The sequence below is a fragment of the Gymnoscopelus microlampas genome, assembly GCF_963454915.1.
Source record: "Gymnoscopelus microlampas genome assembly, chromosome: 2".
Classification (NCBI taxonomy): Eukaryota; Metazoa; Chordata; class Actinopteri; order Myctophiformes; family Myctophidae; genus Gymnoscopelus; species Gymnoscopelus microlampas.
Genome location: NC_139939.1, coordinates 57,909,342 through 57,968,319, shown reverse-complemented (window position 1 = coordinate 57,968,319; position 58,978 = coordinate 57,909,342). Strand labels below are relative to the sequence as shown.

General features: G+C 41.3%; 1 protein-coding gene across 1 annotated transcript; it reads left to right on the top strand.

Annotated features, from left to right (window-relative positions):
* The first annotated feature begins 12,045 nt into the window (after positions 1-12,045).
* Positions 12,046-23,376, top strand: LOC311059442 (caspase recruitment domain-containing protein 8-like). Its single transcript, XM_084077371.1, has 14 exons — positions 12,046-12,092; positions 13,304-13,404; positions 13,833-13,994; positions 15,014-15,073; positions 15,540-15,638; positions 16,036-16,122; positions 17,375-17,475; positions 17,728-17,777; positions 18,114-18,340; positions 19,931-20,169; positions 20,786-20,899; positions 21,477-21,621; positions 22,678-22,725; positions 22,822-23,376. Exons 2-14 carry the CDS (start codon positions 13,332-13,334, stop codon positions 23,088-23,090), a joined length of 1,674 nt encoding a protein of 557 aa, XP_083933497.1. The 5' UTR covers positions 12,046-12,092; positions 13,304-13,331; the 3' UTR covers positions 23,091-23,376.
* The last annotated feature ends 35,602 nt before the right edge of the window (positions 23,377-58,978 follow it).

Sequence of the window (58,978 nt, the reverse complement as noted above, 5' to 3'; positions counted from 1 at the left end):
ACAATAAAGCAAAAAAATGAAAAGCAAAACCATAAAACAACATTAAATGATCACGCATACATACATGGATCATATCAAACAGTCTATATTTCCCAAAAGTTTAAATGCATGTATTTCAGGGGTTTTCAACCCTTTTCATGTCAAGGACCCCCAAATTGACACTTATTAGCCTGCAGACCACCCATTTGAAAAGATATACCAGGGACCCCCATAAGAAGAGATTTTTACGACTCTAGCAGTGATTCTCAACCATTTTTATTTCATGGACCCCCAGTTTGACATGCATTAGGGCTACGGACCCCCATTTAATGGCATTTCTATTCTGGGACCCTAATTTATGTGGTAAAATCAATGTTAATTTAACTCTGAGAGTGTACAAATGGAACCAAATGGACCCGTCAGGGTCCATTTGGTTCCATTTGTACACTCTCAGAGTTACAGGCACATAAGACCCTTATGATAAGGGTCCATTTGGTTCCTAAATATCTATCATTTTAGCTGGGGACCACCTGGAACCCCCTCAAGGACCACTGGTGGTCCCCAGACTACTGGTTGAGAACCCAATATACTTATATGTTTTTTTCATAAATGAATGCCCTACTTGATCATACTACAGTGTCACGGCATGAAGCGAAGCGTTGTGAGCTTGTAGATCTGCTATTTTTGCTGTTTATTTAAATTTGAATCCTGAAAAGTCACAGTTTTTTTTTTGACATAATGATGTTTCCACCCGACAGAGACTAATCTCTCTACTGGACATACAGTACACATGTATGACCAGAGGGGGGCAGAAGCAGAGACATGTCTCCCTCCTGTCCCCCTGTCCTCCTCATCACTACTGATTCGCCACGATGTGTCTCATCGAGAGAGAGAGAGAGAGAGAGAGAGAGAGAGAGAGAGAGTTCTCGGCTGGTCTTATACAGACAGCTGCAAAAAAAGATGGACGCAACTAGATGGAAACCTCCTCATGCACTAACTCAGTTACAGAGCATGGGGGGGGGGGGGTTCTTTTTATACTCAGAGGGTGCTTTCTTGTTTTCTTTATTACGGGGACAGAGCTCTGCTCTGTACACGTATTGTTATTGGCAGTATTCTGTCACTTCTTCTGCCACTTTTCGCAGTTCTGGCTGAACCGCGCTGTCGCTTTTTACGAAACTCGGCCATATGGTAGATGGTCATGAAAAACGATCAAAAAATAATTCTCACAATCTTTCGTCCAAAGGTGGCGCTATAGCACTCAATTGAAAATGCCAACTTTGACCAGGTACAACTCATGCCCTGTTTGACCTACAGCCATGAAACTTGGATACACATATGCGTCTCCTCATGCTGAACAACTTTCACCCTCTGACTTTTGACCTCTGACCTTTAGATCTCCCACCATTTTGAATTATATGAAAAACAGTCATTGGCTCCTAACTTCTGCATTTTTTCACTTATGGAAAATCCGTTGGAAATTTTTGTAGGCAGAGGTCCAAAGTTCAAGTGGTAAACGTTTCGTGCAGATTGCTCAAAAATCCCAGGAGGAGATAGATTTTAACTATTACAGTTTTATGAAAATTATTCATCTGTGCCTAAAACATACATGCAGACTCACATTTCTTTGAAACTTTGCAGAAATGTACAGGGTCATTCCAAATATCACTGAAACCAATCTTACTCCAATTGGCCAAAAGGGGGCGCTATAGCAATTTTTTTTAAATGCAGACTTTAAACAGGCATAAGTCATGCCTCGTTTGGCCGAAAGTCGTGAAACTTGCTTACACATGTGCCTTGACTCATGAGGAACACACGTATCGATTTGACCATTAAGCTCCGCCCTTAGATTGTCCGCAATTTTGAGCAGTTTGAAAAACACTTAAACCCAGGATTTTTCAGCTATTTGCGTGAAACTGTATCATCTGTGTGATCTCCTTTTTCACAGTTACTTGTCTGTTGGGCAAATGGCGTCTCCCTTAAATGAATGCCTCACAATCTCAAGGTCGCCAGTTCAAGCCTCACTTGATGTAGACTTAATTTAAGTTGAATTGCAAACAACATGACTGTATCAATGAATACATGTGCAAATGGTAAAGATAACCTGAAATGCTTATTTGAGAGTATGTTTTTTACGTATGACATACTTCATTCTGAAAATAGCTGATCTACAATCTCACAACTTTTCATGGTTTGTGAGCTTGTAGATCGGCTACTTTCATTAGTTTTGGTTCTGAGGAGATGTACAATTTCTTCATTGGTAAATGGCTTGTGAACGAGTGATCTTAGTGTTAGTGAAACAGGGGCTTGGTTCATGAAAGAAGGCAAGAGTTTATGATCTTCAACAGACAATATCAGCCTGGGCAAAGCTATAGCACTATAGGTAGTGTTGCAGCCTATTAGTCTGAAGGTTGAGAGTTCGAATCCTGTTAATGGCAGTAGGTTGAGATGTCCAATCAAACCATTATGTTTCCATCTCTCTCTCTCATCAATCTATTGTTTCCATGTCACTCTCTCTCTCTTCAATCTATTCCGTTTCCATGTCTCTCTCTCTCTCTATTCACTGGCCCCGTATTATCGCTGCTTGCAGCTATATTTTGTCTTTGTTTTTCTTTCTCCTTTTCCTTTCTTTTTTTCCTCTTTCCTTTCTTCAGTGCATGCGGGTGCTTTTTTTGTACTTGTTTATACTTAGAGGGTGCTTTTTTTGCACGTAAAACTGAACGACCTGTGTGTGTGTGTGTGTGTGTGTGTGTGTGTGTGTGTGTGTGTGTGTGTGTGTGTGTGTGTATGTGTGTGTGTGTGTGTGTGTGTGTGTGTGTGTGTGTGTGTGTGTGTGTGTGTGTGTGTGTGTGTGTGTGTGTGTGTGTGTGTGTGTGTGTGTGTGTGTGTGTGTGTGTGTGTGTGAGAGAGAGAGAGAGAGAGTAAAAGTATATTTTGATTCCAATACTTTTGTTCTTTTATTCAAGTAACATTTTGAAGACTGGCCTTCTACTTGTTACAGAGTATTTTTATATTGTGGTATTGCTACTTTTACTCATGTAAAATATATGAGTACTTCTTCCACCACTTTTCAGTTGTAGGTATTCCTATGTACTTTTCCAGACTATATTGCTACAGTGTTTGGCCTGGAGTGAACATAGAGGAACTATCTGTATTCACAGTCTGTACGGCTCTGGAGCTGATCCAACAATGAACATCTCAGGGCAGACAGCAGAACAGTAGAAACAGTAACACATGTAGTTAAAGTACAGGTCATTCATCTCTTTACAATGGAATTCAGTGGCAGAAATATGGGTCACAGACTCTGAGCCATAACAGCAGTCAGTGAGTGTGTGCCCTTTAATTTATACTACTGTAGATTAACATTAGTTAAGGACATGGACATAATATAAGGCTGCACAACATAATAATTCATTACATAAATCGCAATATTTAAACACTTAAGCCCATAGACCTACCTTTTGAGATTGGCTATACGTCCGCAAAGTTTGGAGAACTTGTATTTTCCCCCTGTTCTTTCTTTCAATTTTAATGATTTGTTAATTACATCATTATTATTTATTATTACCCGTAGCATTATTATATTTATTATTATTAATACTAATACATAACGAAATAGATTTTTGAATAGCCAAAGTATAAAATAAGTGGTTACACAGATGCATTCCCGGTCTTAATGGGTTAAGTCAGAAAGTGTCAAATGTAGCCAAATGTTTTCATTATTTTTTCATCATTTTGAAACGGTGAGGAGAACTGTAATGTAATGTTTTGTTCCCTCATTAACGAGGAAAGTAATCATTGTATTATTATATAGCCTACTGTAGCTAAATGTGGAGATTTAGCATTTAGTTCTTATGCACCATATATCTGGAACAAACTGCAGGTCTGCTGCCTCTCTTAGTTCTTTTAAATACCAGCTAAAAGGTTTTCTGTTTGCTATACTGCCTAACATTGAGTTTTTTTTTTCTTCTGGGTGTTCTGTTTGACCACAGAGCGCGCTGACTTTAACTGCCCTCATACGGTCATGAGTTGTGTGTAACGGGCGCTGTCTTACCGATAGATTTTTCAGTGTTATGTTTTTCTGCTTTTTGTTCATTCAATTGTTTCAACAAAGTTCAACAAAGCACCTCCCTGTGGATACTCCAGAGAGAGTGTGTTGTTAGCCTGCCCAACGCTCCAGAACACTTCTGACAACCATTTTAACAAAGTTACATTTACTCGAGTAGGCTACTGCAACTAAGATCTTGTTTTTTTTTTTACTTGAGTATTTGTACTTTTGGATGCTTAAATTACCTTCATTCCTCTGCATTTCAAAGACGGATATTTACATTTGTCTCCACTACACATAGGCGGCGGGTAGCCTACTGAAGGCTAGGGTAGGCTAAGCCTTCCCAAATGTTATGCTGGGACATTCTGGGAATTAATTATAAATCAGTAAAATCAGGCAAAAATATGAATAAAAAAACCTAACCCTATAATCTAACCCTAACCCTATAACCGAAATAAAGTAACCAAAAACGCAACAGACACTAACAGAATCCAACCAGAAACTGCAATTTTTCCCCAGCCTTCCCAATTGTCAAGCTCACCCGCCGCCTATGACTACAGTACTTTATGAATTAACCACTATTTCAAATATATAGTGAAAATAGCAGATCTACAAGCTCACCGTACGAGGCATTTTGAGCTTGTAGATTGGATCATTTGTTTTATCTGTTTTTGTATTTTATTAATGCAATGATATTAGAAATGACATACACTTTGTAAAAGCTGCATGTACCTTTTCATGCTTCGGCATTGTTTTTAAAAGCAAGTCCTCCAGTATTTTAACTCAAGTACAATTTTTATCAAGCAACATCCACTTTTGGCCTAATCTCTCATGAACAGGGGGGGGTTTGTCATAACGTGTACGCACTGGCCTACAAGTGGGCGTGCCTTCAGATCAGACCCAATCAAATGTAGTTGGTGGGATTTACTGTCCGCTCTCGCTTCCCACTGAAAACAAACCAAAACTCATTTTGCCTTGAAGCAGACAAACAGACGAAAACCCTGGTTTCCTTGCACACGGGTGCTCCATTTAGCTCCCCCCAGAGCTAAGTGAAAGAGTAAAAAACAGCAGAGGGCGCTGCTTTTCCTTTTTATTTGGCGATGGGTTCCCAGATTGCTTTTGACAGGGGTCTTCAACAGGGGGTCCGTGACCCCTAGGGGTCCTCAAGAGTCATGCCAATTATTTGTGTGATAAGGACTTTATTTTATTTATTTATTTCAATAAAAGCCCTACCCTGTGGGGGAACATTCACCTAAAATAGACAATCTATTAAGCTTATCTAGATTGTCTATTTTCAGTTACTGTAAGTGTTTTGGTGTAGAGAGGAAAAAAGACCAGACCAAGTACAGAGCCAATGGCAAGTTTATCAAGTATTGACAGTTTAAGTGGTTAAAAGCATTCAACATATTAATAGAAAAGATAATATAATAACATGAAATGTAAGAACATGTTTAACCGTTAAGACCGTGAACGCTTAAGTTCTGTGTAATCACTTTATCCATATTTTATACTTTGGCTATTCAAAAATAGCAGATCTACAAGTCATGGCGCACTATGAGCTTGTAGATCTGCTATTTTTTTTATTTTTTATCTTTGTGCAAATATTTGAATATATATATTTTTAAAGGGAACATTTGTAACTCAGATTACAAATGTTTGCTTTAAAAAAAGATATATACATTATTACTGAAGACCCCTGCCCTAACATGTATCTTTTTTTTTTTTTGGAGAATTACTGCTGCAGACAGCTCAACAGTAAAAAACTAAACACTACACATTTGACTCACTATGTTTATTTTTTATGGTATCGTAATGTCCTTTCATGATGTGTTTCTTTTGATTGATGTTTTGTGTAAAGCAAATCAAATTGCCTTTTTGTTGTGTGACGGCCCTGCCCCTCTGTTGGCTAGCCAGTAGCCCTAGAATGTCTGTCATCTTACATACATTTCATTTCAAATAGACAGTCATAGATCGTTCTGGACGACGCGCTGTGTAGTCACGATCTGCACGGGCGTAAAAGGGCTCTAAACTCTGTCTGTACTCACCCAATAATTAATTCCTAAGACTTGGAGTCAGATATTGTCCTCTAGATTCATATCCATTTGAAAGTTCTGCCAGAAAACGTGTGTTTAGTGAAATATCTCCACTTTTCCATGAGCTGCACACGGACAACTTTCTGTACGGGCGAGGGGCACGACTTGAGTAAAGGACCGAATTTACCCAAAAATCCCCTGATCATCACAAACGTCATCACAAATTGACACAGGGAAGCACAAACGAATGGGGCACACAATTGACAGGTGCTTGTGATTGGTGCGGGGTAATGAGTCACTCCATCTGCCAATCGTGTGTCCCAAACATTTGTACGTCCTAAAGGAAGTTTAGATATATTCAGTCCTGCACTCATTCCGGGCCCCCCTCGCCCGTACAGAAAGTCGTCCGTGTGCAGCTCGTGGAAAAGTGGAGATATTTGACTAAACACACGTTTTCTGGCAGAACTTTCAAATGGATATGAAACTAGAGGACAATATCTGACTCCAAGTCTTAGAAATGAATTATTGGGTGAGTACAGACAGAGTTTTTTACGGCCGCGCCGCAGATCGTCCTGCTCACAGTGCGTCGACCAGACTGATCAATGACTGTGTATTTGGAATACATGAAATGTATGTCAGATCACAGACATTCAAGGGCTATAGCTAGCCAGCAGCCTTGGTGATTGCCAGAGTGGAGCAGGCCGTCAGGCTAACTTGCTGCACCTGGGGTTATGGGTTTGGGGGAGTATATAAGGTCCTCTCCTTGAAACTTTTCAGTCTCTCTATATCCTCTCCTGAGCCTGTCTTGGGTGCCACATGGCCGGAGTGGGTTTAGCCCTTTTGTTTCGTTTTGCACCTTTCTATACAACACTCACACAGCACACTCCACACATTCACACACTGCCTACTGACTTATTCACACCTCATTCCATGCCTTTAGTTTATTGCTTTATTTCTTAAGTTATAGTCAAATAAACATAAGTTAAAATTTCTGCGTCTCGTGTGGACTCCCTTCTTTTGCCATGTAAAACCCTAGTGCATGACAGTTGTGTGCTATGGGGCGCATTCGGAAATTGCGCACCGGAGCACACTCGCCTGTTAGTTTGTATTGGCCAGTGCTCTCAGTGCTGTATTTCCGAACGCACCTATAGGCTACAAATAAACTTGCCTTGTCAACTGTACCTGCCTCTGTGGGCAGGGATTTACCGTCTATCCACCTTAAACATAGTGACTGATATGTCTCAGTATCCATAGAGATAGATATCCCCTGCTTACAAAAGTGTTATATTTGTAGCCCTTCATAGTGTGATGAATTTAACATCCCAGGTTAGGCTCTGGGTATTTTTATTTGACCACGGAGCACCATGGTGTCGACACGGAGGCTGACTCCAGCCAAAGACTACATGGTGGCACTTAATGGTCTTAACCACAGCCCAAAGGAGAGAGTACCCCCCCCCCCCTCCCGAAAAGAGGCTAGTTAGCATAGAATGATGGGGTGGGGTGGGGTGGGGTCGGTTGTGACAATGTGAGTGGGTGGGCCGGGAGGGAGGGGGTTAAATCCAAAGCGCGGTAATGGATACGCGAGAGGGACAGGGTGGCAGGAGAGTCGGCCCATACCGAACTTGACACGCAATTAGAACATACACGACTAGAAATATAAATATATATACTTATGGAGGGTGTGTGTGTGTGTGTGTGTGTGTGTGTGTGCGTGCGTGCGTGCGTGCGAGCGAGCGAGAGAGAGCACCTGAGCACATTATCTGGTCTTTGCTCCCCTGTATCTCTCTCTCTCTCTCTCTCTCTCTCTCTCTCTCTCTCTCACACACACACACACACACACACACACACACACACACACACACACACACACACACACACACACACACACACACACACACACACACACACACACACACACACACACACACAGGAGCACCTGTCATGGCTAATGCAGGGATGGGGTGGGGGGGGTGCAGGGGGCACATGTCAGCCCTGTCATCAGCCATGCAATGAACTGCAGGAACAAGGCACTGACAGGGAGCGAGCGAGCAAGGAGAGAGAGAGAGAGAGAGAGAGAGAGAGAGAGAGAGAGAGAGAGAGAGAGAGAGAGAGAGAGAGAGAGAGAGAGAGAGAGAGAGAGAGAGAGGGGGGGGGGGGGTCAAGTAAACGAGGAATCTGTTTTTGAAAAAAGTTCACATTTCTTGCTCTGTCCCCCTACCCTCATCCTCTTCTTCCAGCCTCCTCTCTCTCTCTCTCTCTCTCTCTCTCTCTCTATCTCTCTCTCTCACACACACACACACACACACACACACACACACACACGCACACACGCACACACGCACACGCGCACACGCGCACACGCACACCACAGGGAGAGTTCCTCCTCCTAGTTAAAAGGTAAAGCTGAGAACCTGCAGCTTCATAAAGGCCTGCTGCAGCTTGCCTGTGTGTGTGTGTGTGTGTGTGTGTGTGTGTGTGTGTGTGTGTGTGTGTGTGTGTGTGTGTGTGTGTGTGTGTGTGTGTGTGTGTGTGTGTGTGTGTGTGTGTGTGTGTGTGTGTGTGTGTGTGTGTGTGTGTGTGTGTGTGTGTGTGTGTGTGTGTGCCACAAACACACACGCGCCCACACATTCATGTTATTCTGCCAATATACAGTATGAGTTTCAGAAGAAGAAAGAGATTTTATTTCTGAATATCCTGCAAGCCTGTGGTGGAAAAAGTACACATATGTCTTACTTAAGTAAAAGTATCAATACTCCAATGCATAGGTACTCTGTTACAAGTAAAAGTCCGGAATTCACAATTTACTTGAGTAAAAGTACAAAATTATTGGTATGCAAATGTACTTAAGGTACCAAAAGTAAAAGTACTAAAATGTTTGAAAATAGCCGATCTACAAGCTCACAACGCGTCGCGATGCAACGCGTTGTGGGCTTGTAGATCTGCTATTTTCAAATAGCTTAGGTATAACATAGGGCTAAAGTGGTTAATGGATGTTTAATAATATCATAATTGATATCTGAAAAGTAACTAGTAACTAAAGTTTTCAAATAATTGTAGTGGAGTAAAAGTACAATATTTGCCTCTGAGATGTAGTGGAGTAGAAGTAAAAGTATTGGAAATTGGAAATACTCAAGTAAAGTACAAATTCTCAAAACTGTAATTAAGTACAGTACTTAAGTAAATGTACTTAGTTACTTTCCACCACTGCGCCTGAGTACCTCTGATACATGTTACATTACATTCACTAATATCTATATATATATATATATATATATATATATATATGAAAATATCATTAAATATAACATAAATATAACAAATATGTTGATCTCTAGATACAGTAGATAGATAGATGTATGTAAGCAGTTGCTTCTTTCACACATACACACTATACAGTTAATATCACCTTTATAATCACAATAATGCAGTATTTCCAATCCTGTAGCATTATCAGAATGTGTTCTGTTACTGCCCAAACATGCACATGGATGTACACATTCACGGGTGCAGGCACATACGGGCACGGACACAACACACGTGCACACATGCACACACTCAAACAAAAAAACACGCACGTACGTACCTAATGTGTCAGCATGAGGAGCCCAAGAAATCTAGAGGCAGCAACCTACATTGTCATGTAATTGTAATGATTACCCCTTACTTGATGTTGACACAAAACGTCAATATCAATGTAAAACTCTACTTCAGTGGTTTTCAACCAGCGGTCCGGGGACCACCAGTGGTCCTTGGGGGGGTACCAGGGGGTCCCCCAGCAAAATCAGTTAACATACTGTTGCGTCACAATCGTTTTAACCACTTAGCTTTGGCTATTCAAAAATAGCAGATATGCAAGCTCTATGAGCTTGTAGATCTGCTATTTTTGAAAAATCTCGAAAATGTGTGCATAGCCTTGAATATACATATTTTTTTTAAAGCGAACATTTTTAACTAAAATCTTCGCTTCTGGGGGTTCCCTGGAACAACATTTTCAGATGGTGGTCCGCGGTCCAAATGTATATCAATTTAGGGGTCCTTGGCATGAAAGAGGTTGAAAACCACTGCTCTACTTCAATATGAATATCAGCATCAACTCACTCACTCACTCACTCACTCACTCACTCACTCACTCACTCACTCACTCACTCACTCACTCACTCACTCACTCACTGTACGTTCCACGTAGTTTGGTTTTGTTGTCTGGGATTCCTGTGTGTTCCTCCCCCTGTCTCTCCTTCCCTCTGTCACTCACTACAGGTCTCATCAGCCGTCAATCATCCTGTTACCTGGCCCCACCCTCATCCAATCACCACCATCTGCTGCCTATAAAAGGCTGGGTTCCACCTCAACTTATTCTCTCCCCAACCTTTCACCTGAATGCACCTACATTCTCAGAGCTAACCATAACAGCTTAGAAAGTGTTCTACAGTTAACCTGCTATGTGTATGCTGCTGCCTTGGGACAGGAAAGACAGAGGTCTCTATACATGGCCATCACGTAGGTAGAACATTGTTAAGCACACTAGGTAAGGGGTGTTTGTTGCCATGTATTTTTGACGCTAGTCACTGGTAGAGTAGATAGGTTGGCAGGCTTTTGTTTTTACTATACTAATGATTTAGTTGGGTAGTTAAGCTGTCTTTTGTTCCCTAGCTGTTTTGTTTGTTGTTTTGGCAACACCCGAGTCCCCTGGTAGTGGCTTACTTTTGTTTTGGTTAAACATTATGCCCTGTGCATACTGAAATGTACATATTGTAAATAACACTGCTTGAAGAGTAAAAGCACTTAGCACCTTTTGCTCAAACCATTGTTTCGCCTCCATCATTTGCACACCTATGCTCAACAACCCGTTTATCATTGTGTTGCAAACCCAACCCTAGACCATAAAGGGTTTCACTCACTCACTCACCAAACCATTATCCTGGTTTAAAAGGCAAATCCAGGTTTGACAAGCCTGTGCTGTTCAGCCTGGATATAAAAAAATAATATCAAAATAAATAAATAAAATTCATGAAAAAAGTAATCGAAAAAACACGGCCCCCTCGCGTATTAGGAGGGCAGGGTGAGCCACCAGAACAAAGGACGGGTGTTTTTGATGAATCTAGCATGTTAATAACATGAAGTTATAATTGGTTTGTATAGGAAGGGGGCGTGTCTGATAACATGAATATCAAATATCTAAATACTGTCTTGGGGGGGGGGGGGAGGGGGGGGGGGGCTCAAAAAAGCCTGTGTAGACGATAAAATGACCCAAAGTTGTTTTGAAAGTGAAATATCCCCTTAAAGGACAACTTTGTTTTTTTACAACCACGGTTTATATTTTAGCTTGTAATTAAAGTAAATAAAAGATGAGTGTTACATTTTTTTCATTTACTGCTTTCTATAGTTTTAGCAATTTTCGCAATCTTTTTTACAGTGGGCAGGGGCATTCTGTCCGGTAGCTAAATATGTATTTTGTTACACAATAACCCAGCGTTTTCTTTATTATTATTTACAGTAGCTCTTCTAGCCCCCAATAACTCACATCTGGCCATCAAAGACCACAGGATCTTTTTATTGTGTAAAAAAATACATATTTAGCCACTGGACAGAATGCCCCCGCCCACTGTAAAAAAAGATCGCAAAAATTGCTAAAACTATAGAAAGCAGTAAATAAAAAATAAAAAAACACTCATCTTTTATTTACTTTAATTACAAGCTAAAATATAAACCTTGGTTGTAAAAAAACAAAGTTGTCCTTTAAGTACAGTACTAGAGTACATGTACTTAGTTACTTTACACCACTGGTTCTCACTCATCCAGCATTTAAATGCTGGACAGGTCGGATATAGGTCAGACAGGTCACACAACAGGTCTGATGACACAGCTGAGCTCAAAGCATGAGCAAGGAACCAACATGTAGAAACATGCTTACTGTACATGCTCAGGGGGTGGAGCCTTGCACAAGATGTGCAGCCCGAATCCTGCAGAGCACTTCCTGATGCATGTAACTGTCACACCGTTTCCTCATCATACACACTGAGGGTTTCCACTGAAAGGTAAGAATATCTTCTCAATGACTTGATCAATGTTGGTGGAATCTATATGTTCTGACTACACCGTTTAATAACTATCTAATTGTGAAATGTTCTGTGGGTGTTCTGAGTGGACAAAAAGTGTGACTTGACACCTCCAGTGTGGCTGCAGCCACTCTGATCAATGGGTGTGTTTGATAGTGCACGTTTGCATCTGCAGTGGTGGAAAAAGTACTCAAATGTTTTACTTACGTAAAAGTATCAATAATGCAATTAATGTGTGTTTCAAAATATAATAATTTATATCTGCAAGTAACTAGTAACTAAAGTTTTCAAATAATTGGGGTGGAGTAAAAGTACAATATTTGCCTTTGAGATGTAGTGGAGAATGTAGAAGTATCGAACATTGGAAATTCTCCAGTAAAGTAAAAGTACCTCAAAATTGTACTTATTAAGTGCAGTACTTGAGTAAATGTACTTAGTTACTTTACACCACTGATAACATCTAATTGTGAAATTGTTCTGAGGGTGTTCTGAGGGGACAAAAAGTGACCTTTTTTTTGACAAAAGTTACCTTTTTGTCCACTTGACACCTCAGTGGCTGCAGCCACTCTAATCAATGGGTGTGTTTGATAATGCATTATGCGCAGCTGATGTTTCAGTGTGTCAGGGGGGCTTTATTGCCCTGGATTGAAAGTATCCATACCATCATGTAGAAATACTCTGTTACAAGTAAAAGTCCAGTATTCAGTATTCAAGTACAAAAGTATTGGCATCAACATATACTTAAAGTACCAAAAGTAAAAGTACAAATTATGCCGAATGTCCCATTTCACAGGTGTGTGTGTGTGTGTGTGTGTGTGTGTGTGTGTGTGTGTGTGTGTGTGTGTGTGTGTGTGTGTGTGTGTGTGTGTGTGTGTGTGTGTGTGTGTGTGCGCACGCGTGCAAATATTGTGTTTCTCAACAAGATATACTGTAGTTACAAACATTTGCAACTAACGGTGATTTCCTATTTACAATATTGTATTGTCTAAGCTCTGGGCTGGATATAGTATGATGGTTCTAGTTGTATATGTATTCCAATTATTTGCTTAATATATTGACCATATCTCTTTAATATTAAGATAATTTGGTGAAATCATGTATTATATAATGTTGACGTTGTAGTGTTTCATTGTCACAGGCTTCGATGATGGTTTTGAGTTGCAAGTCGTGCTTATTTTCACCTTCAACAGGCAAGGATTCTTTTCAAAGTGAGAAACGATGAGTGGCACAGAAGACACGTTTGAGGAGGAGGAGCCGAGCGCTTCTGGTAACCCTAACCCTGAGCTCCGAGGTAAAGAATGTTGACCTATTATGACATGCCCAGAAGACACACTCTCACAGTGGTGTAAAGTAACTAAGTACATTTACTTAAGTACTATACTTAAGTACAATTTTAAAGTATTTTTACTTTACTGGAGTAATTCCAATTTTCAAGCTCACAATTTGTCGCGATGGGATGCATTGTGAGCTTGTAGATCTGCTATTTTCTAGAGATTTTTTATACATCCGGACTATAAGCTCCGGACTTTTATTTGTAACTAATTAGTATTTCTATATTGCAGTATTGGTACCATTCAAAAGTATTCAGATTGTCCTTGTATAGTGCCACCATGAGGTCAATTTTAACTACCTGGCCTGGTGGAGACCTGCTCCGAGGAGAACTTTTTCTAGTCGCATACTAAATTCATACTGATACATTTCTCTTGTCTTCTTTGCCAGATGCTGGCGTGCAGCACCCTGGTGTGCGTTGTGACGGCTGTGGGGGAAACATTTTCGGGACCAGGTATAAGTGTACAGTGTGTCCTGACTATGACCTGTGCTCTGCCTGTCAGTCCACGGGGCTTCATGAGGAACACCGTCTGAGGTCCATCCCCATTCCAGGTCAGAATATAATCATTGCTGTTGGCAGAAACCTCATATCTCCATTATGTCAATTCCGGAGAGGTGATTTCCCCCCCACCTCTCCCGTAAATGAATGTCCTACTTCGCCATACTAGTGTCACACAAAGGTAACACAAGTAGCCAACATGCAAGCAACAGAGAGTCCTACTAGTTGGGTCACTTGTTCGGCAGGCAGGGGAATGTTCTATGTTTATCGCTGATATTACATTTCGTTTGCATGATTCAACTTTAAGTAAACAGCACTTTTATGTACACTGTACTCTCCATTGTCAATTTCATACTCAATTATGACACTTTTTCAGTATGTTATTTGTGATACATGGTATTGTACAGTCGGTGGGGAGGGGGGCCCCAAAACTTGAGCTTTGCTTGGAGCCCCCGAATTGTTAAATCCGCCACTGGCTTCAACCCCCGCCGTTGCTTTCACTTTGCTCATGTCTCTCTATCACACCACACTTACGCTAATATGTCATATACATCCCACACAAAACATTAAAACACGCCAGTGTCTCAACGCAGCCGCTAACAACAACACCGAGTCGGCATCTGGGTTGCCACATTGGGGGTTGACAAGCAGACAGGTCTGTGTTGCCAGATGTGCGCCAGAAACAAGCAACTACCTTCATGAAAAACAAAAACAGCCGAAGGGGTCCGCGATGTTTCACGGGGTTCCGCGATGTTTCGCGGGGGTCCCAATTAATTTTGTTTTTAATATTTTTTGGGGGGTACTTTTTATCCCACAATCTCACTTCCACATGCAGAAGCCTAGAGGGCGGAGCCAAAAGTACACCGGCCGTATGTCACTGATCACATGACCTCAACAATCAATTCTCCAGTTCTAGGCAACATAGAGGGGGGCGGGGGGGGGACTTTTTTTTCCTATTTCCACACAACAGCTCTAAGGTGTATTAATGACATAGTTCAATGTTGAAAATGAGTGGTACTCCCTTTTAATAGTTCTTCATTTTATGATTCCTGCTGTCAATGTGTCCCAACAGATGATGATGAAGAGGAGCCCCCCCTACTGGGTGGAGGTTGGGCACCGAACATACCCATATGTACGCAATTATAATTCATAGGTTCATAAAACACTCACGCACGCACGCACGCACAAACACACACACAAAAACACGCATGCAAGCACACAGACACACACAAAAACGCACACACACACACACACACACACACACACACACACACACACACACACACACACACACACACACACACACACACACACACACACACAGGTCATTTATCTTTCATCTTTCATTCACATTCTTTTACACACCAGGAGCGATGCCAATGAACGATTCAAAAAGGCGAATATCAAAGTGTTCTTTTGGTGATGCCTCCATTCATACATGTTGGTGATTTGAATTGTGCTGAAAAATCTACCTACTTTTTGAAAAATGATAATGCAATATGCATGTACTCATAACACAAACAGAAGTTTAAATGAATGTGAACTAACAGACAGACCTTTAGTAATGCATTACTTTCTTCATCTCTCTAATGTTGCAGTAACTGGTTGCATGGTGGAACCACCAAGTTTGTTCCTGACCACAATCCCGTCGAAGTTGAGTGGATGTGGAAGCGTGGAGGCGGCGTTGGGAGCTACCAGTAAGAACTTTGTATTGGCTTAGTTCTGTCATTCTTCTAATCTAGAACACAACCTAGTTGTTGTTGCTTTTTTCTTGTTTATTTAATTTTTATTTCCCTCAGCAGAAATAATGGAATGGTCTTTCTCCTGTTAGCCTATAGCCTCAATCTAGTGATACACCTTGTGTTAGCTTCATTAGCCTGTTGAGTTTAAAGCTACTAGATAACAGCACCTTGCAACACGTTCTGAGCTTGTAGATCTGCCATTTTGGTCGGATGTTCGCCCAAGAGTACTCATGCTACAGGGTTCATGTGGTTAATAGTTCTGAATTTTATGATTCACATATATTTTACATAATAGTAAACATGTGCCATCCCTCACCACTTACTAGCACCTGCTGTCAATGTGTCCCAACAGATGATGAAGATGATGATGTTGATGAGGAGGAGGAGGTATACGTCGAACCCCAGGGTACACAAAGTCCAACGCCAGAAAGTATCATAAGTACGCAATTATAACACACACACACACACACACACACACACACACACACACACACACACACACACACACACACACACACACACACACACACACACACACACACACACACATAGGTCATTTATCTTTCATCTTTCATTCACATTCTTTTACACATCAGGAGCGATGTCAATGAACGATCCAAAAAGGCGATTATTTCACCTCAAAGTTTTCTTTTGGTGATTCAACATTCATACATGTTGGTGATTTGATTTGCACTGAAAAACAACCTAGTTTTTGAAAAATGATTATGCATGTACTCATAACACAAACAGAAGTTTAAATTAATGTGAATTGATCACGTGAAATAAACACTCCTGGGGTGTACGGACCTTTAGTGATGCATTCATTTGTTCATCTCTTTAAAGAGATAGTTCACCCAAAACATTTGTTTTTTCTCCTATGGATTAAGTACCCCATGGAGACTTGAATTCATGGATACTTTTATTTTTTTTTGTCGCATTCCTAAGACAATAATTTGATGACCAGCGGGCCGGTAGGAAGTGGTTCCGGTAGGAGACACAAAGGAGACTGTCTCCTACAGGAACTGTGCCGGTCATCAAATTATTGGCTTAGGAATGCGACAAAAACTAAAAAATATCCATGAATTCAAGTCTCCATGGGGCGGGTAATCGTAAGAAAAAAAGTCATTTCGGGGGTTAGCTATCCCTTTAATGTTGCAGATAGAACAGAATTGGACAGATGGACAGAATTAAAGAGTGCCTACACGATACTGCAGCACTGTTACCAAGTGAACGCCTAGTGTTCCACGTTGAGTGGAAGTGGAAAGTCTTACTTCTGGGAAGCTACCAGTAGAATAACTTTGTTTTGGCTTAGTTCTGTCATTCTTCTAATCTAATTAGAACACATCCTAGTTGTTGTTGCTTTTTTCTAGTTTATTTATTTGTTATTTCCCTCAGCAGAAATAATGGAATTGTCTTTCTCCGCCTATAGCCTCAATCTAGAGATACACCTTGTGTTAGCTTCATTAGCCTGTTAAGTTCAAAGCTACTAGATAACAGCACCTTGCAATAAAACATATGTTATGCGCATTCGATCTGTGGCATCACAAAATGGGCGCCACTGCTATGCCCTATAGGCATCAGAATGTTCTTATACAGAACCAATAATATGATGATTATTAGTAATGCATTAACGTGTTAGTCACTCTAATGTTGCAGCCGGTAAAGGTGGTGCTTGTTTTAATGGCTTTCAGCTCCGCTACCAGGTGGTGCCAGTGGAGGTGGAAGTGGAGGAGAAGGTGGAGAGAGAGGAGCCCTGCTGGATCAGATCCGCCTGGGGACCAAGCTCCGAAACGTAAACACACCTCGTTTTCTTAGTTTCTGTCCTTTTTCTGTGCTCTTCTATTGAGAAGTTTAGATTGTGTCAAAGGTTATGTCTCACATAGACACAGGATCTGACACCATACACAAAATAATCTCTAGACTCTCTTCTGATGAGGTCGATCATTCAAACATTGACATTGAGAGTAAAATCATCCCCTCTAATCACACAGACTGTGTCATCAGGAATGTTACTGACTGTATGCGACTGCTTTGTGCCTTTCAGACCAGTTTTTCGCCGATCATACACAGAGACGTGACAAACAACGAATACAGGTAACCCTCATCAGCTTCATCAGTAAAATGATGTTTTTTTAATTGAACCAAACAGCCACTCTGATTGTAAATGAACTTGATCAGTGTCAAGTAACTAACTACATTTACTCAAGTACAGTACTTAAGTACACTTTTGAGGTACTTTTACTTTACTGGAGCATTTCCAATTTGCTGTACTTTTACTTCTACTCCACTACATCTCAGAGGCAAATATTGTACTTTTACTGCACTACAATATATAATTGTAGTGGAGTAAAAGTCGTGGAATAAAACTCTGAGATACTTCACACCACTGACTAGCCACGCAGTAAAGCTAAATGCTTTGTGTCACCAAAGGTTCACGTTCCCCAGGGCGGGGCTGTTCCGGTGCAGTTTGACAGGGTTGGCGTTTGGAATGACAGGGGAAGGAGAAGTCCTCTACCGGGCCGTTCCGTGGGACCTCCCGTCCCTTCCACGGCTTCAGTCGACAGGAAAGACTCCAGCAGGGCCTCTGTTCAGCATCGAGTGTCGTCCTCAGGAGTCTGTCTGCCAGTTGCACCTGCCACACTGTGGCGTCACACCCGGTGAGGCGCTGTCCTTCTCATTGTCTTCTTAAGTTTCTTGTTAACACACAAGTGCCAGAGTTTTTTTTAAAACAGGGTACATCCAGTGCCAGCGTTCTTACCGTTTACGCTGATGTGTTAAGAGCTGTAGAAGCCTCCACGAGGACCGCGGACGTAAACAAAGGGTCGGGTGTCTGGGCGATGGTCGAGGGTCCAGTCTAACGACTGGAACAATAATATTTCTAACGCGATCCGCCATTGCAGAGTGATCGCACGTCGAAAATGGCATTTTTTGGGCTCTTGTCACATCCGTCCATTCCATTTTACAGGGACCTAGGATGATTCCTAAGTTGCGTTAGAGTGCCCATTGTGGAAAAAAAAAATTTGCGAACACAATAATTCTTGTTTATGGCACTCGACAGGTGTATTTGCAAACACGAGAATCTCGTGTTTGGCACTCAATGTGTTCCCGCTTGGAGTTGCAATAACATAACATTGATTGAACACTGCCTTGTTGCAGTGCACGACAAAAGTTGCACACGTAAAGTTTGCTTAAAAGAGTCCTCTGAATGATGTGTGCCCGGCTCGACTCCCGACATGTCCATTGCAGGCACGCTCTACCAAACAGATTTGGCATAGCGAGTGGTTTAAGAATCCGCTATGCGCTTTCCCAAACGTGTGTGGGCAAGATAGCAATTTTAGGGATAGCGCAACAACACGCCCATGGCCACACCTCCAGGCACAGATAACGCAGTCGGCATAATGTGTAGTGGGTAGTGCAGCCTTAATATATATATATATATAAACCGTTTGGGGACAGTGCCAGCTGCGTTGTGCGTAATAACGGGTTGCGGGTAGTGCGCAGGGATAGCGCATTCCGGAAGATAGGGCCCAGGGGGTGAAACAACGTGATTTAAACACAGGCACGGTTTGGGAGGCATACGTAAGTCCGACATCCCATTTCTCCGACTATGTGGCATCCGCGTGCGGTTAGGGTTAGGTATAGGGTTAGTATAGTAGACGTCGGAGGCATGCGCTGTCGGAGGAATGGTCTGTCGGACTAACGTATTGCACCCCACGGTTTGAGACCCTCAACATGGGTCTCAAACATGGGTTGGAAGATCGCTCCACAGTTTGGGCGCTACAGCAGAACATGATCTACTTGCTGCCCTCAAAAGGCATTATAATGAATATATAAGTCACATCTCCGTCATGATTACAAAAAAAAACAGCACATACACTTGAAAACACTGTGAAAAAAAAGAAAAGAAAAAACCCTTTTCTCTGCTTTGTTGCGTTGTTGGGGGCGAAAACCACCCCTCATTCAAATGCCCACAACTATGGAAAGGACGATAGCGGCTGCAAATCTTCTCTCGAATGTATGAGACCACCCTACGTCTTTTACAGTGATCGGCGGGTCGATCGTTGTGAAGAATAATATTCATAGAATAATATGGTTAGTGAAAACACAAAAACAAAATCGCTGGCACTATGGGCTATAGACAATGTTTTTTTTTTCTGGCATTGAATGATTAAAGAGAGAATCAAATGTATTCAAGGTTTTCTTTTATTATCATTATTAATATATTATATATTTCTGTTTTTTCACAGGTGACGACCTTTTGGTGGCCCACATCACGGAGGATACGGTGGAATTCTTGGAACCGATGAAAGTGACCAAGACTCACGTGGTTGTAAATGTGACCCACCTGTCTCTCTTTGGGTTGATTTGGGACTACTTCACTGGCCCTAAACCAACCTCTGGTCAAGTTCTGCTGTTCCTTCGACCACCGAGCGACAGACTTGAGATGAAAGTACTTCTGCTACCGAGCAATGTGGATATCGACGCGGTAAGATATGTTATATGTTAGCAGTGGTGTAAAGTAACTAAGTACATTTACTCAAGTTCTGTACTTAAGTACAATTGTGAGGTACTTTCATTTACTGGAGTATTTCCAATTGTCTATACTTTTACTTCTGCTCCACTACATCTCAGAGGCAAATATTGTACTTTTACTCCACTACACTTATTTGAAAACTTTAGTTACTAGTTACTTTGCAGATATACATTATTACATTACAAAAACATACATTAACCACTTTAGCCCTGTCTTATACCTAGGCTATTTGAAAATAGCGGATCTACAAGCTCACGACACGTTAAATTGTACAAGCTATAGTCAGGAGTAGTGATGAAGTAGCCAATGTGTACATGAAAAATCACACCCAGTGTGAAGTGAGCGGTGCCTTTGAGTTCATTTCATCAGTCTATATATGAACTAGAGGAACAACGTTAAATCCCTGACCGTTCGTTTCAAGGCTGCTCAAAAACAAAATATTTTAACTCTAAAATATTTCTACTCACTGTGTGTGTGTGTGTGTGTGTGTGTGTGTGTGTGTGTGTGTGTGTGTGTGTGTGTGTGTGTGTGTGTGTGTGTGTGTGTGTGTGTGTGTGTGTGTGTGTAGGTAATACTGCGTCATAAGAAGGACAAGTACATCGAGACCACCTCAAACTGCACGCTCAGCCTGGATCAGGTCTACAGTCTGCTATGCACTCCACATGAAGTACAACCAGCAAAGGTATTGCACGCCAAGACTACAACCTGATATTATTGTATGGTAAATAAACAGAGTTTATTTTGAGTTTGACTCCATTAACCTTTTAAGACCATAAACGCAGCCGTATCATTTTAGATGTATTTGGCTATTCAAAAATAGCAGATCTACAAGCTCATAGCTATGAACTTGTAGATCTTCTGTTTTTGAAAAAATGCAAATCTTTGAATATATATATATATTTTTAAAGCAAACATTTGCAACTCAAATCTTTGCTTCTGGGGGATTCTACAAATGTCTTCAAAATCCTAACTGTTTTTTAAAGAAACTTATGTTGCTATAATATCAGTGGTTCTCAAACCTTTTCATGTCAAGGCCCCCCAAAATGATATGTATTTGGCCACGGACTCCCATCGCGAAATATGTTGTTCCAGGGACCCCAGTTCGATCGAAGGAAGCCCAGTTCGATCCCGGGCTCCCCCAGAGTTAGTGTCAAACTAATTGCCCCTAATTGCTCCCAATGAGCAGGTTGGTGCCTTGCATGGTTTCCTCCGCCATTGTGTGTGAATGGGTGAATGTAATGCGTGTTATGTGTCTTCAGGGGGAGCCTTACCGTCTGGAATATGGACCAAATTACCATGCAAACTTTGAGGTTTTCATGGATCTCAGTACAGAACACGTCTCACTGGAGGTACAGGGACCCAAGAAAAACGAAGTGTGGCGCCGACAGAACGTGAAACTTAAAGGTACAGTTATCTAAATTGAATCGGGGGAATGTTTTGTGAAATTTGTCCAGGTTTGTCCTGTGCATTTATCACTCCTTACCTGGCATCCCACCCTGTTTTAATCCATTGAGACCGGGAACGCATCTCTGTCATTTTAGATTCCTTAGCTTGTAGATCTGCTATACTTGTTTTAAATTGTGAAAATGTGTATAAATCTTTGAATATGTATAGTATATATATTTTTAAAGCGACCATTTTTGACTCAAATCTTTGCTTCGGGGGGGCGGCCCAATCTCAATGGGCTTTTTACACAAAAAGTATACCTGGAAAAGGATGGCTATGGCCGTTTTTAGCCCAAGGAGTGGTTTTGGTGCAAAACAAATGCTTGCAATGGATTCAGAATCATAAAAACACCCTATTTTGACCCCTCACATGCTACTTAAAACAGAATTAAATTTTGTTTTGTTTTTTCCCCACATAAGGTTATGGTGGGTACCCCAACTTTCAGGAGCTGTCAAGAATTCTCCTAGGGAAACTGCATTTCAGTCTTTTTGAGATGTGTTACTAGACCCTTTCACAAACACATTGGTGAAGATTTTTTTTGGTAAGGAATTTATTCCAAGATGTTTTTAATATCCCCTAACTACTACCATAGAGGTAAAAATAATAGAGAGGGCACCGGATATCCCCATCCACTTGCATTGAGTTGCTGACCCAGCGCATTGCCCAAAATCACTTCTTCCGGGTTGGAAAATGTGATGGTCGAGGCCTATTTGGGGCTTCTGCGACACGTTTTGCGCCCAGCCCTGTGCGCAAGCTGCTGAGTCAAGCCCATTGGTTGAAACCGTTTTCGCTCGTTCGTGTTAGTGGCCTCTGGCCGTTTTGAGATGCAGTACCTATGAATGTCCAGCATTTCCAATGCGCTTCAATGCAACCACTGGGTTCTGTGAGCTTGCTCTCTACTGGGAGGAACTAGACTTCTATACTTCCTGGTCATGTGACTAGGTCGGGTGCAGTTGGTGCACCATTAACCTGGATTCCCACACTAACAAAGACTTTCACTTCTGTCATCCACAGGAGGACCATCTGAGCCGACAAGAATGAAGAGCAGCCTTTCTGTTCCAGGTACAAACCCACTATACACAGTTCCTTCACAGTCCCTTTCAACCTACCAGTCGTGAGGCATTTATTACAGTATGTTATCCTTTATTTTGCATAAAGACAATCAGGATTTCTTCACAAAGAATCGGGGGGACTTGGTCAGTAAAGTGAAGAACGTCGAGCCCATCATCGATGATCTGCAAGGCGGGGGGTTCCATGCTGAGATGGCCGCCAACGTCCATGCTGAGAACACCCCCCAAGCACGCATGAGGAGGGTCCTGGACACGGTGACCTCCACTGGGACAGCAGAGGCTCTGTTCAACGCCCTAGTGAAGCACGAGGAGATGCTCATGAAGGAGTTAATTGAAAACCACCTGAGGAATGTATAGTCAAATCTTAGCTCTGGTCCATAGCGTTAGAAGGAGTTCTCCTGTGTCCTGTTAATCCCTGCGTCAATTTAAGCCCTGTGTTTGCATGTGTTATTGTCGGTTTGTCGTTTCCTGTATAGTGGATGTATTTTAGAGTCCTGTTATCTGCCTTTGTTTGCCCATTTATGGAAGAACCTTTGTTTAGTTAATACACACTTTAAGTTTACCTGTTCTGCCTTCAGTCGCCTGCTTTAGGGTCCTCCTCCGTACTCACTTGTGACACACTTGCCAAACTAAAATGCACTCACTTGTGGTAGTATGCATGCATGTAACATTTTAGTGACACTTGTCAGATTGTCTATCTGTCTGTCTATTTGGTTTATAATGACGCAGATTGGCATTTTCATTGTGGTGCTGGTACTTTGGACTAGAGAGTACTGGTACCAAATACCATGACAAATCCCCTTCTAAAGGTTAGATCCTAGACCAGGGGTCTTCAACAGGGGGTCCGGGACCCCTAGGGGGTCCTCAGAGCTACTACAGGGGGTCCGCCAAATCTTTGTGTGATATTTTTTTTTTTACCTTAACCACTTGAACCCTTGCATCCCCTTTTCTGAGGAGAACTTTAGCCAAAAATAGCCGGTCAACAAGCTCTCAACGCCTCGCGCTGCGAGGCGTTGACAGCTTGTAGATCGGCTATTTTTGGGAAAGAGGCTATATAGGTGTAGAGGGACAAAAGGGCAGACTAAGTGAAAAAAATAAACTTTAATCTGAAACACAATTTTATACAATATAGAGTAGGGGGTCCCTGGTTTATCTCTCTCTCAGCTAGGGGGTCCTTGGCCTGAAAACGTTGAAGACCCCTGTCCTAGACTCATACCTGCGTTTGATGTTTACCGTTTTCAATTGAAAGTTCTAATGGAAACGTGTTATGCCGTGGCTAGATCTGTGGTGTGCGTTTCATTAATCAGATCCATGCTAATAAAGTTACACCAATGCTGTTCTGAAGCAAGTGTTAATTTCAGAGGACAACAGGAGAAGAAAAAAATAATGATTTACCAATAACTGTCCTGTTCTCCTTTATGTATACTTGAACATTACATGATGAACATGTTCAGCCATAGGACATTTTTAGTGGGGGCACTTGCCCCCTGGCAGCCGGACATTTTTTTTTTCCAGAATATGTCACATATGAGAAACATATGTTGCATTTATAAAACAAATATATGTTCATATATTTCCTTTGCCCCCCTGGTGGCAGAGGCAAAAATTGCCTATGTGTTCTTAAGATATATATATATATATATATATATATCTATATATCTATATATATATATATATATATATATATATATATATATATATATATATATATATATATATATATATATATATATATCTATATATATATATATATATATATATATATATATATATATATATATATATATATATATATATATATATATATTAAATGAGAGAGACTATATCTGTACAGTATTAAGGCATAATGCAAAATGACGCTGCTGAGCTCAAAGCATGAGGAACTGTATCACATGCGAGGGTGGAGCCGTGTGCAAAGTGTGTAGTAAAGTCCAGACCACTTCCTGATGCATGTAGCTGTCACACCGTTTCCCCATAATATACGCCGAGAGTTTTCACTGTAAGGTAAGAATATCTTCTCAATGACTTGTTCAATGTTGGTGGAATCTATGTTTTCTGACTACACCTTAAATAACATCATAATTGTGAAATGTTCTGAGTGTGAGGAATAAGACATGAGTATCACTGACATATTTTTTCTCAGGGTTTATAACAACATGAGCGAGACCATGCACAGATTCCAAAGGCTAAATAAAGATTCACTGAAAATAAATAAGATGTTCAAATACATGAGGTGTTTACTGTGCGTTTGTTTGCATGGTTGTCATGTTGGATCCGACACAAAATCATGCAGCGCAGCAGGTGCTCTGAACCTTTGATCAGACAGAGGTCTGTTATTGAGCTCATCTGTCATTATCCAGAAATAACACACCGTGAAATGCAGTGAATGACCAATCAGAATCAAGCATTCAACCAAGCCGTTTACTAAAGATAATTAATGGCTGTGTGTAAGTAGTGATGCAGTCTTGTTGTTGTTTAAAGTTAGCCAACCCAAACCCTTCATGCAGAACAGAGTGAGTTGTTCATATTTATATTTATATCTTATGGCCGTGACACAGTGAAAGCGTCATTGAAACAAGCACCACACATAATACACATAAAAATAATAATAATACTAATTGTAAAAAGTTACCTTTCGTCCACTTGATGCCCCCAGTGTGGCTTAAACAATACGTGTGTTTAATGTGCGCGTCTGATACTTGCAGTGTGCCAGGCGCTTTATTGTCGCTTTATTGTCCTGGACTCTGACCTGCTGCTACTGATCAACTCACATAGTAAAAGTAATCTGTGTTTATATTACTATGAGACTGTAAAAACCCTGCTTAACCAACTTCCTATAAAGAGTAAAAGTGTGTGTATGTGCGTGCGGGTGTTTGTGTGTGCTTGTGCACGTACGTGTGTTTGTGCGCTTGCGTGAGTGTGCGTGTGTTTGTGCGTGTGCGTGTGTGTGCATGCGTACACACGTATGCACATATTAATTCCAATGATCTACTTGGCCTAGGCCTAGGCCTACAGACAACGCTCAGACTTTTACTTAAGTAACACATGTGAGTGCTTTTTCCACCACTGCCTATAACTCTATTAACTATAACCCAAAAAATGCACTTTTCCAAACAGTGACTGCAGTTCCCGCTGACTGGAAGTTGTATTCTACCTGAAGTGGACCCTGGCTGACTGAAGACATCTTTCTTCACCTTCTCTTACAGTAAGTGTAGAATGAATATCTCATTATTCCTTCATAGGCCTGTGTGTGTGTGTGTGTGTGTGTGTGTGTGTGTGTGTGTGTGTGTGTGTGTGTGTGTGTGTGTGTGTGTGTGTGTGTGTGTGTGTGTGTGTGTGTGTGTGTTTCTTGAAATGGCCTGCACCTTTGATTCTAGCTTAGAGGAAGCTTTTATGACCAAAGTCATTAAATACCAGCCGCTCCTCCATACCATCACAGAGCTAGGTTATAGGTGCAATCTATTTGTGTTCATCTTTGGCAGCCTAGGACATGTACATAGGTTGGTTGTAGGAGGCTTCCAACAACTTGGGATGCCAAAAAAAGCAGCCAAACGGCTTGCAAAATTCTGTGGAATCTCTTCTACTATCGGTAGCCGCCAAATATGGCGAAGGCGCTGTTATTTGTACCCCTAAAAGATGTGGGAGTATTTGTCCATGATTTGCTGACTGTACATTTTTGACAGCACCTTGTAATATTTGTGTCCTTGTATTGTATCTCTTATGTGGACATAAATAAATGATTAAAATGTGTGTGTGTGTGTGTGTGTGTGTGTGTGTGTGTGTGTGTGTGTGTGTGTGTGTGTGTGTGTGTGTGTGTGTGCGCGCGCGTGCGCGCGTGAGTGTGCATAAATACCACTCCATACAGTAACCTCTCATGCTTTGATTGTCTCCGCCAGGCCGAAGGCATGGCGAGAGAGTATGTTTTCCACCCCGTCCGTCCGTGTGTGTGTGTGTCCGTGTGTGTGTCCGTCCGTCTGTGACCAGCTAATCTCCGGCACCGTTGTCTTGATCGCAGCGAAACTGTGCACACACACTCCCTGGATGCCAATTCAGAACCTTTGCCCCAAATTGTTCTCATGGGCCTTTTATAGCGCCACCAGGAGGCCGATTTGTGCAAAACATATTTTTTGACAGTACTCCGACAGATTTTGTCCAAAAGTCACGCAAATCGGTACACAGTATCTCTATAGTTATTAAACCAAACAGGTCTTTCATATTTCTCATATTTCATCCTGATTGGCTAAAAATGTCTTCCAAAGTTTGCAGGAGTGCTCCGTTTTGAACAAAATGCCTCAAATCATGAACACAGCATGCAATTTCCGTGACATTTTGCAAGCACATTCCCATTAGGCCGAGGAAGAACTACCATTTGATTTTTTTCAAATCAGCCTCATGGTGGCGCTATAACAGGCCGATTCGTGTTTTTACCTATAACTGCACCGATCTGTGTACAACTTTGTATGCGCACTCCCTAGAGGTCAAGGAAAAACCTCTGCCCAGCATTTTTCACATTTGCCTTTTATAGCGCCACCAGGAGGCCGACTTATGTAAAACACATTATTTTATACTACTCCTTCCAATTTTATCCAAGTTTCACGCAAATCGGTACACTTGATCTCTATAGTCATGTGATCACGACGGATGTGTTTGATTTTTCATATTCCATACTGATTGGCTAAGATTGACATCTAAAGTTTGCATTATTGGCTTGTTTTGAACAAAAACAAGCCAATAACAAGCCGATGCAAAGTTTGTCCGATTGCGGTCAAACTTTGCATCCACATTCACACTATGTTGAGGAACAAATGCCACCCTTTTAACATTGGCCTGTTATAGCGCCACCAGCAGGTCTAATTTAGCGAAACTACCAATGTTGTTAACAAAATGCCTCAAATCATGAATGCAGTCAGTGTCCGATTGTCGTGCAAGGCCTAAGAAGAAATGGCACCCTTTTCACGTTGGCCTATTATAGCGCCACCAGGAGGCCACAATAGCCTACCTGACCTGGCGGAGACCTGTGCTCCGAGGAGCACTTTTTCTAGTTGTATATGTTATTGTGGATCTGCTCTGAATTGCCACAATAATATTACATTGTTTACTTTGTACAAACTAATACTCACTTTAAACCTGATGATGGTTCAGTGTCTCTACCTGTATGCATCCTGCCTGTCAGGTAGCTAGGCCTGATGTCATCAGGTTAAAAATAGAGATGCAAATCACCATTCACACCTGGCAGCAGGCTTCCTCTTGAACAACAGGTCAACATTAACATCATGTGCTTGAATAGCCCAGAAGTGCAGACAGTTAGACTGTGTCTGTCTACAACACATGGCTACTCCTGACTGTAGTAAAATAACTTCTATCATTTATATCTTATTTTGACTTGCATGCTGTTCATTAAATATTAGCAAAAAAGGGCCAATATACGACACATCCTTTTGGAATAATATGCGTCAGAGACTGAAGTAGGACTCTTCTGGATAAAAGCCTGTTTCAAAAGCCTAATGAATGTTCCCTAATGTTAGTTAGTTAGTTAGTTAGTTGTTTGTTGTTTGTTAGTTAGTTATTTGCAAGCTTGTTTTAAAAGCAACAATTACATTGTTTCATATTGAACCTACCCTCCTAATAGTTGGCTTTCCACTTGTAAATCTCTCTCATTGTCTCTTTTCCAGCAAGATATGTTTTTAAGCCTGTTAAAATAACATGAGAAATATCCCCTATGTCATCATAGGTCACCAGGTCGATAATATGCACACACACCCCACACACACACAAACGGGAGGCATGCGTTAATCCGACAGACCTTTTCTCCGACTATGTGGCATCCGCGTGCGGTTAGGGTTAGGGTGCGGGTTTGGTTCGGGTTTACTGTTTAATGTCGGAGCACTGCGCTGTCGGACTAACGTATTGCACCCCACACACACACACACCGAGGGGGGAGACAATAAGCAGGCTTGTGAGCCCAAATGCAGATGCCAACAGAGATAGTCAAGTTAAAAAGGTACCTATTCAACAAGTGAAGGCCCGGGGCCACCACAACCCATTTCTTGCTGCCCGCGTGCGTGTGCACAAACGAGCGTGAGAATTTCACGGGACCGCGCCAGCTCGCCTCGCCTCCCCTCAACTTCTTTGCGCATCCCAAATAATCGCCCACCTCTCACTGAAAATGAATTACATAGGCGCAGTGGCTGCTTCCCGTCTGAAATTACCTTTATGCTTATTATATGTATGCTTGAGTGTTATTATAATTTAGTTGTTATTGTTATTATTTGAAACACTTTCTCTCAACAGACAAAAATATGCTTTACTTGTCCAGTTCTGCCCTCCACTGATCTCTCAACAGATGACCTGCCATGTTTTTCCTCTTTGACTGTACAATACCACAAATCTAACATATTAATATAATATTGTGGTGACCCACATTGAGAGACATTGAGAGACATTCACCAAAGAGGGCTTGTCCCTTTAAGAGCGAGGCTCAAGGGGATAAAGGACTTCCGGCTCCGGGTTAAAGTAGTGTTGTTGTTATGCTGCTCGCAGTGAATGAATGAATGAATGAATGGTGTACTGCTCACGGTGAAGTTTCAAGTAAACTACCTCAACTTGCCTACGTCTCCTGTCTCGCTGTTTCTTCCTCCACAATATAACATATTAATGAACATGTCATCCCGACACTTTATGAGTCACACACATGTTTAAGATTAGATTGTGAATATTAAAAAAATAAAAACAATTGTAGACAATATTTTTCATATATAAAGAAAAAGAAAAAAGGGCCACGGACATAGACAAGTCTTGCCACGGACATGTTTGTCCATGTACGGACATGTTGATGAATCCTGCACTAGATGCATGAAAAGATACACGCACAAGGAATACACTGGTGGAGTGGTGGTTTAGTTAGATGGCAAGAAGTGTGATATTTGAAGAAGCCCTACGTGGGCGAGACGTCCTTCACAGCAGAGCAGTTTATCATGCGCGGACATTCCTTTTTTTATTCACGTGATTATTTTTGGGTCCAGCACCGTGTTTAAAGTGCTGTGGGGATGTGCATATCGTACCTTTTTTTCACAACCAGCTGTAACAATAATATGGTGATGAGTGGAGAGCAGGCAGGGGTTCAAGTCATGTGAGTTTGATGAGTTGATGGCAGGTATAGGTTTGTTAGGTTTGAGGAGACTGAAAACAGTCATACCAGGGAGAGAGAAGGAAACAGAAAGGAGACAGAGATAGAGACAGACAGACAGACCATGACAGCAGAGCTGCCAACTTTTCAGAAAACCTTGGAATGAGATTTGTTGGCGTGTGCAGCAAATATTATTATTATTATTATTTAATCGAACCAATGGAGTCACCACCACACACCAAAGAAATGCATTTGTGTATTGTTGTACTTGATGTTGCAACTAGTAGTTTTCACTACAGTTAATGGGTGGGACTACTTCAGATTGACCACATCTGTTGTAATTCAAGACCTTTAGTCAGTGACTTTTATTTAATTATTATTATTTTTTCTTTTAACAAACCCAATATGTTACTTTCTCTACTTGAGGGGACGTCTGGCTTCTGTAATACCTGGCTGGTACACATGCACACAGCACTGTTTTCCCTGAAAGTAGCATTTATAATCTTTCTGACTACACCTTTTTTAACATCTAATTGTGACATGTTATGAGTACTTGCCATGTTCCTTCAGTGATGCTTGCTGAACTCGGCTCCACCTCGTTGCTGACCGCATCACTGCTGTGTAATATTGCTTAATTGAGTCACTGTTGTGTTTAGATAATTTGTATACAATAATCAAATATTTTGTTTGGCAGCTAAAAGCAATGACTCATACATATAACAGTATGTATTATCTAAGCCGTCTTGCATTCCCAGGATATACTGTTCCACTGGTATATTTATTCCAATTATTTGCTTAATATATATCTTACTGGATGTCTCAAATCCCCATTTTCACTTTCAACAGGCAACTTCAAGGATTCTTTTCAAAGTGAGAAACAATGGGTGATACACAGGAGCCGACCACTTCTGGAAAATGCCCCTCTACAGCGCCCAGTAATCCACAGACTTCTACATTCTCTACAGCAATGGCCAGAAGGTATATTTATTTCACCATCAGACATAGATGCTGGGCCAGAACATAATCAGAGGGACATTTAAGAAACTAGAGGTTTGGCCAATGTCGCACCGCCGATCCGATTGATATGCATAGTATATGCCCATATATAGCTGTCTGTCCAGTTGCCAACATACTGTAGATTAACATACCCAGCTGTTGTAGCGTTTAAATCTACCTTACAATAGCCTTAACAACACAGGCTGATATCTATTAACCACAACCACTTCGGTGACGTGAAAGCCTTTTCAACAATCAGAATCAGTTTTATTGTCACATCACAGGTTTACAGGTGTAAATAAGTGGATGATATTATTTATCATACCCATAAGGAAGGGGACAAATATAAATAGAAGGAAAGAACAAGGAAAACAACTATTGATACTCAGGTATTCCTGTGTCTGTGATGTTGGTCACAGACACAAAATTGGTCTCCTGCTGATAGGACGTTGTAGTTGATGCTCAGATAATTTCCATTCGTAGGAAATTTGGTGAGAGGAAGAACGATTTGATCTGATGCAAAAGGGGAGTAGGGGGAGAGAGCAACTTCAATGTCCTTTGTAATGGAGTTAGTTGAGGTGGTTTAAGATTGGATCTTGAGGCAGATATGTGCTTCAAATCAGCCTGGTGTGTCCTCCCCCTCATTGTGCATTTGGATCAGCATGGTGTACATGTTGGAGTTTGGGTATGGAGCTCTTCTGCGTATAGTAGTATGCAAGTTATTGTGCAAACTGGAACATCAGTGCCTGCTGCCACCAAGTCTGCCCCAATCACACACCCCAATACCCCTCGCAATTGTCGGCAGGGGGTTGTATTCTCTAGTGTTGGGGTCTTCAACAGGGGGTCCTCAGAGATACTACAGGGGGTCCGCCAAATGTTTGTGTGATGGAGAACATTAGCCGAAAATAGCAGATCGAGGCATTGTGAGCTTGTAGATCGGCTATTTTCAGAGAGTTGCTGTAGAGGTAAAAAGAGCAGACCAAGTACAGAGCCAACGGTCACGTTGACTAAATATTGAGGGTCTAAAAGGTTAAGTATCTGAAAATACACATTAACTTGAATCCAACATATTAATATAAAAGATCATGTTTGTCAAGTCTATGACGCTATCTATGAAATCTATGAAAAAGTTTAATCCGCAACACAATGCTATACAATATGTAGTGGGGGGTCCCTGCGTCATCTCTCTCTCAGCTAAGGGGTCCTTAGCCTGAAAAACATTGAAGATCCCTGCTCTAGTGTAAAACATTTTAATAATCTCTCTCTCTCTCTCTCTCTCTCTCTCTCTCTCTCTCTCTCTCTCTCTCTCTCTCTCTCTCTCTCTCTCTCTCTCTCTGTCCTCAATGGCTGTGACTGGTCATAGTTACTTGGACTGTGTTGAATTCAATACTCCGTTGTGGAATGCCATACACTTTCTGGTGAGCATCAGCATAGCCATCAATTACGTCACTATGGTCATCACCATCATCAACAACTACAACCAACTTACTGAAGAACACATCCTCATGTTCTACATGAACACCAACGTTGTCATGTTCATGATGGTTACCACAATGACTTTCATAAAGTACGTAAATTGTATAATCTATCTTTAATCTAAAAATCTCTGAGTGAGTGAGTAAAAATAAGATCATCAACCTTTTGTTTTCACCTTATTGCTAACTTCTTATGCATTGATATCCATGTAAACACTATTTTAACACTTCCATTGTGTTTTCAAGTTTAGATAGGTAAAAAGTACCCTTTACATTTCTATATTGGAACAAAGCTTCAATATATCCTCAGAAACAGCTATTTTAACACAACAACACTTATTACCACCATTTTAGATTGATTGTATCTATAAAAAAAGTGACATCTGTGGTGTTAGGGTCAAATATGACCTGTGGGGGAAACCCACCATTGATTTTTTTTTTTTTCTTTTGTATTTTGGGCTGAGTTAAATCACGGGTCAAATATGACCCGCTAACACCAAAAGTGTCAGCAGGTTTCTAACACAATGCAAGGGTTAAATTATATTATTTTGGCCCCATGGACCTTCCATCTTACCACTTGTTTTCAATTATTATTATTATTATTATTATTATTATTTTCTTAAATCAATAGTAACAGACTAACTAGCAAATTGCTTGTTCTTCTAAATTGTTTAATTAATAATATTATTAATCATAATACATGTGGTGTTACAGTTCCAAACTGACCCGTATGGATTTTTGTTAGGAAAAGGGTTAACATCCTTTCTCTTTCTTGAAACCAAAATGTATTTTGCTCAAAATAACAAATGTAAATTGAACACTAGAAAAGTGTGCTTTTCTAGAGCACAGATCTACGCCAGGCTGGGTTACCTACCCAGGGCTGTGTCAGTCATGTTGTTCAGCCACCAGGACACATGGAAGTAGCAGGAGGAAATTTGACAGACTTTTCATGTTTGTGGTGCCCATGGGCAGAAGTGAAAGAGTGCTTTTTAGCCTGCCAGACATAACAAGAGCAAGTTTCTTTCCAAACAATATCTACATTGATATAGTATGGGCAGCCCATTAAGCCTTCTTACTAAGACCAGGTATAAATATTACACCTAGTCAGGAACAGGCATGTCTTACCTAGATTAGATAATGTTTCACATGTTTCTGTACTGTCATGTATTGTATTATGTAAAACACATTGTATTAACCACTTTCTCCCCCTCTATTGAATGCTTGTCACAGGATATACAGTATGGACTGGCTTGTATTCATGAGTCAGTTTGTCAATATCAAATACCTTCTGGCGGTCTTCATCATCATCCTGTGTTTCACCATAACCATCACCATCAACGCCATCATCAACTTTGAAAAACACCTCCTCATCATGATCTTGAACCTGAGCCTTGTCAATGGCATTGTACTCTTGGTTGCCACATGTGTACTTTCAACACGGTGTGTTGTGTCTGTTGAGTGTTGCATGTAATCACTGGCTTGCATTTATACCTTTTCTGTTCACACATGTTAAAGGATCTACACCATGAATTAAAACAAACGTTTTTTCAAAAGGTTTGAGCCTAAATCAAGCCTCAGATATACTCATTCCAACTAACTTCTCTCTGGCTTATAAAGGTACTTTCACCTGCAATACCACATTGTCCTGTTTGGCACGGGGCGCTATTGAGCCAGTTTGTATGCACGTTATCTCCTGGCTCTGTGTGGAAAAAGTAAAACAAAAATAATAATAATAAAAAAAAAAGATATATATATATATATATATATATATATATATATATATATATATATATATATATATATATATATATATATATATATATATATATATATATTAGTTGGAACTGAAAAAACTAGAGGGATTGTACCGAACGTGACGTCATGTTCGGGTGAAAATCAGTTTGGTCTGTTTTGAGACCAATTTACTGAAAACCTGGGTTCAAACTGGGGTGTTTGTTGGGATAGAAGAGAGAGGTAGGGGAGACCAAAAACACACAAAAAAGAAGGAAAAGTAAAAATTCATGGTGTAGTCCCTTTAAGTTACTCTTTATCCACAAAAACAACATGTTTACAGATTCAACTTGCAAAGTACAAACATAAACCATAAGTTAACAAGAACAGGTAATGTTTTACAACTACAAAATAATGTTGGCATTTATTTAAGCCCTTAGTACAAACACACACAGTCACTTGTAGAAGTATTTGGCACAACTCCCAATCATGGGAGGAAGAATTTGCTCTTGTGGAGGTAAATAACAAGCCAGTGTGCCTTCTTTGTCAGAGAACAATAGCAGTTCTGAAACAGGCATCCGGATTAATATTTACCATTCTCTGATTTATTTCAACAGCAATCTATCCACATTCTGTTCTGTCACATTTTTCGGACACTCATTTGTAACTTGATAATTTGGAAACATATGTATATACAAAGTGAATTTAGTCACAACACACATCCCAAATCGATGTGGCTTGGAAAAAAACGAAAAAGGAAAAACTAGTTAAGGCTCGGATACATCTGTGTATTTTACTGTGTGGCCCCTGATTAATGTTGAGTACTGTATCTCTGCTCTACTGTAAAACATCGTATTAACCACTCTCTCCCTCTTGAATGGTTGTGACTGGACCTGGCTACATGGCTGTGTTGGACTCACTACAGTATGTCAGTCAACACTGGATACTGGCTGACAGTCGTCAGCATGGTCATCAGCACTGTTAACGCCATCATCATCATCATCACCATCAACAACATCGTTATCATCAACAGTCTTATGAAACGACACATCATCATGACCTTCATCAACACTATCATTGCTGGCATTATACAAATGGTCATGATGACTTCCATAAAGTATGTATTTTATATAATCTTAATAAAGCAACACAAAAGCGTATAAAGGTTGAATATTGCCATAAAAGGTCAGTTAGCAAGATTCGATAATGTGTTCAAACAATTGTAAGAGCGAGTGGAATCATTGATTACGCTCATAGTTAGGCTGAACAAAGTTTATTGTACAAAACACGGCAGGCTTTCATTAACTCCACAGGTTGCACATTAAAAATCCTCTGGAGTCGGCCATACCACCCATGGCCATATTTTGTATCTCAAAACAAAATGCCAGACACCAGAAAAGTATACTTTTGATTATCATTTAAAATTGCATTCATTTTTCAGACATAAAATGAAAGCCACAGAAGATCAGGTAAAACAATTCATTTATATTGACTGATTGGCTGTTTTTTATTACATATCGGTGCTGTCGGTTGGAAAACTTACATGTCCAAAACTGTTACTTTTCAGGAAAGAAAAAAAAACTGAACTCTTGTTAATACTTTTCATTAGTTCAATATTTCTAAAAACCCATAGACACACCACACTTGCTTGTAGATCTGCTATTCTTGTGTGACACTGTTGTATGAGGAAGTAGGGCATCAATTTACACAAAAAAAAAAAAAAACACGTAAAAAGTTGAAGATATGAGGTTTCTGTCCGACAACAACTATAGGCCTGTTCTTTTTAGTTGGTGTGATACAATGTGATTGCAGATTCTAAGTAATTAATTTTGTATTTTTTGTGTTTTCTTAGTTTTATAAAACTAACATGAAATGTTTTCTTGCAGCATAAAGCTGAAGAGCATTGCGGAAGCATGAATATTCCTGGTAAGTGAATCTATGTTAGTTGATTAGACCAGATAATGATTATTTATTTATTTTACATATTTTTTTAATTATTAAAACAAAACGTTTTTGTTAAAACGTTAAAGCTTGTTGAGGAGTCTCCCGCGCTTTAGTAAACACGGGCGGGTGATGGAGGCTAGGGTAGGGAGCCTCCCAAAATGTACTTCTGGCTACTGTGTTTATAATAGATTATAGTTGTAGCCTAAATATGTTTGGATTATGATGTGTCATTGTTGCTGCAGTGCCACAATTATGTGTCTATACAACATGTGCACGCGGGGCTCACGCAATCCATGTGTCTGGTGTAGCTGGTATGATTGACATCAATTCAATTGTAGCTTTCCAAACGCTTAGAATGCACGGTACATTCCACACTCTTTCTACACCGAATCACCTGCTACCTGCATGCCTACAGTGAGGAGCATGCAGGTAGTGGGAGGGATGAGTGGAAGCTAACGCTAGCTGGGAATCCAACACACGCTGACTTCATGTGTGTACCATAGGGACGCGTGGCCGATGTGGCCGTGCACCATGTTATTAAAAACAAAACTTAAACAGAACAGAACGATAGACAATTCCAGACAGACACAATGAAGGATGAGAACTTAAGCTGCTGTTCGTGGTTGTACATAGAAATGATTCCATTACCCCCCCAATCTACACTGACCAAAGATAAAGACAGACAGACAGACATACAGACAGAGCTTCCTATGCGGATTGCCCAAGCTGATTTGAATAGATTAGCGGTAAAAACTGATTGACTTTTTTGGGCAATTTTTGGGGGTATTTTGTTGAATCAAAAAATTGTATTTAATGTTGTGATATCCAGCTATTAATTTAACCATGTACTGCTTGGCTCAAGGCACCAACAGTGCGTTCGGTGTTGGGCGGAGAAGTATTCGTTGGCAGTATGTTTGTTCGTTTTTCTCTCTTTTTTATTGAAGGACCCCTCCTGAACCAAACTGACATCAGTTGCTTTAATGCAGCTACCTTGATAAAATGACTGATTTTGACAATTTGAACTCAATTAAGGAATTGCGTCACCCATTTTCAACCTTATCTTCATATAATTGGTCCTCACTAATGCTCACAATTGGCACCATTTTCGTCTAGTCAAAATGGCTTCTACTTCAGCAGCCATCCATCCATATAATCTTGTTTTTTAGAATCTTCTCGCCACCAAGAACACAGTCCTGGTACCTCTTTGAAATACAGAGGAAAACCCAGACTCCTTTGTCGACGCCACAGTCTGAGTGAGAAGAGAGAAAACACTCCTAGAGGATTTACTCGATCTCTCAGCTTCCGTCACTTTGTTTTACAGGTACATTATGTTATATTTATGAGAAAAACTGTCAGGTACATTTAAGTTAACTTTCCTTATATTTTTAGGATAAGTCCTTTTGCACACTTATGTGCCTGATGAAGGTCCAATCGGACAAAACGTTGCATCCTAAGTAAACGTCTTAATAAGTGAAGACAGTGTGTGGGACTCCCTCTCCCTTCTCCCTTTTACTTCCACCTTTCCTTCTATTGAATTACTATTATTATCATTATTATTATTATTATCCTTATTGTTATTATTATTGTTGCTGTTGTTGTTGTTGTTGTTGTTTTCTAAAAACTCCATAATGTTGCAATAGATAGCCAATGATCAATTAATTGATTGATACATTTTTGTTTTTCCATTTTTAGCCCATTACAGAATTTACACCAGATATCCGTGAAGACAATAGAGTGAAAAGATATTGGTATGCAACTTAACTATTTATACATTTTCTCGTAGATTTAGAGTGACAAGTGCTTACATCTTGAGATTTCACCTTCCCAAATGTTGGAGTCATATACAACTTACTTCATAGTCGGGCCCAGTGGTGTGTTCTAGATTTTTTGGAGGGTATACTATAACAATTCCCCCCCAGTTACTCCTACGCGCACGGCACGCACGGGCGTGTAATTAATTAATGTAAAAAAATTGCCTCGGCCAGGCCCACTCAGGCCCAGTTTCATTGTAACACTGAGTAGCCACTTACAATATGCTTTGTGCTTGTGATTTTCTACTGTTTCTAATGTTAATCACCCTGTAACTCAACCACTTCGGAGCTGCTTTTAGCCTTGGATGCATTTAAAAAATATATATATATTATTGATTGTTATAAATAAATGCTGGTTAGGCTTATCAGATATAATAGCAGTGTTAACAGCGAGCCTTCCTGTATCTATTGCAGAATTAACTTGGCATTGAAGACACAAACTGTATTGACAAAACTGTGTTTTGCTGTGCTATGACGTGCAATTTGAATACTAATGAAGTACTCAATTCAGTGACCTACGTTCAATGAAGTGAATGGCAGGTTGTTGAAATGTGTGAATTCCTTCGTCAGTAGCCATTAATTATCACCTCAAGAACAATAGCCACGCACATGATAAGCCATCACCTCAGAGTTAGACTAGTCAGATGGTCAGACCACATTTTTGCTGTTTGTATTGCTGTGCCCCCCAGCCCAGCCAGCAGCCAGCAGCCACTCCTGGGTGCAGCGTATCAGATGCGTATCACGTATCAGATACGCTGTTTTGAACAGTTTTTGAAGGTATAAGGTGGCGACGAAAACAAATCTACAGGGCATACTACGTAGACAGCGTACCACGGTAGAACACATCACTGGTCTGGCCACGTCTCATGAGAACCTTTTTTTTTCTCCACTCGTTTTCTATTCCACAGGTTCCATTGTGACCATGCTGGCCTGTTCCAGTGCAGTGTGACAGGCTTGGTGTTTGGGATGGAGGGCGAGGGAGAGCTGCTCTATAAGACACTTCACTGGGACCACAGCTTTCTACATCCCACTGGAAAGAGACCTGCTGGACCGTTCTATCACTTCAGCTGTGTGACAGGCTCTGTGCATCAACTACACCTCCCTCACTGTGAGATAAGTAAGTATTTATCATAGTTAAGTAGCCTATCATCTTTACTCGATAGCATTGCTAAATCCTCTGTAATGTGGGCTTTGTTTGTTAAAAACAGTTTCAGTGAGCATTAAGGAATAATACAGTTTCAAACCAGGCAGGCATCCACTTTAATCTGAATCATTTTCAGTGCTTCCGGTTGCATAGACTAGACAATTTGAAAATTGTTCGAGTCAACAGTCTGGCTCGAGAGACTAAACGTATCTCAACGCCCCCCTTTCAAAAAAACAATTCTTATACTGTAGCACCCTCCAATGTAGATCTATACAGTGCAATAGACACTTACTATTGATTCATTTCAAATGTACAATGGCTAGTTTAAAATGTGTCTTAACAGTTTTCTGGCCTTTCCATAAAGTTATATCACAGTCCCTTAGTATTTTAACCATTGTCATAAGACATTTGGTTTCCAAGAGTATGATTATGACAAGCATGATTAAATAAATCATTCCCCTTTTGTAAAATTACCCCTCTAGGCTATAATTCACTCCATTTCACAGTCACTTTACTCATGGTGTTCATGTTATTTTGTGGGAAAAGTGATTAATTTGATAAATAGCGATGAAAACCCTGTTAGCGAATAATGGTAACTTTTCCTGTAGTCGTGATGATGTACAAGTTGGGATGCATTTAAACAAACCAACAATCAAGCAATCAAGCAAACAAACAAACAATCAAACAAACAAACAAACAAACAAACAAAAAAATCAAACTTGTTTGAATCCTCACTCATGTTCTCACAAAGTTGCTAATACAAAATAGTACCTACTGTATCTTGTTCTTGTTCATTTATCCGCAGAGTACAGGCAGCAGTTTTTTCATGTGGCTCATTTAACCAAAGAGGGACATGTGGCATTCAAACAGCCCATCATGGTAACAGAGACACATGTCATAGTCAACATCATGGGGTTCAGTGGATATGGCCTGATGAAGAACAAAGATGCTCCCATCGACCCTATCAGAGCTCTGGTGCTGCTGCTTTTGCATAACCCCGAAGATGACAAATCCACTATTCATGTGTTGATGCTGCCAAAAAACATTTCCATCAAGATGGTAAGTTGTTGTACTGATTATGGGGTAAATAAACTATTACTATATCCTATTTAACATGGGAGGGCCAGCGGGCAGGCGGGCGGACCTCTGACGTCACTCTGACACAGCCATAACTAATATGGAGTGTGTTGTCTAACCTCAATGTGTTGTCATGGCATCAGGCGCAAACATATCAATCAGCTCCATATATGGTCACAAAAGGGGGCATGCCCATGGGCATATACTGACGACATCAGCAATCTCCATTTATGGGCATAAACAAGAAGGGACAAATACCAAGCCCCCAGAACCCAGAGGTTGCATTGAAGCGGTACTGCAGCTTAAAACGGCCTGGGGCTTCTGTCACAAACGAACAAAACCGGTTTCGACCAATGTGCTCGACTCACGAGCTTTCCCACAGGGTTGCGCATGGAGGTGCGCAACCTCTATTAAACAATTGTAAAGGGAATAAATGACAACGAGTTGTAGACATACCAATTTAAAAAATAAACCTCCTGTTAACACAAAAATCTAAGTCACTCATGAATGTAAATGTCTTCAACCCTGCATGTGATCACTCTCTAGGCTAAAGACAAAAGGGAGGAGCTGTATTGTATAGAAGAAGTTTTAATCTCGGTGGCTCCGGACTGTAAACTGATCCCTGAACAGGATTACCGCCTGTCTGTTGATCCGGAACATCAAGTGCATCCTGAGGTAACATATAAATGCTTGTATACTTATCTATGTAATCGATGATGAACAGTGAGCAGATCATTATTGTAAGATAAACCCTGTGATGCAGAACCCAGACGATGTCTAGCTTTTAGGGAGAGAGGTGTTGTTCTGCAGACTTTATTTGTATCGACAACCCTGATTATTAGAGACCCAGCTTTTAATTGAATGCAGGCCACTATTGGGGAAAACAGTATAGCAATATCTGGTTAATATCTTATTTTTTTTTTAGACCTTCAATTGATTACACAACAATTAAAACTATTTATTGTTAAATGCTAGTGAAAAAAGTGCAATGTTTGCCATCTATGTTTACATGTATTTGACACAGGCAGCACCATTTTATGAGGACTACATCAATTGTGTTACCAAGTTTGTGGTGAAACTGAAGGACAAAAACCTGCCAGAAATGACGTTAACTGAAGTGAAGAACGATCCAGCGTCACGGAATGCTGAACCTGTGTGGACATGTTCAGACATCACAATGCCATACACATACATACGTAACAACAGGCCTCTTCGTGGTAAGAATATCGTGAATATTTAAAATGAACAAAGTAGAAAATATAGCAATTATGATTCTGTTTTTCTGTCCATGTGTTCATACCTCTCTTCATCCATCCAGGAGACGCGAGACTTTCTGATGAATCTCCAAGGACGCCTTGTATTGTTGCTGGACATGTTTATATTGGCTCAGATGTCACTAGTGCTTCAGGTGGAAGCAACGTTACTAAACCTGTTTTAAATAACAGTACAGTAGGTGGTACATTGTCCGCCAATCTTACCCAAGAGCAAGACAGAAAGAATGCTATAAAGCAATATAAGTGCAATATCATGTAAATTCTCAAAATGCCAGTGCTGTATTCAGTGTGCATTGTGTACATGTAATGTAAAAATGGTGCAGTTATATTATGCTCTGTATGGTTAATAGGTTGTTTCCACTGTTATTTCCCCCATGGTAGCATGGGTCATTCATTATTATGACATCTCTAAATGTACTATTAACATGTGGATCCCAGTGGGATATGTTTTAATGTTTTTTATGTTTTAATCACTTAAAAGAAGACTGTGTTTTCCCCATGTGCCAGCCCAAGAGTTCAAAGCTGTTTATCCCTAAAGTGGATCATACAGTATGTAGTCTGGGAGGGTTAGCGTCGGAGCTTGGACAGCAGGGGCGCGGCCACTGCGTTGTGATTCAAATCAACAGCCAATGAAGAAAAGGGGGCGGGATCCACATGCAGTGGGTGTTGCATCTAAATAGGATCGACGGGAAGCAATTTCCCCTTGAGAAATTGCGGCCGCCATTGTTGTGTACTGCTGTTTACCTCTCGTCTGACTTTTTAGACGAGTTGCACAGCTCTCAGACCGGTAAGAGGCGTGTCCGCTCAGATTCTGAGCGTAAGGTACATCCCGCCCACAAATACCAGGGCTCTGGCCCAGAAGTTCCTCGCCAGAGCTGGCGAAAACTTCTGGGAACTCAGATTATACAGTATGTAGATTTGGGGCACAAAAAAATACAAAATAAAAAAACGGGTGCAGAATTACTTTCATTTTGATTGCATCTGGGATAGGAAATCAAATCTCAGTCATTTTGGAGTCAAATCTCCAAAACGGGTTGTTCAAAACAAAAACATAGGATTGGGATGAGTTGCCAGGTCTGATTGGCAGGTTCTGATTGGCCAGGTCACATATCTTTTTTCTATTCCCTGTGTGCTTGGTTGCTCTATTTGATATCCTGTGAAATCTGATATGTCAACTATGTTGGCTAAATTATTATCAGTAATCTTGTCATGGATAATCAGGTATTTCAATCATGTTGTAGAGGTTTTGTTTTATACTGCAATGATGCTATTTGTAAATTCTATATATGTTGTTGTTTACATGTTCTATTCATATTTGTATTGTGTTATACATAGGTAGAGTCCGCATGTATAAGTCCCTTGGGCTTCTTGCCTCCTCCTGGCACTTTTATTTTTATGTTTTGTGTACTGTTTGTTGTTGTTTCGACATTGTGCTAAATTAATCAAATCAAATCAAATCAAACTCCTGGGCCACCTAATGTATCTTATAAATAAGAAAAGAAAATGACACAATTGTTATATGTTATGTTGTTTTATTTCATTAATCTTCGGTACTGTAAGGGAGGATAAAATAAAATGTATTTTATTATTATGTTTGTAGTCAATGGTTCATGATTGGTTAAATTTGACCTCTGAGAACATCAAATGGAAACTTGATGAACATTCATGATATACTTTTTAATGTTTTCTTTTGTACAAACTGTCATTAACATGTCACAAGAACAATAACATTTAATTTGTTCATTTAATTATATGAAAATAACTTTCATTTAGAAGTTCTGAAAAGGTGACTCTACTGGTAGCAGAATGAAACTACATCATGAGTGTAGGAAGCTGCGCTGCACTGTATTGACAGCATTTAAAATCAGATACCGTACATTTGCAATCCTCTGGAAGCCTTTCTACAGTTTTTTGAACATTTGAAAAATATATTTTTTCTTTATGAATGTTCATTTTTTTTCCAATTATCATGATATGCATTTTTGTAAATTGTGGTCCCATTCATTCTAAAATTGATGATAAAGTAGGGTATGTATTTTTATAGGGCTTCCACTGGCTCTACTGAGTGAGGACCCGCCCCTCGCTGCCATTCCAGCCAATAGCATTTGTTTCCGGTTGCTTTTCAGTACCGGAAATTCCAAGATGGTAGATTTGAATTCTCTGAAAAAGTGGCTTCAAAACTGGTCTGCAGAAAGCAAGGGGTGACGTCACGGCTCACTTCGTCCATATTTTTTTATTTTTTTATTTTTTTTACAGTCTATGGTTATATAACATTGTAACATTGTGTCCTAGTGATGATAACAACATGGTTGCATAATCATAGTCAAAATGTCACGTGTTCACTCCCTGAAACAGACAATTTTGGGTCCATGCAACAGTCAAGCTGTCCGTTGAAGTGTCCTTGAGCAAGGCATTGATTGATATGATATGGGATCATCATCATCACCATCAGTTGGTGGTGTATAAAACAATAACGCGTGTGCCAGGATAGGCTTGGGCCTGGAGAACTTTGCGATGATGATACCAAGTAAAGAAAATCCAGTTAAATTTATGATAACATGAGTGTCTGTGATCTCAATGGGGTCGATAAGCACAATGCCCTCATCCGTCACATGGACAGCAGACAGGGATTTGCCTCCACCCGTGGAGAGGATCTCACAATGTGGAAGGTGTAACCGACACACGGACCCCTGAGGGCCCTTGATGTCAAACAGCGGTCCTGCAGGCCTCTTGTCAAGCTGGGCTAGAAGCCTTCGAGTCCAAGAGACTGTCCTGTAAGGCACATCTCCCGCTGCCTCCATCTTAAACACCAGGCCGGTCACGCTGCATTGGAACAGCCCTGCTTGGGTGCAGTGGTACCCGTAGCTTTCCTTGTTTTATACAACAATTATATCAGGTTTAAATATTTCTGTTTTGCTTCCCCCTCCTCATCCTCCTCTTCCTGCTTCTTCACCTTCATCTTCACCTCTCCCTGGCAGACTGAGACATGCTGAGAGCTGGGGTCTGTACCGAGGGTGTACAGAGGGTTCAAATTAGAGGTGAAACAATACACACACATTCATACTGAACAGTTTCAGTACAGGGCGTTCTGATTTGAGCGCAGAACAGATTGAAAAAAACTTGAGTATTTCCAATTTCCAATACTTTTACTTCTACTCCACTACATCTCAAAGGCAAATATTGTACTTTTACTCAACTACAATAATTTGAAAACTTTAGTTACTTTGCAGATACACATTTTTACATTATAAAACATACATCAACCACTTTAGCCCTATATTATACCTAGGCTATTTGAAAATAGCCGAACTACAAGCTCACAATGGCCACAGTTACATGGACCATCATGTATTCATTCAGAATTAATTCATTCCGAATGAACTCATTCTGAATAGAGGAATCTGATCCACTCACCTGTTTACATGGGACCTGAATAAAAGTATTCCTCGTTTACATGACCAAAGCATTCATTCAGAATATAACTTTTGACATGCGCAAAGTGGTTCCCGCCTACGCCCGGGCATGGACCAGGGGCCACTACCCGGAGCAGAGCTTCCCCTGGTGGGCATGGGAGGAGGCAATAGCCCCCTTGTGCCTCCGCGGCGGAGGTCTATCGGTCGTACCAGGCAGCGTTGTATGCGGTGCAAGCCTGTGTTCCTTTGTCATCGCCGTTTTAATGCAAAAGTAGCAGATCTACAAGTTCAGAACAGTTTATTTTTTTGTATTGGTAGGCTAGCCTATAGTATTTGTCACATTTCTCATGTAGGTACCGTACGATGATGTCATCGCGCATTCGCACATGGTCATTATACTAATAAATGGAGAGAGAGAGAGAGAGAGAGAGAGAGAGAGAGAGAGAGAGAGAGAGAGAGAGAGAGAGAGAGCGCAACCCTACAGTCTATGATAAATGCGTTTCTGCGTTTACGTGTGGATAGGGATTTTTTTTTAAATCTTTGTCATGTGGCCAGGGATTCTTTTTAAAAACTGAGGACTAAAATACCTGTTTAGAAAAAGATCCATATATAAGTGTAGCCTAGGCCAGCAATCCTCGGAGCGTCCGTTCTCCTGGACAAGTCTGGGCTTAACCATTACAGGCTTATTAAATGACGCTATTAGAATCATTAATTTTATCCCGCAGGAGCGAGCGCTTCTCAGCACCAACCGTGGCCGAATTGGAGATTTGATAGGTCATTTTTGGACAATTCTGACAGCCCTACTAAGCACGGACATGCGCAAAGGAATGCATGTATTCCAAACAGACAGGAGCGTTTGGAATTTTACATGGTCAATTCCGATTGATTCAACCCGATTCAAACGGTCTATACCACCCCTCCTATTCCGAATGAAAATGCATTCGGGTCAGACTGGAATGGAATATTCTATTCCAATTGGGGTGTTTACATGAGCAAATCTATTCGGAATGAATTCATCCATTCATTCATTCCGAATAGAAGTGTATTCATTCCGAATACAACTGTCCATGTAACAGCAGCCATTGTGAGCTTGTAGATCTGACATTTTCTAATATTATTTTACTTTTGGTACTTTAAGTATATTTTGATGCCAATACTTTTGTACTTTTACTCGGGTAACATTTTGAACACAGGCTTTTTACTTGTAACAGTATTTTTATATTGTGGTATCGCTACTTTTACTTAAAGTATCTGAGTACAATGATGAGAGGAAATCGATACTATCAATAATGACGGCAGCAAAACAATGTATACTGACCAATTGGAAAGCTAACCAACCGCCCACACTCAAGCAATGGTGGAGAGAACTTCTGTCATACTCCACCTAAGAAAAAACATATGTATAATGTTAAAGGGAAACCAATGAAATTTGATAGGATATGGGGAAACATTATATTAATAATATAATAAATATTGAGGGGAAGCTATCCCAATAGTGGAAAAAAAAAAGGAGAGAAAAAAGGCATGGTATCGATCGCCTCACAACATCTGTAAATATGTATGATTTGGTGAAAATGCTGACCATGCACATGCAAAATACTGCAATAATGCAAATGTGTTATTATTATTTCTGTTGTAGCTGGTTCCTGTTATGTATTATTATTATTAGTAGTAGTAGTATCATTATTGTTATTATGGAAAATAACTGAGGGTATGATGATTTGAGAGAACAAAAGACAAAGAGAGAGGAATATAATGAACTTGTATTTGTGCTGGGGGGGAGGCATGGGGTAATGAAATGTTTTGTAATGTTGAAAATCAAATAAAAAAATACATACATAAAAAAAAATATCTGAGTACTTCTTCCACCACTAGTTTTAACTCTGCTCCTGCTCACCCCTACCCTCTCTGTGTGGCCCCTCCCCTCTCTGTGTGGCGCTGATTGAGAGAGTGGTTCCACCTGAGCAATCCAGCCAAAGACTGTTATGTAACTGGTCTTAGAAGTCTATTTAAGGAGAGTTCTGTTGTCAGCTAGGTTGCTGGATTAGTGTGTTCTGTTCGCTCGTTCTGTTTGCTTGTTCCCATGCTCGAGTTCCTGTTTTTGAAAAGTACGTTTGATTTCTGACCTGAGAGGTGTAGCCTATCCTACCTTAGTTTGTCTTCAGAAAAGTTTTCCATTTGTAAACTTTTGTGTTCTCCATTTTGGATCCTACATTTCATCCCCGGGTGTGAGCTTGACAAACGATGATCAAAATAACAATTGTCTCTAATTGTGTAGACTTCTTGTAAATTAAGTAATGCAGATGTTTAACAATAATGTATCTCTTGAGAGCGTAAAATGAAACCAAATGGACCCGTAATGGACTCCATTTGGTTTCATTTTACGCTCTCAAGAGTTAAAGATCTATAAGGGTCCATTTGATTACCAACTCTCCATCATTTAGCTGGGGACCACCTGGAACCCCCTCAAGGACCACTGGTGGTCCCCGGCAACTTGTTGATAACCACTGCCCTACACCAATGGTTCACAAACTGGGGGTCTTCTAATTATTTTTTGGGGGGTCCCCAGATGATTAGCTTAATATGCCATGTTTTCTCACTCAACAGTAAACAAACCAACATACAGTATAATTATGTACACTAAATCTGCATTTATGCATTTATACATTTATAATTTAAGGACTATTAAGACCTTTTTAATACCTAAATCAAATGTATAAACTAATAAGACCACTAATAAGTCAAAAGTAACCAACAAACTATATTATAAAAAATGGTCAAGCATTGGCCAAATTGTCAAATATTACATAAGATTTAAAAAAGAAAATAGCCGATCTACAAGCTCACAAGCGAGGCATTGTATAGTTCGGCTATTTTTACAATATCTGTGAAACCGAGTCAAACTAAATGTAATGCCTCAACTCCTCCAATTCCAAGTGCTTGTCAGGGTGGTGGGTCCCCAGTTCAAATATTATTATTTTGGGGGGGGGTCCCCAGTTCAAATATGATTATTTTTGCTCCTACCACACCAGGCTGTGGGTGCCAGAACCAATACCTGGCACCGCAGGACCACAGCCAACCACCTGGAACCACAGCCAACCATGGCTGCATGTGGTTCTGCAATTTTCATTAGTATTTGTCTTTTTGGATTTTTTCTTTGTGTGTGTGGGGGGGGGGGGGGGCAGTGGCACAGGGGTAGATTGGCCGGGTAGAGTGAACTGGGAAACTGTAAGGTTCCCAGTTCGATTGTTGGGGCACTCCCCTAGAGTTACTGTTGAAGTGTCCTTGAGCAAGACGCTGAACGCTGGTTTCCTCCGCCATCGGTGTATGAATGTGTGTGTGAATGGGTTAATGTTTGCTATCAGTTCACCACCAGGCATTACTGAGGTACTGTACCTTTAAGAGAATATGGTGCGAGGAACGGAGATTAAAGGAAGTGATCACTAATACTTGAGGAAGTGATAGGAAGTTGAAATGTGTGTCAAGAGTAAATAGCAGATCTACGAGTTCATGAGCTTGAGCTATGAGCTTGTAGATCTGCTATTTACTCACGCTCCAGTAAAGTAATGCTATTTACTCTAGAGTATATGTTGTGATATTGAACGGTGTGCACGTGTGTGTCCTTTAATACGCACCATTAATAAGGTCTTTGTTTTGTTGCATAATGACAGGGCTGAGGTCAAAGCATGAGGAACCAACGTACAACATGCTTTAATGCAGGGGGGTGGAGCCTTGTGAAAAAGTGCAGTAAAATCCAGACCACTTCCTCATGTAACTGTCACACCGTTTCCCCATCATATACAGTACACCCAGGGTTTTCACTGAAAGGTAAGAATATCTTCTCAATGACTTGATCAAAGTTGGTGGAATCTATATTTTCTGACCACTTATTATTAACATCTATTTGTGAAATGTTCTGTGGGTGTTCTGATGTGTGTAAAATAAAAATAAATATTGTCCACTTGACACATCCACTTCAGCTGGATTTCAATTTTGTATGTTGTTTTTTGTTGTGATATTTTATGTGGACCCCAGGAAAACTAGTCACCGTGGCATCGGAAGATAATGGGGATCTGAATAAAGAAAAAAAAGAAAGAAAAAAAAAGCTGCTGATACCTATTTTTCGGTGTATTGATCCATTGAAACAATATTGGAGTTTGTGTTTCTCGACAAGATACAGTTATTACATTCTTTGCAACTAACAATGATTTCCTTTTTTACAATATTTATTATGTAAGCCCTCTGGGGCTGGATACAGTAGTGTGATGGTTCCAGTTGTATATTCAATCCAACTTTTTGTGCTTAATAGTTTGATGTCATTTTATAATATGAATTAAAACATTGAGTGCAATAAACAAGAATCTTAGTTTTTTCAAGTTTTTTCTTTTTTCTTTTTTTAACGCAACTTAGGAATGATCCTAGGACCCTTAAACATTGGCACTGGATGTACCCTGTTGTAAAAACAAACTCTGGCACTAGATGTGTTAATAAAATGATTAATTCATATTTCAGTGAAACCCCAAAATAACTTTGATGTTGTAGTAGTGTTTCATTGTCACAAGCTTTGATGATGGTTTTGAGTTTCACATCATCCTTATTTTCACCTTCAACAGGCAACTTATTCCTTTCAACGTGAGAAACAATGAGTGACAAGGAAGAAAAGTCTGAGGAGGAGGAGGAGCCGAGCACTTCTGGTAACACTAACCGCAGTGGTGGAAAAGGTACACCATTTTTTTCTTAAAGAGGTAGTGCCATGGTTTGGCACTTTTTCTGTTTTTCATGTGTCTATGAGGTTGATAGAACTTCATTAAGCCCCCTGGTGGTGGTTTTTATGGTGTTTTATGTCTTCTCTAATCTCTCAAGAACAGATTCTGCTCTGCGTTTGAATCTGTCGGGGGGGTTCGTCATATCGCGTACACACTGGCCAACAAGTGGGCGTGCCTTCAGATCAGGAAGCAGGCCGCGCTTTACCCAATCAAATGTAGTGGGCGGGATTTACGTGTGTACCGATCCTTCCCCACTAGAAACAAACCAAAACTAATTTAACAATAGCGTCCTCGGAGCAGACAAAACCATGGAAAGATATTCAAATTTTTATTTGCTCTTTCATCATAGAAACAAGTGGGCTTATAACCAAAATGATCCATGTTCTCTGGGAGAAGTGGTGTTAGTGTTCCGTGTAGAAATATTGTTAGTGGGAATGAAAACATAGTCGCACCACCGGAAGTGAAAGGCTGAAGGTAGACCAAAACCCCGGTTTCCTTGCGTATGTGTGCTACGTCGACTTCCTCCCAGAGCCAAGTGAGATAGTCAAAAACAGCAGAGGGTGCTGTTTTTCCTTTTCATTTGGCGATGGGCTCCCAGATTGTGTCTTCTCTGACTATTTTGAGTTTCTTCCTGGAGGCTGAAACCTTGAGGGCCAAACGTGCCAATAGAAAAACAGCACTTTAATGACACATTAAAATGATACCCTCCCCCTCATTATCATAACACAACAGGTGCATGAGGAGGAGGGACTAGGACAGGTGGGTGGTGCTAAGGTGGTGGAGGAGGTACTAAGGTGAGAACCAGGTATACTTAATGAACTGGAGGTGTGTCCACATAAAAACATAATTTTAACACTTTCTGTACAGTTTAAAAAAAAAAAATCTTCCTCCTAGTATAACCATAATACCTGATGATTATGTTTTAGGGGGGGGGGGGGGAATCACGGCACCCCGTCTTTAAGTAAACGTATCAGTACTACAATGTAAAAAATACTCTGTTATAAATAAAAGTCTGGAATTAAAGTACATTAAAGTATGGTATACATACAGTACATCCTCCTATAATTTGACGAACCTCTGTGGTGGGTGGTCGGTGGTGAGGCCAAAACTGTCTGCCCGGTTCTCCTCAATGGCTGGAGCAGTTGATCTGGATTTGCACACAGCCATTGACCATTACCATCTGCATGGAACGGCGAAGCCCGTTTTTCGATTTCACCGCGGTTACGGCTGCCCAGCAGTGGGATGGCCCCACGAGCTATGGGACGAATGATCAAACTGCGCATGCGTCGTATCTACAGCCCCACTGTGTTACACTGTTGCACACACAGAACATGCTTCGCCCAACGTACCCCACGGGTATGGACTAGTTTAACATAAATAGCCATTAGGGCTAATCTGTCACAGTGAATGTGGAACATCACATGAAACAGAGAGGTAGATAATACATGTATTTATTTATAGTATTTATATCTACAGTATCACATAGGTAATTATAGTTTTCAGCTTTACCCAGCAGAGTTCTGCCCACACAGGGGGGCACAGTTAGGGGTTAAGTGCCTTGCTCAAGGACAATTTGAATCATTGCTGAGAGCTGGAATCATACCTGGTACCTCCGGGATCTCCAGGATGCGTGGGCTCTCTAACCATTCAGCTATGGCCGCAATATGAAATTATGTCAAAGGTTATGGATAAATAAGAAGCCTCGACCTATTAAAACACCATCGAATCATCAGCAAGCCCACATTTAGTAGTGGAAGAAGTACACAGATGTGTTACTGAAATAAAATTGGCAATACCACAATGTAGAAATAATCCATTAAAAATAAAAAGCCTGTATTCAATATTTTATTTGATCAAACGTACACAAGTATTGGCATCAACATATTATTAAAGCACCAAACCACAATCATGTTATTGGATTGTAAATTAAGATAATGTAAACGGCAGGAGCGACGTGAATTAACGATCCGAAAAGGCGACACGATTGATTCACGCTGAAAAAAAAAACTTGTTTTTGAAAAATGATGATGCATGAACTCACTCAGAACATAAACAGAAGTTTAACCCATGTGAATTAATCAAACAAAACTAAACAGACCTTTAGCAATGCATTAATGTGTTCATCTCTTTTATTGTTGCAGCTGGTACAAGTGGGGCTTATTTTAACCCTACCCCTGACTTTAGGGAAGATGAGATACGAGTGAAGACCAGAGGAATTAAGTTTTCCTGGGGAGCTACCAGTAAGAACTTTGTTTTGCCTTAGTTCTGCCATTCCTCTAGAACACAACCTATTGTTAAGTTTTTCCTCAGCAGAAATAATGGAATTGTCTTTCTCCAATTAGCCTAGCCTCGATCTAGTGATATATCTTGTGTTAGCTTCATTAGCCTGTTAAAGGAGAATTTTGCCCCACGTTTTATTTACCTTTTCTATGACGTTATGATATCCTAGGATGAATGGTGCTGTAGAACATTTTCATAACTCCATCCTGGGTCCACCACAGCTAAAAACGCACGCCTATGGTCCTTGCGCTAAATTGCGTATTTGAATAGCTTTTCTTTTGGTTTGAAATCTCGTCTTTGAATAGCTTTTCTTTTGGTTTGAAATCTCGTCTTTGAAATCTCGTCTTCCCCACTTACGGGGGGGAGGGCGCATTCAAGACAATCACGTTGCATAGTGTTCTGTCACTATAAACGTCAGATCTCACCCAAAAAATAGAGCAAGGGGCCCTTGTTAGTCTGGATTAGACTGTTTGTATGGCTGGTATTGTGTGTTTTAGTCTAATTTATTTATTAAATGTATTTCTTGTACGTTGATTTTAATGACTGTTTTTGTTGCTTGAATGATAGCGCATGGATTGTGCCCCCCAAAAATAACTGTAATAATTATATTATTACAGTTATTTTTGGGGGGCACAATATGATGTATTGTACAATGTATAATCAGCTAGATACTTTACTTATGTCTGCTTGTATTAATTTTGCAATGGAATTAAGTCTTCTGACTTTTTTTTAAAATACCACATTGTAGAGATACCCTGTTACAAATAAACGGTCTGTATTAAACATTTTACTTGAGTAGTACAAAAGTATTAGCATCAATATATTCTTAAAGAACCAATACTATGATTTATTATTATTAGTAATGCATCAATGTGTTAGTCACTGTTAATGCTGCAGCTTGAAAAGGTGGCACTTATTTTAATGGCTTTATGTGCTGCCTTCAGCAAAAAAAGAAAAAAAGGAAGTCAAGAAGAAAGACGATAAAAAGAAGGCTTCAAAGCTGACCAAAGCAGACATCGGAGAACCTACTGGGTTTCAGTACGTTAACACCAACGATATTCTTTATTAATTCTTCCAATGATCTCTCTCATACACAGTAAAGTGCACAAATGGAACCGAATGGACCTGTAAGGACTTGTCAATGTATTGACTGTAAATCTCTCTCTCTCTCTCTCTCTCTCTCTCTCTCTCTCAAGGCAAAAGGCAAAAAGGAAAAAGTGGTCAGTATTGATTAGATTTTCAATCAAAATGTTTTCACTGCTGTTGTATCCTACTGACTCACATACCAGTGAGGAGGCCCCTCCAGGAGGACGTTGAGCCTTCGTTCTACTCCTCCCGCCCAACACTCCTTGTTGATAGGCCCGTAGGAGTAAGTGCAGTGACAATAATCACCCTCCACGCCCGGCTTCCCTCCCCCGAACACGGGCCAATAGAGAGAATGCACATGCGTCACTTTGCCACCGGGCCCACAACCTCCGCCGTGGTGGTGGGTAGATACTTACCATTGTGCTACCCGAGCGCCGTAACCATAGAGGTATAATATAACTAGAGGGCGGATTGCCCCGCCCCCAGCTATCATTTCAATGAATGTGCTCAGTGGCGTTTTGAAGCACCCGGAAGCCTGCCGGAAGTAGAATTATTGAGTCGTTTTTGGACACACCATAGAGTTATGAGCATGCGCACTAGTGTCCTTTTTGCGTTCTACGGCAACCCGTGTGTCAAGGATTGAACGCGAGATATTTATTAAATACACTCGAGATGCCTATTTATATGTAAATGCATATGTATTTATGTATAATATGTTTACATATTTATATCTATATATATAAATATATCTCGGTATGTTTTGCTCGTGCATGTATTTCTCCCCGCCTGCAGTTCCAGCTTTGGCCACTGGGGTGGTGGCTTCAATGTTTCTCAGCAACTCTGGGGGCTTGGCCGTAACACATCTGCAGAGGTCGGGGGTGGTCGGCCTACTGTTCTTCCACAGAGACATTTAGATCCTGCTGTCGGGTAGGACAATGTCAGTAAAGTTATTTGAAGCAGACGGTGCTCCGGACTGGACAGTAGATCTTTATCGTAGTTTGGACAGTAAGCATATTATCTCCTGACCCGTTTGTTATTGTGGTTCTTATTCTGTATGTCCTGTTAGGGGGGCCAGGTGGCTGTTGCAGAAGTTACGTGGCCAGAAACAGGAGGACAGGGCCCGTCCACCTCCCCCAGAGTTATATATTCCACTCAATCCCCACTCAAGGTCTCCTGATTCATATGGTTAGTCTTTTGAATAAAATGTCATATAGTTTTAGTCATATTTTTGTCATCTGAAACTTTTAGTTTTAGTCCAATAAATCTACAGTTGATTTTGTCGACAAAAACATATTTTTGCAGGCCGCAGAGTTACACCTCCTTCCCGTCCTCTTCTAGGCTCTTCCTGCAGTAGAAGGTCTCCTGATCCATATAGTTGCATCTATGGAAGTAGATCTCCTCCTCCTCCTCTTCGTCCCCTGGGCACGAGGAGGAGGACGCCTGCTCCACCACCACCCGCCCCACTGCTGACTCCTCCCCCGGTCCACAGCACTGCAGGTCTCACTCCGCCACCAGGGGGAGCCTGTGGAGGAGGTGGAGGTGATGGAGAAGGTGGAGGGAGAGGAACCCTGCTGGATCAGAAGCTGATGGGGACCAAGCTACGAAACGTAAACACACCTCTTCTTTTCTTTGTTTCTGCCCTGCAGTCGATAGAACTTCACATTGTATAATAATAACTTGAATTTATATAGCGTACAGTATGAAAATATATAACAATTACATAAGCCTAATTAATACTCTGTAGCATTATTAGGCACAGCTGGCACATGGGAGGGTGATCACTGGCACACTGTGTGAGAGAGAGTGTATTTTATTTAGAGTCCTCTCACATCTGTATGCAAATTATTATCATAATTCTACATTCATTCAAACTCTGAACTCTGAATGGGAGAGAGTCTGGGAGACAGGTGGGAGTCTTATGATCATTACATCCTGATATGAAAGAAATTATTTTCCAAAATATTTGAACTGGGGACCCCCAAAATAATCATATTTGAACTGGGGACCCCCAAAATTATCATATTTGAACTGGGGACCCCCCAAAATAATCATATTTGAACTGGGGATCGCCCAAAATAATCATATTTAAACTGGGGACCCCCCAAAATAATCATATTTGAACTGGGCATCCCCCAAAATAATCATATTTGAACTGGGGACCCCCAAAATAATCATATTTGAACTGGGGACCAACCACCCTGAGCACTTGGAATTGTAGTTGACGATGTAGTGCTTCTTTAAAGCGATAGTTAACCCCCAAAATACTTTTTTTTTTTTTATCAATTAGTCACCCCATGGAGACTTGAATTCATGGACATTTTTTGTTTTTTTGTCTCATTCCTAAACCAATAATTTGATGACCAGCGGACCGGTAGGCAGCGGTTCCGGTAGGAGACACAAAGGACACTCTTTGTGTCTCCTACCGGAACTCCATGGGGTGAAATCGATTAGTCACCCCAAAAAAACTATCCCTTTAAGTTATCCTCCCTGTCTGTGTGTGTGTGTGTGTGTGTGTGTGTGTGTGTGTGTGTGTGTGTGTGTGTGTGTGTGTGTGTGTGTGTGTGTGTGTGTGTGTGTGTGTGTGTGTGTGTGCGTGCGTGCGTGCGTGCGTGCGTGCGTGCGTGCGTGTGTCAGGCTGGCTATGAGGACCCAGACGATGATGAATATGAGGACCCAGACGATGATGAATATGGCAAGGCCTTCGCCGATGACTACGACTACGAGCACCCCCCCTCTCAGTCCGAGCCCCCCGACTACCTCATCCACACACCGTACCACTACCTCCTCCCGCCTCGCAAATCATCTCGGGGTGGATTCCCATCCCTGCCCCCCCCACCACCACCTCCTCCACCACCCTCTCACGGCAGAGGTAGACCTCCTCCTCTTCCTTTTCGTCCCCCGGGCAGATGTGGGCCTGCTCCACCACCACCACCACCACCAGGATGTGCTGTACCTACCTACCAGGACCTCAGCACTGCAGGTCTCACTCCGCCACCAGCACCAACGGGATCCTGGCGAGGTGACGGAGAAGGTGGAGGGAGAGGAGCCCTGCTGGATCAGATCCGCCTGGGGATCAAGCTACGAAACGTAAACACACCTCTTGTTTTCTTCTTTCTGCCCTGTAGTCTTTAGAACTCCCCAATGTAAACATTACGTAAGTCTAATCAAATACTCTGGAGCATTATGGTGTCGCTTGTTTAATAAAATGTTTTAAGAAAAAAGGCAAGTGACTATGAATTAAGCTTATGGCATCCTGGCCTAGCCTGGTAAAGCATCCCGGTCGCGTGAATTAACATTGTCACAATGTTAATCCTTTACAAGGCTAGTCCTGCCCACCACCGTGGAGACTGGGGGGTTTGAATCATCCACAGTGCATCCGGGCGGGCATTTCTGGTTACCACTCTAGATCAGGGGTCTTCAACGTTTTTTTCAGGCCAAGGACCCCTTAGCTGAGAGAGAGATGAAGCAGGGACCACCCCCCCATAATAGTACGTCTAACATTAGGGGCCAGCCTGACATATTTACAATGAGACCAATACGGAAGTGAGACAGTTCATATGAATAGCCTGTTTCTTACCTTAATAAAAATTGACATAAATTCTATAATATGCTTCCAGTCGCTAGATTTAAGTCTCCTTTCAATCATCATGATATGCGTTTTGTTAAATTATGGTCCCATTTATTCTAAAATTGACGATAAAGTAGGCTATTCTCTAGGAGGGGTGGGATGATTTGATTGACAAGCTACACAACCAATAGCATTCATTCCCCGTCCCCGCTCTTGATTGACACGCTACCCAACCATAGCATTCGTTGGGGATTGTTTTCCGGTTCCTGTTACCGACGTGCTTTTGGGCTTATATTAGAGATGGCGGATTTCAAATTCCTGAACAATCGGCTTCATTTTCGGTCTGTAGAAACCATCTCTTTTATACAGTCTTTATACAGTATCTATGGTATAACATTGTGTTGCAGATTAAACTCTTTCATAGATAGCTTCATTGACTATCATCAGTGATGTGTAAATTAACGTTTTTTGTTTATTTCAGACATTTAACCAGTTAAATCCAAAATACGCACTAAACTTGACCTCTGGCTCTGTATTTGGTTTGCGCCTTTTTTCCCCTCTACACCAAACCTCTTAGCCGAAAATAGGCAATCTACAAGCTCACAACGCCTCGTACTCCGCTCTGAGCTTGTAGGCTTGCTGCATATTGGTGAACTGCGCATGCGTCGGTGCTGCACCCCAAACGCCACACACCGCTAACAGCGTCGCCAAAACGGACCGTTTTTAATGATTTCTAGGCGTCAATTTGACATTTTATTCCAAACTTTGATTGTTTTAACTGTCTACTTTAAACACACTTTGGAATTTTAGCGATCAGCCTCGTTGATCACATGTTTTATGCCGACCCGGCTTCGGTGTATCTGACAGCCGGTTTGACAGCATCAGCTGACAGCGTTTTGACAGCTAGCCTGCCTAGGCTAAAAATCACCATCTACCACAAGCAGCAGAGAGGAGACCACCTCCTCGACTTACCCGACGCCAGTACAACGCATTAGGCCCAGACTCTGGGCCTTGCGGAACCCATCAAAATGACACCATCACCTACCTCGTCCTCCGCCTGCGATAGCTGCCTCCGCATGACCATGAAGGTGTCCGAGCTGGAGGACAGAATTTCCAGGCTTCACCAGATCCAGGACGACGAGCACATGATTGACTCCTTTATCGCCTCACTCGCTCGACCGGCCTCGGACGCCTCTGAGACGACCACCGGATCAGCGGTACCTGTGGCAGACTGCGACGATACTGTCCCGGCGTCCCGTTCCCTAGACGCCCTTGGCTCGGACCCGCTCGCCTCCAGGCGCCCTGCCCCACCGGCCGAACTGGACGACACCATCCCGGTCCGCATGGACTCTGCTGGTCGCTGGGTCCGGGTTCGGGAGGATGATGCGCGCCCACCCATGGCCAGCTCCACTCCAGTCCCGTGGAAAAGGGCTGGCAGGGGTCGGGGTAAACCCCCTCTTTGCCACCCCCCACCTGGCGCACCCATACCCATCTCCAGAAACAGGTTCTCCCCCCTGGTCACTCAAGAACCCCCCCCACACCACGACCATAACAACACCACTCCGGAGCATGGCGCGGGTTCCGCCTCCTCCCGCCGTAGGCTCCTGAGGACGGCTGTTGTCAGGCACTCGGAGGGTCTCACCACCCCCCACCCAGCTGAGACCCCCCTCCCACGCTCATCTGTGATCACAAAACGATTGTCACCCATCGTAAGCCCCCACCCCCCCACACGGGATAGTAGTACTCCAGCAACAATGTCCTCTCCGTTGCACCGTCCCGTCACCGTGTCCATACCGCCCCCCCTCTTCCCCCCCACCATGGTCATCATCGGTGACTCGATCGTAAAACACATCCGTTTCGCAAATGCAATCACCCACAGTTTTTCTGGTGCGACCACCGCTGACATCCTGGTCAAACTCCCCGAAACTCTGGCCTCTCTCCCATCCTCCGTCACAAGCATCATTCTCCACGTTGGAACAAATGACAAACAATCTGTAGCAGCTAGGTCCAACTTCAAAGAAATCTTCTCACTCCTCAATAACAGCGGATTATCCGTCCACATCTCTGGTCCACTACCCACGCAGGATCGCGGTGACTTTCACTTCAGCCGTCTGATGTATTTACACTACTGGCTTCAATCTGCCTGTCTCTCCGCCAATATCCACTATATTAACAATTTCTTTTTATTCTGGGATCGCCCGTCTTTCTTCAATTCTGACGGTCTACATCCAAGCAAACTTGGTTGTAAAATACTAATTAATAACCTCCGCCGTTCTGTGTCTGCCTACAGGCATTCACAACAACATTGACTCCTCCCCCTGCCCCCGTCTGACCCGGCTGACAACCCCCCCGGAATGACAACTTCCGGTCATTTCCAAACGACCACTTGTTCCCCTTGCATCGCCCCCTGCTGGCCGGGAGGACCTCCCAATACTCACACACAGCACACAATCGCTGTCCAACTGGGCCATAGAACTCATAGAACCCACAACTTCTACAAGGGCTCCAGGATTAATTTTGGCAACTTAATTTATCCACACCGCCTCCCCCTCAT

Bases quoted from the DNA above. Each gene is read 5' to 3' on its own strand.
- LOC311059442 (XM_084077371.1), top strand. From the start codon at position 13,332: ATGAGTGGCACAGAAGACACGTTTGAGGAGGAGGAGCCGAGCGCTTCT. The intron at 13,405-13,832 runs GTAAAGAATGTT...CTTCTTTGCCAG, and splicing joins CCCTAACCCTGAGCTCCGAG to ATGCTGGCGTGCAGCACCCT. The intron at 16,123-17,374 runs GTACGCAATTAT...AATGGCTTTCAG, and splicing joins AACGCCAGAAAGTATCATAA to CTCCGCTACCAGGTGGTGCC.